This window comes from Pygocentrus nattereri, chromosome 25 (genome assembly GCF_015220715.1).
Source record: "Pygocentrus nattereri isolate fPygNat1 chromosome 25, fPygNat1.pri, whole genome shotgun sequence".
NCBI classification, from domain to species: domain Eukaryota; kingdom Metazoa; phylum Chordata; class Actinopteri; order Characiformes; family Serrasalmidae; genus Pygocentrus; species Pygocentrus nattereri.
In genome coordinates this window covers 21,135,055-21,207,143 of record NC_051235.1, presented here as the reverse complement: position 1 = coordinate 21,207,143, position 72,089 = coordinate 21,135,055, and the positions used below count along the sequence as shown (strand labels likewise).

The window sequence follows — 72,089 nt, the reverse complement described above, 5'->3', positions numbered from 1 at the left end:
AATATCGTATTTACATTAGCAGTTCCTGTATCAAGGCGTAAGTTTCACAAATCAGAAAACTACAGGGGTAAATAACACCACTGTGCACACTTCTTGCCCTCCCCATCCTGACAGGAAAAGTTTGAAGATAACAAAATTTGATTGGGTTTACATTCATACTAGAGGTGAAATGTTCTCTCTGATCTGCCCTAAATCAGCTAATATATATATATATATATATATATATATATATATATATATATGTTTCATACATAATGTGAAAAGTATCTAGCACAGGGTGGTTTTAACACTCAGTATAAGTTAGCTGACCAAGAATAATAGGCCAACTCATATTCTTACATTACCATTCAAGTAAGATCAACATTGGCTTCAGAATGTTAATAAACGTTTTATAGATGCTTTTTTCCCTATTAAAGGGGAATTCCATCTATTTTCAAAGAATCCAATGCCTCTAAAAGCTCCCTCATGGACAGATATTACATGGTAATGAATTCAGAGCTTGATTCTGTATCACTGTTTTACAATCGATTTGAGACAGAGCTTTGGCATATAATGTACTGTAGAGGGGTGCATACAGGCTGTTGTAAAGCAAAATAGTCCACAGAGGAAACTTTTTTTTTTCTTAATTCTAAAATTTTCGACTATTTGACAATTATCAACATCATATATGAAACTCAGAAGATACATATAGGTTCACTGGTTGTTTTGGATAGTAAATGAAATGGCTATGTTTGCATTGCAGACATCACATGCTCTGTTTCCATCACCATCAGTGTGATAAAAATCTAGGCTCTTTTTGCATCAAACCACTCTGAACAACTTTTTGTTTTTTGTTTTGAAGTTTTGAATAATCTGTGCACTTAACCTAGTAGGACCAATTGTAATAACAGAACTCTCAGAACAATTGTTCATTTCTGAATAGATTTCTACACTATTGCTGTTTGTAACAGAAACATAAGGGCATCTTATATAAACATTTGAAAAGAACAGCACAAACAACCAGTCCGCTTTAGAGAGTGAGACAAAAAAGTGTTACAACCCTCCCCCATGTTCCCCATAAAACAGAAGCATAATATCTTCACAATAGATAGTCTTTCCCTCGCCATTGTCATATTGTAGTAGGCCGTGGCTCAGTAAGGGCTGTGAGATCGCTAACCGGCTCCACTGTGTGTGCTAATGAGCCTCTTAGGATGGAACTGAAGCTGCTTCTGTTAGTTGTGTGTCTCACTGACACCTTACTCTCACCAGGGTATTCCTATTGGGTGAGCTGTTACCATGACAACATAGGGAGGGGCACAGTGACAGGCTCATCTGTCATTCACACGCAATAGTAAGACTAAGGTGTTCACAATTGCATTTGTTAGGCAGGTGTGAGTGTGTGTGCTTGCGCACATCTTTGCTGAAAGGCCAGCAGTCACACATTAACCATCACACCCTTTTGTGCCGCCCTGACACTTCGGAATTACCCCCAAGGGACAATTTGGCCAGCAGGGCCACTTTGAAGTGTTTACGACGGGCAAGACAAATTCAGGTAAGCCGAGAAGACAAGGGACCAATGTGACCAATCAAAAGAAAAGACGACAAAAGAGAGGTGGGGGGAAAAATTAGCACCACAGAAGCACATGCTCTACTCAGAGTTTCAATGGTGGAAAGGCACTTGTAGAGAAAGGAGTTGTGAAAAGCTTTTTAAAGACCTATTGTATGGGTGGAGATGAGTGCTATTGTAAGAGCTGCTGTAAAGTATACAGACTTTTGGAGAGTATGAGTATGCACGAGTGTCTGTGTGTAGGTGTGTAGGTGTGGACTGAGAGTGTGTCAGCTCCATAGCACCATCATACCCCCCTCTCCCCCTTTGCCAGGTGATAGCAGCGCTTGGCATTGTGAGTGCTGAAGAGGTGCTCCACTATCCCAGCCCCATGCTTTCACACTCAGCATGGAGCACCAGGCCACTTTGTTGACCCGCTTTTAAAGCCCTACCACTTGTGTCTCAATCACCAAAAATAACACTACCTTTCTAAAGAGCTCTGGACACTCTCTCCCTCCCTCTCCCTCTCTCTCTCTCTAAAAACAGCCTGGACAAATGAATTCCACACACCAGATATATGATAATACTTTAACCCTCAAAAGCCTAAATGTGTCACTTTTGTTGCCATACTCTTCAAATGTAATTAAGTAATTACATGTTTAATTATGCCAGCTGAATATTGTGTCAGTGGGATTGATAGGATTAATGGGAGGAACAGGATTACTTTACTCATTACTTCTTGATAAAAAAAAATTTTCATTCATTACTTTACCTCTATGTTAGTCTCTAAAATCTGTATACTGGAAAGCATAATGGTCATTTCACTTCATTTAGAAACAAATAGCCAATCACTTTAAACATCATTTAAAAGGCATTTCACTGTCCCAGCCATAGAACAAGACACAGCCAGTTATAGATCTCTCAAGTCTACTGTAATTCATTAATTGACAGAATGTGCATATTAGAAATTCCGAGTCTAGGCTGACTTCTGTGGGACAAAAATGAATGGGATTTTTAAAAATTTGCTGCCCTGTGGTAAACAAAGTGATTCCAAACCCAACTATGTAATTTTTTTCTGAATGTCACTGGATCCTCTCAATGGTGATGTGGTTAAGGAGTCAAAATGTGAACTTTGCTACAAGTGTGCTAACACTTTTGTGCACTGAATAGACTGACAGCCTCAGTGAAATACACTAAAAGTGAGCTAGTTAATCCCTTAAATAGCCAGGCCCCACTGACAGGCCCAAAGTTTTACTACATACTTCTATAAACTAACTAAGCTAGTTTGCATTCTAGCCCACATGATTACTGAAAAATAAGGCTTAGTAGGTTATAAACCTGGGATTTTAAGGGGTTACGTGACTTTGGTAGTGGTAGAGTACAAAGGAGTAGCTGGTGTTACAGCGTTAGTAATTGATATACTCTCATGTGACATCATTTCAAAGCTCAGGAGTGGTAGCTATCAGCGTGGACAAAGCATTGTTCACATTGTGACTCCTTAACAACCTTGTAATTCAAGGCTTTTATTATTTCTGTAACTCCAGTGTGAATACTGGAGTTGAAGGTAACACACCCTGCTACTTAACACTGACATAATCATGCCATAAACATGTCATGGCAGTAGTCATATACTATCATGTTTCATCATGAAACATAATGTCCAGTGAAATAATGATGTCATACTACCATGATTGGTAAGTGTCAAGACAGATGTCGTAATGTTTGATGGCTTGAGGTCTAACTAGAGTACATTTATCAAAAATCAGCATGTGACGTGCTGTAAGCTGTCATGACATCAAAGATTATGGCATCTGTCATGACATCTACCAGTAATAGTGACATGACGCAGTTATATTACTTAACATCTGTCAACTCATAACATCTACCATGAAATGTTTATGGCATTGTTATGTCAACATTATAAAGCAGTTCATGTAATATGTTACCAAATTGAAACTGTGATGCATTACATGAAAAATCAATTGACTGTAATTCCTTACCTTATACCATGTTATCTAAACACTTCAAGATGATTTTTCATTTCATAATATTAAAATCATAACAGAATATACTTTTATCTACTTACAAACACAAATTGTTATGCTTGTGTTGTTGTGCTGTGGTCTTGATCCAGTGAGATTTATTCTACACCTTTCCTATCTCTAATATTAGAAAGTGACATTTTTTAGACTTAGTTTATGGAAATGTACAGGCAGAACTTACAGGATGGAGCCAGACAAAGTTTTGCAATTGTGTTACTGAAGTGACTCAAACATTATTGCAATCCAACTGAACTGTCCATTCTACTCTTTCAGAGAGTTGAAGCTATTCAGTATGAGGATGCAGCTGTCTCTTTCTATACGAATAGGAACCAATAGATAAACTGTATTTTTCAAGGATTCCTGACCATAGTTGGCACAGCGCCCAGCTGGGATTCAATCATATGCTATAAAAAAAGATGCCAAAACAGTTTTTTGGAATAATGCCATTCTGTAAAGGACCATGTTTGTAAATGAGACGTCTGAGTGTTTTTATACTTTGAAGAACCTGTATGTAATGTAAAAGCCAAGAACCATCTAGAAATCTTCATTTTTAAAGGAGAATGCCACTAACTTTTTAAAATGTCTGCAGAATTCAAACTCACAAAAATCCACAATAAATGGATAGATGCAAATATGCATAGATTTCCATCAGTTCTAAGTACATTATGTGAGTAAGCCACAAAGATCTACTTTGAAATTCTTATACATCAGTGGTTGGATATGCTGTCACAGTGTGCATCCCCACTTTACACATACTAGTTATCACTAAATTTACCATGATCCCCTGAAAAAGGCTTGTTTTGTACACTATAATAAATGGGTATTAGCATGCAGATTGCAGTTATAGCCTATGTGATTGGCTTTGTGCTCATGGCTTACACTAGAGGCTCCAACTGGCTATGAACAAGTACCAGGCCATGGGTCATTTGATACTGGGCAGGAAAAATGCAGCAGAGAGCAGCCCTCGAATACATTATGTTAATGTACTTAATTTATTATTAATATTATTATTTATTTCATTATTATTGTTGCTATAATAGTGTTTGTATTTTGGACTTCATTCTTGTTATTACACCTAAATAAACACATTATACATATTTTATAAAAATATTTGCTCACATCTCTGCATGGCCTCATATGTGTGTGTAGGTTGCCACTAGCTGCTTTCTGTTGACCGCCAGCAAAAGTGAAGTCATGAATGAAGAAATAACAACATTAACAAGCTATTTATTGGGGTCAGAAAACAATCCATCAAAGACAAGAATAAAGACAATATTAGTATAAAAAGCTTTCTTGGGATACTATTTTGACATATAACATCATGCATGTATCCCTCCACTATGAATGGCTTAAAAAAAGTTTAAAAGTTAATATATGTGAATGAGCACTGAAGTAGGATTGCTATAAAAGTTCTCTCCGCATTAGATCTATTAAGTACTTTATTCACTTTACGAGAGGACAGAGGTCAGATCTTGAAAAAATGTAGATTTAATCTTAGCCAGAGGGAAAATCAAACTCATAGTCACAACACAGTCCAGGAAGTCAAAACATGGATCAATCAAGACAGGCGACAGTATCGAAAGGACAAGGCAAAAGCTCAAGAAACGTGAAGGCAAGGCAGGGGTACACAAGGATACAATACTTCGCAACCAACTTACTAAAAGCCCAGCCTTAAATATTATTTCCTAACAGTCATATGACATAGTTCACAGGTGTTCCACGTTAGTATTCTGCCGACTGTGAACACTGATAGGAGGATTGAACTGATTCCCTGGTTACGTGTGTTCCCTGTGACTCCTGGGAAATGGAGGACTGCGTGACAATTCATTCTAACTTTTCCCCCCAGTTCTAAGCACCCTCCTTAAAAAACCCTCAAGGAGGCTACTTAAGTGAATTAGTCTTTGACAAATTACTTGGTCTTGGTAAATGTGTATTTGACCTGTCTCTGAACCTCACAGTGGACACAACTATTGATTCCTCAGTCAACATGGGAAAGAGCTTAGTTAGGTGCTGTTGCCAAGTTTTCCCGGGACTTCTAGCGTTCTCTTCCTTCTGCAGCTTACTCGTGGAGATAGGCTGAGATAGACAGCTGTGTTTTTTAAAACAGAATACACCCACGCGCATGGACACACAAACATAACAAGGACTGGCTGTGATAGGCAATGCTGTTCTCAACAGGCTTATGCTCCACAGGTTCCTGTGAGGAGTTTTGTGTGCCTTTATTGTGGGATTAGAGCAAATCCATCAGAGCCGATAGGATTGGGAGGGGAATCCCTGAAGAGACGGGTCTTTCTTTCCCCATCATCACTGGCAGCTCCCCAATCGCAGTGTCGGATTAACAGACACAGATCCACCAGTACGGAGTCCCTTTTATATGGATATATCATCCGAGTGTACAGCAGCTTCTCATGTATGCTAAAGCTTCTGCTGTTGAGTGAGTTAGTGAGTTAGCGTCGACAATGTCACTGCTTCTGTTCTCAAGATATAGTTACGTGGCTGTTGATGGAGAATTAGAATTTCAGAGTGCCTACTGGCTCTTGCCCCCCCCCCCCCCCCCCTCTCTCTCTCTCTCTCTCTCTCTCTCTCTCCCTCTCTCTCTCCCTCTCTCTCTCTCTCTCTCTCTCTCTCTCTCTCTCCCTCTCTCTCTCCCTCTCTCTCTCTCTCTCTCTCTCTCTCCCTCTCTCTCTCTCTATTTCTCTCTCTCTCTCTCCCCTTCTCCCTCTCTCTCTACATTTAGAGAACAACAGGGCCTACAGCCAAAGCTTCCATCTTTCTCTCCGGCCCTTGTTTTTTCAGGGTTTTTTTCTCTTTTCTCCTCCTCTTTGCATTTTGGCGACAGTGCTCATGTCTGCATTTGTCCCTTTTGATAAGGCCTTTCATCCTGTTTGCATTGATTGCTGCTTGACGAGTCGCCCCTGATATGCGCCGGCCCATTCAGAGGGCCCCTGGGCGGCGCACACTGGAGCTATTGTGGACAGGAATGTGTCTCTTTTCAGAAGCTGGAGCCCACGAATGAAAGCATGTCAATAATCCTGAGACACTGGCGCTGCACAATGCAGGCATGCCACGCAGAGTCAGGCCGGCTTTTTCTGCTCCACTACCGGGCAAATCAGGCAGAGAGAGAGAGAGAGAGAGAGAGAGAGAGAGAGAGAGAGAGAGAGAGACAGAGAGAGAGAGAGGGAAAACATTTCTCCCATGCTGAGGATAATCCTACCAGCTATCATTTAGAACCACATTAGCATGCAAACATACTGAGAGCTGTTTGTTAGAACTGGTATGTGAATAAGTCACAAAGATTTGCTGAAGATTCTCATAAATCGGTCGTTGGATATGCAGTCACAGTGTGCATCCTCACTTTACACATACTAGTTATCTCTAAATCGCCAATTTACTGTGATCCCCTGAAAAAGGCCTGCCTTTTGTACTCTACAATGACTGGGTATTAGCATGTAGGTGGCAGTTGTAGCCTATGTAATTGGCTTTGTGCTTGGGTTTCACACCAGAGGTTCCTGAACAGTACTGTGGACCAGTACAAAGCCATGTGGACCAGTCCCAGGTGTCACTTGATACCAGGCAGGAAAAATGCAGCAGGGAGCAGGGAGGAGTTCTGAAATCCACTTTTTAAATATTATTTAATATTATAAAATTATTTAATAAATGATATTAAATAATATTATTTGATTGATTATTGTTGTTATAATACTAGTTAGCTATTAACATTTTAATAGACTTTATTTATGTATCTGCTGACATCACTTCTCTGTATGGCCTCATGTGTGCATGTAGTTTGCAACTAGCTGCTTTCTGTTGATGGCTAGAGTAAGCGATGTCAAAAATGAAGAAACAACAAGGTAAACAAATGTATTTACTGGTGTCAGTAAACAACCTATCAAATACAAAGAATGAAAACAATATTGGTATGAAATGAAAGCATAATTTAATCAAAAATAAGACAACAGCTACATAAAATATAGATTCTTTAACACTGGAGTTGCAAATGCACCAAAACCATTGTGTGTAGTATGGCATAGGGCATGCATAAACTGCATGACTAGAAATACTACATAACATAAAAACCAGGTACTGTGTAGGTTTCAAGAGCTCTCTGATAGGAAAATGCCATTTGTCTGACATGCAAAACAACCAATAACAAAACAGCTTAGTGCAACATATGTGCAAGAAAAACAATCTCATGCTGGGTAAAGTGGAGTAACCAACACAAAGATATCTCATTTGCTACCTATGGTTTCTAACACAATTCAAGAATAATGTTTTAACATGAGATTTTATAAATGTTTCCTGATTCAGTGATTAGGCCTACACCTCAGGTGGCGTATTGGTGTGAAGAGATGCAATGGCTTGCTGCTAGCATTTAGTTTCTTAACATTCGCCATTGGACTGATAAAGCCAGAGCCCAGAAGTGCTGATAGTCATACATTTTCTGTGTGAGAGACAGTATTTTTAGAGTAGTGGTGATTTTAGCATGCAGCTTACATTAGACAGTAAGTGTACATCTGAGCGTGTGAGGCTGAAACTTACTGAAATACAACAAAACCTCTTCTGTAATGCAATTTGCTGGCAAGCAAAATACTTTCCAAAGATGTCCAGATTGTTGTTTTTAATATGGTAGTGATAAATAGTTGACTACTGTTTTGAATGGCTAGTCAACTCGTAAAAATGAATAGCCGTACAACTGGAAGTGTGACAAGAGAAGCTAACAAATGAGGCTATGAACCTTATTTCACTACTTGGATACAAAAGATTCCTCAATAAAGCCTAAACATGGGCTAATCACCTGCTTCTGCATGAAAATATGTGGGCTGTAGTTCAGTCCATGCTGTTAAAAAAATTGGAATCTCTTGGCTTTCATTATAATTGTAGAAGGAGGTGGGTAACTGATCCAAGGTCTGCCCACAAATGCATTTCCTCCACAGATGCTGTTGCCTAGCTTTAGGCTTCATAATGTTAGCAAAAATCCCGTTCAACCTAATGAGGCACTGTAGCACATAACTCAAAACACCTAAATTTAGAGTGTATTATTACTTGCACAAACTTATTATGTATGCAAATAACAGGCCATACCATTACAACAGATTGAGTGCAATTCCGTTTGTCGTGTAACTGCGCTAAGGCTTGTTGAACTTCGCAACAAATGCTTTGAAAGAACGTTTGTGGGAGGAGCACAGACAGGTCAATTGGAAAAGCAGTAAGGCCAAATGGCAGCCGTGCATTCAGCTGCTGCTGTGGCAGTCAGAACGAACGAGAGCTGGGTTTGTTTTGACACTGGGCTATGTGTTGCTGTGGGAATGGTGAAGTGAGCCGGTTTGCAGAAGGCATAGAGACAGAGGAGCTGTCCCATCATTTTTCACTGAAAAATTAAAACCACCTCTGCAAACAGGCACCAGCGTGTGCGCGTGTGCTTACGGCCACATGGTGGAAGTTTCACAGCATCTGGGGTTACTGTGTAAATAAACAGTGCAGGGGTCTCCATTACACACACACACACTCACACACAGGAGTGTCCTGGTTTCCTTTTGTTTTCTCTAATAGCACTTTCTATTGAGGGGAATAAAAGGTTGTCCAGAAGAGATTAAGAAGCCAGTCCTCCCCCCACACACTCTCTTCCTCGCTCTCTTTCTTTCTGTCTGTCACACTCACACACACAATAAAGCAGCCTGTAAACTTTGAGCTGTAATCATATGAATGTCCTTTCATTCAGTAAATCTTGTCTAGTATGGACAGATGTCTGTACTGGACTCTTCTGATATAAACAGTAACCAGTAGCATAACTATGATATTATGGGCACTGGCGCTCCTCCCACTATCATTGCTAACCCTAATGTTAAAGTTAGACTGCCAATTTAAGATTTTAAAACTACAAGCAATGAATATATCATGCTGCAGATTAAGGATCTGATTAAAACCAGTTACTATGGAGGAGATGCATTATGAATAAAAGTTCAATAGGCAGCAGGGCTGTCTGTGTTGATGGTGAGGTATGTTGTTAGGAAATTAGATATAGTTAGTATCAATATATAAAGATTTTAGGGGACTGGACATCACAGGCCCTCCTGTGACATTTGCACAACCGCCGCCCTAGTAATGGTAGTAGTAATAGTAGTTATGCCACTAGCAGCAACACTCCTGTTTGAGAACCGCAAACTTTGATGTCAAACCTGCCTTGTTTTATTTGGGTAGAACATTTTAGATGCTCTGTAGATACTTATTTACTTTCAGGTTACATTCAACTAAGTATCGACTAAATTGACCATAATTGACCAAATAACCAAACTCTAAAACTGGTTCTAATCCTAACCTTTCCTTAACCTCAACCCTCAAACCTAAGCCCAACCCTCTCCATGGTCGTAGCCCTAACCCTGGCCCAAATCCTAATCTTAACCCCACCAATGTACAGAATTAACTGTTAACAATTTGAACATCTGTACATGATCCATAGGCGACTATAGTGGACTGTCCAGATAAAGTGAGACCTTTTCATTTTCTTTAATTCCTTAACACTTTCTCATGTCCATGTTGGATTATGTCCAAACTGGATTTTGAAATGCAGATTAAATGCACTAACCAGTCCTGTTTGCTTTGTATACAGTGTGTTATTTCAGATATTCAGTTTGTATAATGCTTCTCCACAAAGCTTAGCTTGACTGAACGTACTAACACTTAAAAGAACAAACTTTCCAAAAATTGACTGCACGTGTGAAATATATGTTTCTTAAATATCATATAGCACCTCCCGGCTTCCATGGGACATAGAACAAGCATTGCTGCAGAGTTCAGTGAATCTAGCACCACAATATATAAGCACAATTTTCTTCTTATGGTGGACCTGATAAAGTACCATATGCATGTAATCTGATAGCTCACCTGGGACTATTTAATCCCTGTGTGCTCGTGTGAATGTAAGTGATGTGTGTATGTACATCATTATTACAGTTGAGCGTGTGGCTGAAGTGAAGCTAGCATGACTAGAATACTACACTCTTAAAAAGATTGTCCTTCAAGGGTTCTTTAGTAAAGAAAAAGGTTCTATAGCACCAAAAATGTTTCTTCTGTTGTCACGATATCAAGAATCTATTTTGGCTCTATATAGAACCATATATAACACTTTCTCTGTCAATCTGAGGAACCCTTTCATAATGCTAAGAACCCTTTAATCATGTAAAGGATTCTTTGATTGCTCATGGTTCTATATAGAACCATTTTCTGCACTAAAGAACCCTTGAAGGACCATCTTTTTGATTGTGTAGCTATTGAGCTAATAGGTAAATAAAGATTTTATGCTATAATTTACCAGTAAATCAGTCAAAAACCTCATTCATAACTGATACAATATCCAGAGGATGTGATGTCACTGGGCTGTGTCTATGCTTGTGGTTGTACAAGACCATGGATCTGGCACTGGATGCAGTTGTATACCCCAACAAAGTATTTAGGAGGTAAATGCATGATCGCTTCATTTAGAAGCATGCACTTCCCGAAAAAAACATCAAAATTAATAAAAGTTTTTAGAAAAAAGCTGAATTTTCCTTCAAGTTCCACAGTTACATTCCAGCACCTTTGCATTCTGACCACCAAATAACCGAGATCTTTAGCATGTAACACTTGGTAACTCATGATGACCACATGTTAGACTGTGCTTGCACCACCACCCCCTCCTTCACCTCAGGTCTCAACTCTGCCTCTTACGTTTATCTCTCTGAGCCAGTCCAAAGTTTACGATTAATCAGCTAGTGGGCTTACCTTTCTCTCCGCTTGCTTAGACAAGTGAACTCACAGTCGCTGAGCGCATAAACATTTAAAAGGTATCTGCTCAAACGGAGCTGTCTGCAAATGTTCTAAAATTAAAGAAAAGTTGAGTTTTTTTTTTTTTTTTGAGACCACTCAGTGAACTAGCAAAGAACGGTCAAACTCAACTCCTCATTTTTAAAAGTTGTGTGTTTTAAAGAAGCGTAGGCAACTGTGTAGGTGGCAAAAACAACAACAATATTGTTTGCCTTGACTGCAGCAATGACTAGGAAGAAAGCAGACTAATATTAATATTCGCAGCAATAAACGAGCCATGAAGAGGGGCAGCCGTCTTCCCATCAATCGCTCAGTCATAAATAACTAGTTATAACTGCATCACATGCAAGACTGATGAATTCCTCTGACACTCGCTAGCTATTATTGGCAAGATGCATTTACAGCTAGCTGCGGTTAGCTAGCAGGGCAGGTAGCAGCTAAGCATGGCAATCTGGCTAAACTAGGCCTGCCTGGGCTTGTTTTTGTGGGTATATAATGTTCCTCTCTTTCAAGTTATTCTTCACTTTTCATGTATTTCATCACCACTGACTTTACACACATCATGAGGGTGATAAAATAAGTGTCTTTAATAGGTCAGTTGTAGATTATGGTGTTCAAATGTCTTACTTCCCTGTTGTGTGTTGTTGGTATAGATGTCAGGTATTGAGTGTCTTTGTATAGACATCAACACTGTTCTATGTATGTCTTCTGGCAGTATCTTAGCTTAGAGGTGTCTTTACGCTGTAGCCTTATTTCGGTGTCCATGGACATCCTGTCTGATGCATAAGAGTGTCTGCTAAATGAAAATACGGAAATTAACAGGTCACAGAAAAATCAAATGTGCGCAATTATCCCCTTCATTTACTCCCAACACGGTTGATCAGCCAACACATGTTTGGTGTCTGACGTTCTGAGTTCTTTAGTTTTACACCGGAGCTATAAGGCTAACATTGCTAGTAAGTAATAATGCCATCCAAAAGATTTTTGTACTGTAGCCCTTTAATATTAGCGTTGTAGCTCTAGTACAAACAATAATAATAATAGTAGTACTAGTAGTAGTAGTAGTAGTACCAATAGTAGTAGCAGCACTAGTAGTAGCAGTAGTAGTAGTAGCAGCACTAGTAGTAGCAGCACTAGTACTAGTAGTAGTAGCAGTAGTAGTAGTAGTAGCACTACTAGTAGTAGTAGTAGTAGCAGTAGTAGTAGTAGCAGCACTAGTAGTAGCAGCACTAGTACTAGTAGTAGTAGCAGTAGTAGTAGTAGTAGCACTACTAGTAGTAGTAGCAGTAGTAGTAGTAGCAGCACTAGTAGTAGCAGCACTAGTACTAGTAGTAGTAGCAGTAGTAGTAGTAGTAGTAGTAGCAGCAGCACTAGTACTAGTAGTAGTAGCAGTAGCAGTAGTAGTAGCAGCAGCACTAGTACTAGTAGTAGTAGCAGTAGTAGTAGTAGTAGCACTACTAGTAGTAGTAGTAGCAGTAGTAGTAGTAGTAGTAGTAGTAGCAGCACTAGTAGTAGTAGTAGTAGTAGTAGTAGTAGCAGCACTAGTACTAGTAGTAGTAGCAGTAGTAGTAGTAGTAGCACTAGTAGTAGTAGTAGTAGCAGTAGTAGTAGTAGTAGTAGCAGCAGCACTAGTACTAGTAGTAGTAGCAGTAGTAGTAGTAGTAGTAGCACTAGTAGTAGTAGTAGTAGTAGTAGTAGCAGCACTAGTAGTAGTAGTAGTAGTAGTAGTAGTAGTAGTAGTAGCAGCACTAGTAGTAGTAGTAGTAGTAGTAGTAGTAGTAGCAGCAGCAGCAAACACCCAGTAACGCATGTAAGGGGAAAACTGTGTAAATTTTATATTTGGGTGAACCATTCCTTTAAGTATCCCTGATATTACCTAGTTAGTCCCCTTCATGCACTGATATTGTGTCAGTATCTGGACAAGCTCTGTCATTCATGGACAGTTTCTCCCCAGTACTAAAAGGCTGCGTCTGAGAGTCAGTCAGTAAAACCAAAATTCGAATATTAGCAGCCTAAATTGGCCATTTTTAGGCAATAACAATGACATTTAATAGGCAATAAAAACAGCACAGTGAATTATTATGCATATCAAATTACATTGGCTTTCTGCGACATTTTGCTCAGATAAGTTAAAACAAATAAAGACAGTTGGCTGCAACGAGCCAATGTTTGAGCGGAATAAATGCTTTGTTTAGCGGTAATACAAATGCAGACGTAGAGAAAAAAAAATCAAACTGATATTTAGCCCCTACTAGCTTTTCCCTCTTTTGTTTTACGCAAGGCTCTTTTTACCACATGGTAGTGACAGATTGTTTGAGCTGGAAGGAAAAGCCATTCGAAGCTAATTAAGCAGCCATTCCAAGCACTATTCGCGGGCAGGAGGCTGAGAGGCGCAGGCATTTGTCAGCGCTCTGCCCCTCGTGGGCTTGATTGACAACACGGCTCTCGGCCTGACAGGCTCTGCCGCTCTCAGCCAATGAGGGGCGCCCATGGAAATGAGCGGCGTCATGATTGGCTAAGGCACCCTGACGAGGGAGACGAGCCCCACGTGGGCCCGAGCCTCAGCAGCGCCTCGTGATTGGTCTGTTTTTTCTTTTCTCGGGCGCAGACATCATGTTGGGCTCTGGTTGTCGTTGAGCTGACAGCATGAATCAAGTAATGGGGGTTGATTTCACAGATTTATTTCTGTTCATTTAGGCTATACGGCGTGAATAGTCGCAGAACTATTTATTATATTTATCTATTTTCTGTACACCAAGCTAACAAAGCCACCTCGGCGTGTTTCTGAAATGAACCACTGTGTACTATGTTGACCTCCATGTGGTGTGACATTTCTTTAGGCTTCTCAGGAGCGACTGACATGGCTGCAGTTTCCACAGACTACAAAACGAGACCATATTCTTAGTGTAAACCCGATCACTCTTGCTTCCTTTCTTGTGATTTGGCTCTTTATTCAGCTGGTCGACCGTTTCAGCTGTTAATTTCGCCATCAGAATTAATTTCGTCAGACACCAACACGTTTCGGAGATTTCAGCTGGTGGTTAGACTTCGAACAATCGTCGCTCATGTAAAGCTGTTTGTCTGGAGGGGGAGAGAAAACATGTTTAGATCCAAAATGGCGAACATGAGGTCAGATATTTATAGTCCAATCAGTGTGCGAGGCAGCGGCGCACCCCACGTGGGGCTCCTTGTCTGATTGGCCGATCTAGATAAACTCCTTCCACAGATCTGATTGGCCAGCTCGGGTCGCTCTCTCGCGGCAGTTGAATCCTCGTGTCAGTGGGCAGTCTGTGTGTGGTACAGCGAGCTGTGGAGTAACTGGGCGAAAGCTATCGCAGGAGCTTGGCACGTCCGAGCGTTAACTTTTTTCCCCCTTTTTTTTAAAAAAAAAAAAACTAAAAATACAATTTTGATGCTTCTGGAGAGTCACCTATCGCTCTCATCCGACGACTGGACTTGACAGAGAGTCCGAGAAGCTCACAATCGCCGTTCAAGTTGGAAAGGCGAGGCTTTTCAGGCTTTTCGTGCCGCTGGTCTTCGAGAAAAAAAGACATCGGGGGGGAAAAAACCTGAGGGGGATTTGCACGTAGCCCCGGCCAGACACGCTCGTTTCTAACCAAGCACGGAACCGAGCAGACTTCTCCTCGTAAGGTCACACGAGTGGACGACTTTGACGATTCCTCCGCACTCTGGGAACTATCGCAGCTATTAACCTGCATCCGAGGGGGATTTTTGTTGTGGAGAGAAGACAAAAGGTATTAGTTAACAGCGTGGATACCTTTCTAAAAAATGTGCTCGTAATCTAGACGGCATGGCTGAGCTATAAAGCACTCGCAGCGTCCTTCCAGGCTGCCCCTTTCTCCTCGGTGTGTTTGTGTGTGTTTTCCCCTCTTTTTCACCCACTATCTGTTACAGCAGTCGACGCATTGTGTAGTGTAGTCCGCGTCTGGAGGCTGATTTAAACAACCCGCTTCTGAGCGTCGTTTTTCTCCGAGATATTGTTTATGCCTTACTTGTATTTTTGACTCACTGATATTCCTGAGCTTTCGCCCCATTGTGTGACCGTAAGTGCCCGCGCACGTCGCAGAGCGTGAGAATCTTTTGGGATTAAAGTAAACACGAGCCGCCCAAAGCAGGAAATCTTGTTATTGCGAGAAGGCGAAGGGAAACCCAGGCGGCAGCAGCGCGCGTGTGAGTGGAGAGCCGCGACCAGAACGGAGAGGGCTCGAGCCGAACCGGGCTTTTCTCAGTGTTTCCGTTAATACGTTTTTGTTTTTGTTTTTCTTTTAACCGCTCAGAGAGCTTTAATCTTACGTGTGAAATAGGTTTTGGTGACGAGTCGAGCAAGCAGTCTTTCTTGTTTTGTGTGTGTGTGTGTGTGTGTGGATGCGTGCGTGCGCGCGCGCGTGCTCTGTTCGCCTGTTTGATTGTGTTCGTAAAGGACTCGAGGAGCTTGAAATCGAGGAGAAAGGACTGAACGAGACAGAGAAGCTGCTCCAGGTGGAAGGAAACCGTGATATCGAAGTGCCCCGAGTGCTGATCTTCTGTTTTTTTTTGTTGTTGTTGTTTCCTCCTTGGCGGAGTGCAGGGAGGGGTGGTGGGACTTTACCGCTTCACCTGCTCGGATTTATTCTGCTGCAGAAAGCCACATCTGCGTGGATCCGCGCGGGCAGGATGTATCCACAGGGCCGGCATCCGGTGAGTAAACCCACCCTCAACATAAACTCAGGATCAACTCAGTGTAAAATCATAGGCTGCGTCCAAAACCGCACACTGTCATGTCAAATGGTGTGTCAAAGCAGTACACCATCATCAGTGCAACACTCATCAGGGTGGTGTGGTGTATGATCGTACAGTGTAGTGTAGTGTACTATGGTGTAGTATAGTATACTGTACTGTAGGATGGTGTAGTGTAGTATACTGTACTGTAGGATTGTGTAGTATAGTATAATGTAGTGTGTGCTATAGTACCCCGTACTGTAATGCACTGTACTGTAATATAGTACAGTTTAGTATATGATGATATAGTGCAATATAGGCTAGTGTAGTATAGTGAAGGGCTGAAAGATTGAGGGAAAATATCTAATTGCGTTTTTTTCCCTGGGAAATGTTATATAAATTGCGATTATTGTTTATATATTGAGGCCCTTCTTTTATCTAATTGACCTGTTTTTCTGGCTTGGAGCTTGAACGTGGTGCCCCAGACTGCTGGTTGTGGTTAATAAAGGCAGTTCCAGGTTCTCTGTTATTGGGTTCAATTTCACCACTTAAGGCTGTGTTGTTGATATAAGGCATAAATCAAAACTTGCAGCTCTTGTAATTTGGATTTAAAAACGGAGAATCTTTCAGCCTTAGTGGTATGGTACGTGTTTTTGGACGAAGCCAAGAGAAAATTAGTTATTGCTAATTGCCTGTTCTTCTATACCTCATAACCCCCCCCCCCCCCCACCACACACCCCCATCCCCCGCCTCCACTACGCCTCGCGCTCTCACTTAATTACGCTGTCGACCATTAGAGCGCGTGATAGCCTAAGACGCGCAGAGCTCTGTTTTTCTAACGGCCGCGATAAACAATAAAAACAGCGTCTACAAAATTAGCCTCGTTACACAGAATTGGGTTTTACGGCGGATAAGAGGACGTCGGTTGTGATTTTGTGTGGTAAAATGACTACAAATATATGACAGCAAACCAGTTTAAACCACCCCAAACGACACAATAGAGGATACCGCGTCCTGCTCGCCTGAATGTGGGCTGCTGAGGGTCTGAGGAAAGAGGGAGAGGAAAAGAGAGAAAGTGGGGAAAGGGGAAAAAAAGAGACGGGAGGGAGGGAGGGAGGGAAAAAAATCAGGTTACGTTTTTTTTTCTCTGAGCCCGTTCAGACGCAATGACCCATCCGCGTCTCGGAGAAGAAGGCTGCTGAGTGATGGCGGCTATTCCCCACCCGTGTAAAAACGAGCTGGAGGGAAAGGCAACGGGCAGCTCAGGCCGCCTATGAAACGCAATTTCCCCGAGAATCAGGGAGCATGAAATGTGTTATTGACACCAGCAGCGGTTATTACCATGAGTCATATTCCTCTCGCCCTCTCTCTTAATGTCGTCCACGGTAGCCTAATAGGAAAAAAAGCCCACTGTTGTTTTGGTTAGAGTGCTGTACTGCATGTCCAAAAGTTTGTAGACACCTGCTCATTTAATGTCTGGTCCAAAATCTGAGGTATCAAATGAGTTTGTCACCTCTTTGCTGCAACGGTCTCTACTAGTTTGGGGGAAAAAAGCTTTGCTCTTGATGTTGGAGCATTTACTGTGAGGGTTTGACTGCATACAGATGCTTTTCAGCATATTGTGGATATCATCAGTACATAAATATCACCTTCCTACTGTAAGTTTTGATTAGAAAAAGATTATAGTCCTGATTAGTCCTGTTTAATTAGATTTAGGGCAGCACCGTGTGTGAAATGTTGAATAGAAGTGATTGGGTTCCTAATGTGAGATTTGTGTGTTTTGTAATTTATCAGATGTTAGAAAATATAAATATCGTAACACATTGTGCATCATTAAAAAAAAAAATAATAATAATATCATGACCTATCTGCTGCTCAATCACTTCTAAGACTAATGCTGGGGGTATTTGTACCCCTCTAGTCGAAGCTTAGCATTAGGCATGGTGAACTTGGCCTCATGTGCAGCTGCTCTGAAGCCTCCCATTCCACTATCTATACTTTTCTGGGATGTAAAACTGTGTATAAGCAGTTGAACACTTGTATCAGCAATGGGTGCACCTCGAAATTGAACTTGCTGCCTACAGTGGATGTCTGGATACTTTTGGACAGTTGGCTTGTGTAGTATATTTGTGTGCAATGAATGATGGGAAATGATGTTTGTATGTTTCAGGCACCTCATCAACCTGGTCAGCCCGGGTTCAAATTCACAGTAGCAGAATCCTGTGACAGGATCAAAGACGAGTTTCAGTTCCTGCAAGCTCAGTATCACAGGTAAACACAGCTGACCCCTCTGCACTGCATGGTTTTAATGATTGTACATTAATGGCTGGTTTCCCAGACCCAGATTGAGCCAAAGCCTAGTTAATTTTTTCAGTGGTAGAACACCACTGGTATTGTAATGTGCCTGCTATTAATCTGTGAAGCAAGTCCTTAAATATATGAACTGTTAATATGTGAACCTTTTCTGTGGTAGTGGTGTGGTCTTGCACTGTGTGGTGTATTTATAGAAAACATCCTTACTGCAGTTGTGCTTTCTATGAGTTGTGTTAAGGTGCATTCCAGCATATTGCACTTTATGAGTGGCTAAAAAAAGTGAAAAATAAAAGCAGGGTTAAGATGCATCCTAACATACATTCTGTCCTGTTTTTCTTCTCATTTGTTCTAGTCTTAAGGTGGAATATGACAAACTGGCCAACGAGAAGACAGAAATGCAGCGTCACTATGTCATGGTGAGGGCCGGATGTGCTGTTTATTTCCCTATGAGTGGGCTCCTATCTACATCATGTCCTCCAAAACATCAGAGCAGCCAGGCAGATATGCAGGCTAATGTTTAGTGTTTACCACCCCTGTTTATCACGCTGATAATGTTTGCACTGATAGCGTTAGAGTATCAGTTGTGATTAGAGAGGTGTGTGTGTGTGTTGTGAAATGGCAGGAGGTTCATTTGTCCAGTGTTTGGGGGAGGATGTCATGGGTTGTTCTGAATCATATTCTGGCCTCTTGGTTGTCTATGTTTAGACACATTCAGAATGCTGTGCAAACCATTGTGCTGTCTTGCAAACTTTCAGTTTCTTCTGTAGCCTGTAGTAGTTTACAGTGAAATTGAAAGGTAGTGTGTATGTTCCAGGACTGTAGGTGGGACTGTAGGTAGGACTTAACCTGGATGGGAACTCACATACTTCTCACACATTCTTCCAAACTTCCAATCAAAAGATAAAAGGGGGAAAAAGCAGCAGGTTCGTGTTTACATTGCTTAGATAAAAGTGCTTGTGTGGTGATGTACTTTTTAAAGAAGACAGGATACAGCATACAAAGTCTTAAATGTAAACAGACCTGAGGGTATTTGCGCTGTGCTAAACAGACCTGAGGGTATCTGTGCTGCTGTATCATCCAGATCGATTCGTTAGTGGGTCACCGTTCACCCTTGTTTGGGTGCTTGATTTCTGAAAACTATGAAGCAGGTCATGCAACTGTAGCACGAAAACTTGCAAAAGGAAAGGCAGTTCCTGCAGGCTGTGTTGTAAGAGGAGGAACTATGCTGAACTGTTAACCAGCCTCTCTTATCTTATTTGGACATGCAGGGATTGACTTGACATTCCGGTACTTTTGTTAAATATTATTTTTTCGTAGTAAGGCGGGTCAACAAGATAAAGGGCAGTGCTAGATAAACGGAGCAAATCAGAAGGGGCTGGCAAGGTTTTTCTGACGTTGGCAGAATCAGCTGATGTTGGTGGCTGTGGGTGACGGTCATTCCACTCTAATGCAGATTAGACAGGGCCAACATCGATATGGAGTCTTGTTCTACGTCATTGCTGGAGTCATAAGTCTTATTTATTTAGAAATTAGTTGGAGGGGAAGGGAGAACGCGGACAGTGTGTGAAATGGAAGCTAGCCATTAACCTTTGAATTGAATCAGATTTTCTTAGTGTTGAGGCCACTGAGTAAGCATCCTTCAAACAGAGACGTTTGTGTGCTAATCAGAGCTGCAGTTTATCTGTACTCTGTCTCACAATGCTATCTTTTGTGCCTGTGGCCTATTTTTTTTGTTTACTTTTTTCAAGTTGTCACTTTAGTGTGTGTGTGGGAGTAGACCACAAAGGTTGTCAGTGTCTTCTTTGGATGGTTGTGTGTTTTGTGGGTATTGCATTAGCTGTACAATAGAATGCAGAAGCCAAGATTAATCTGTATTCTCTTTTGTCTTGAAATGCCTTGAGAATTTATAACAATTTTTTGGTCGAGGACTTTTATCAGATCAGGTTGAAGTATCAGGTGAGGTAAGATCAGATTTCAGTGTGGTTGCCTTATGAGACGGTGTGTGACTCATTGATAAACCAACAGCTTTTGTGTGTGTACAAACTGTGATGTAAACCAAAAATGACAGAGCAAGAATGCGTTGATGGTGACTGGCAGAGACTATGATGATGTGTCCAGTGTAGCCTTACTATATGTTCTAATTTAACCAGCAACCAGTCTTTGTGTTATTTAGTGTTAGTCTTTTGTATCTGTTGTGGTGTACATGCACCGTTATGATTCATCAGGCACAGCAAATATAGGAGAGACATATTATGACCTTCTGCCTTAAGGCCATCTGTTCAATGCTACAAAATCACAGTAAGTGTTTATGCTGCGCTGTGCTGTGTATTAGTATGTGTCCTTTGTATTTCATATGATCATTGAGTAGCTGTTTCAATTACTGGGGGGAAAGATTATCACTGAATGTTCAAAGTGTACTTTTGCCTGCTAAGTCATATTCATTTCTTCTCTTGCAGTACTATGAGATGTCCTATGGGCTTAACATTGAAATGCACAAACAGGTATGTGACACTTTCACACAACAGTCTTATTCTGTTTTTGTTAGAAAAGCACATGTAGTGCTTACTGTGTGATATATATATATATATATATATATATATATATATATATATATATATATATATCTTTTTATATATCTTCTACGTCACCTGTGGTTAAAGGTTCATTTAAGCTTAATGAGGTGCCGTATTTCAATAATTTGCAGGAAAAAAAACAAGCAAGATCTATAAGAATACAGTGAGCAAGCAATGAATGCATAGTAATGGATAGGTGCAATTATGGAGAAGTCTGACTGCAAGTGTGAGGTTTCCGTATTATGAATATGAAGCATAGATGAACAATTTTATCTTGCCAGTTCAACATATTGTCTGTTGTGAAGAAAAAGGAAAGAAATGACATTCAGAAGAAAATGATACACATTCACCAGCAAGAACAGATTTTCTGCCAACATGGGCATCCCTGTGGTGGTATGCACCAAACACCCCTTATGCACAGGGAAGTGGAGTCAGCCTGGCAGCCTGACAGGCTAACGCATATTGTGCATTTGTTGTGTTGGGCCTGAATATGATCTGACTAACATGCAGTATTCTGGCACTGTGACAACGCTGCATAAACAAGAGAAAGAGTTGCAGAGAGGAAAGCAGCTGTACCAGATAAATCACAGAACATCAACTGCTTTGAATAGGATGTGGGACTCAAGAAGGCTGGAACATGCAAGTACTGGTTATCAGGGCTTTGCCACTGAGGCATCTTTTTAAAATAAAAATACAGTACAATTAACGTGACTTGCAGTAGACGGTGATGTCCTGCAGGATCAGTTCTCTCTTTTGCATGTCGTTAATAAGGAGATGAAGTGTTCAGTGGAGGCTTCACAAGGTTAATGTCATTAACAAAACGGTCATTTGGAAATACATGGACAACCTGTCAGTTACACTGTATGTGTGCACGTTCCTGTTGGTAGTTAATATCCTGAAAGGATCTGTCTGCAGCTGAGGGGGCTGGGAGCAAACAGGTTAATCGACTTGCCTGCTTCTAGGCCCCTGTTTTGTTTATCAATAAAGCCCAGAGTGAGTAGACTCAAGCACATCCATTATTCATATGGGAGTGGCCTCGCTGCCCTCCACCGTGTGCTAGTAATGACATCAGCCTAATCATAAACCTCACATGCAAACCTGCTGTGTTATCAGAGCTCAGAAATGTGGATGGTTTACAGTTTATCCTTATCCCAAATGTAGTCGATCAGCCAAAACAGTCAGACCACGTAGTGTCTGAAATTTGTAGAGATGCTCCAATGTGGTAATTGTGAATTGATGCCAATATCCAATACTTTTCATGTGCATATATGGTGATATACTGTATAAACATTTGTAAAATGTAGATACTGGGAGTAGCTCTGCCTGGAATAGCATCACAGAGAATGAAAAAATGTTTGTAGAGGGTTATACATGTAGTAAATGGATAAAATCTAGACATTTTTTGCAGATTAAGATTTTACAGCATTAAGATTCTGATGATGGTTGCAGTACAATCTTTTACCTCTGGAAATTCGCCTCTTCAGTGGACCAAAAAACTAAATTCTGACTTCAAGACAGCTGTTAACTTTGGTTTTTCACTATGCAGTATATTTTTTCCATTTATATAACTAAGTTTGTCATATGGTGTCACGTAAATAAATAAGCAAGACTGTTTGAGATTGCTTAAGACACTAGAGGTAAGTTTGTAATGATTTAGGCATGCTGTTTGCTCAGTGTTAATTGGTGAGATATACGGTTTCAGTGCATGTTAGCTTAGACTCGTAGCTCCAGTGCAAAAGTAAACTTGAAACACCAACACATCTTGTTTGACTGATTACATTTAGGGTAAGGGGAGAATTGTGCAAATTTTTCACTGAACTGTTCCTTTAAATGAAACATTCAGTAAAGTTCACTAATTGAAATACCTGCAGCAGTGCTTTAAACTACTCTACAAGAGCACTGAAGAAGGAAATTCTCAAGTTGCAAAATGACTGATATTTCTGTCCACTCTGAAAGAGTGTGTGTGCGTGTGCTTGTTCCGGTCTGGTCCAGTTGTCCGTTAGAGCCTGAGGCCAGTTAGGATGGCCAGGCGAGTAGCGGGGCGTCATTAGGGAAGGAGCAGACGGTCGTTAAGGAGGAGGGCAGTGGGGCGAGTGTCAGTACGGGACTTTAATTATCGTGCCTCATTAGGCTGCCCTGCAATGGCGGCACCCTGCTGGTCCAAAGTACAGACAACTCTCCTTCTCTTTCTATTTTCTCATTTTCTTTTGCTCTCCAGCTCTGCTTAGGAGGTTAGGGGTGTGTGTGTTTGTTTCCAGCTTGTTCAGTGCTTTCTGCTTGACAATAAGCAGCTCAACAGAAACTCTGCATCATTAAGGGAATCTCTCTCTATGTCCAGAGAGGTGCAATGAGCGAGTTTAGAAAGAGCGAGCAAGCTTGTTCAGATGAATAATTTATTCAGGATTCCAGGAATTGTTTGCCAAGGTGATGATGGTCGACTTGTCTATGAGCCAAAGTAAACTGACTCGGAGCGTGGCAGTCTTCCTTTGTGTGTGTGTGTGTGTGTGTGTGTGTGTGTGTGTGTGTGTGTGTGTGTGTGTGCAAGACTGGCTGCAGAATGCACTCATGCTTATAGTTGGTCTGTAAATTGTTGTTAAAATTCAAGCAGACACTTCTCAGGCTGTTGACCCTCTGACTGGGGGCAGTGGCTGGCTGCTCTGTGAGTGCTGTGTCAGTGGAAAGCAAGCAGTGCTCTGCAGTGCCAAAGGGACTGCAGTCACTCTTACGTTACCTAATTGAAAGCACACTAATTTGCTGGAGTGATTTTGAAACTGTGTGGTAAAGTTCTTGCAAGGAGATGGTGTAATAATAACCCTGCAGTGTGCTTGCATGTGCATTTTACTGTGTCAGTACTGTTTCCAAACAGCATATTTAAACTGATCTTAAAGGACAACTATATCAAAGCATAATCCTCTTATTTAGCATTTGTACTGTCAGTTGTGAGAGACCTTGTTAGCTGTTAAGAAACACAAGTTTAGGCCTTGATGTCAAATAATAAGTAGGTTGTGTCAGCAACATGTAAAAGCTCCATTAGATGTGCTGTCACTTTATTAGAGACTTGACATTTTCAGGGAACCATTTTTTTTTTCAGCGTTTCGTTTAATTTCGTCAAGAAGATGGTCTTCTTTCGTCAGTTTTATGTGGTAACTCGGTTCATGTGAAATGAGTACGTGCATTTATTGCATTACAGCCAAGTCTTAACACAATCTGTAGTATCTCATCACTGTTTAAGCAACTGTAATTTAAGGCCGTTTGTTTGTCCATTAATCATAAATTTTGACCCAACACAAAGGGCAGGGTCATCTTCAAATGGTGTGAAAACATTTCAAAAATGTTTTGTCAAATTTAAGATTTGTTTGTCATAGGCATAGTTTTGGATTTAAGTGTTTTGTGTGTGACGTGTAAGGTTTCAGCAGCATCTGGCCCAGTGCTCTGCTACCTGACCCGGCCGCTGGGGCCGTGGCCCTTGGCTCCCCTCCCAGGAGAGCAGTGCTCAGGGAAACACAGACATCAATAAACAGTTAGAGCAGGATTTGCTGCACGTTAACAATGGCCCAAGGAGAGCAGCCATCTTCCCCCACTTGCACAGCATCACCGCTCAATATGCCCTTTCTGCCTCAGGCCAGAGGGGGTTAGACTAGTGTGTTTGTGGAGTTTGTGTGTGTGGCATCTGAGGTACAGTTTACTGAAGTTGTGAATGCACTCGTTAAATGCACTCTTTCTCTCTCTCTCGTGCGCTCTGTGTGTGTGTGTGCATATATATGTAATCTACATCTTGCGTTTAATCAGTATTTCAGCCTGATTTGATGACTTTATTGTACTCTAGAAGAGCTGTACATTTAGACAATACTGGGATGCAGCACTGCAATGTCTGCATTTTATTAGTTTTGTGTTAAATGTAAACCTATAGAAATAAATGTTACTCTCTATTGCTAATCCAGATAGGTATAGTCCCAATTTCTACATTTTGGGAATGTTTATATATCAGCATCGATATTGGCATCAGTAAAAGTACACCTTATGTACATCATATCAGAGACCCTTTGTTAATTTATTTTATTTTTTTTTTGTTAAAACAATCATTATTTACATGCTATAAAAAAAATTTTTTCAGAAAAGTCAAAGGAAAATTCATGGAAGAAACATGAAATACCTAAACTGGAGTTCAAAAACTTTATTAAAAGGTAGAGAGAAAATGGCACTCCTAATAACATAATTGACATACTGATGTATCCCTGATTACAAGTGAGAGTGAGTGGTTTTGGGGTGCATATGGTGACCGTAGTGGGGTTTATTTACATAAAAGCACTCTTTTGATAAATGTTATGGATTATTTTGTGTTGGTGTTGTGCTGAGTATGTGTGTGCTAGTCATGATTACTAGGCTTCTTCTCAACTTTTCATCACATTGTGCATGTGTTCGCTGATTCGTTTGCGAGTGGCGCTGCTTCAGTCCCTTGTTGTTGTGCCCCATATTTAATGCTCATCAGTGTCTCCCTCCACTCAGCTAACGCCAGTAGCAACAGGCAAATGGCTCCCTGTGTTCCACTGACAGGGGTGGGTGTGTGTGTGTGTGTGTGTGTGTGTGTGTGTGTGTGTGTGTGTGTGTGTGTGTGTGTGTGAGAGTGAGTGAGAGTGCTCTTCACGGGGTGCTAGACAGCTCTGAGCACCTGGAATTGTGAAGCCGAGCAAAAAGCCTCCTCAGCGCTCAAGGGCTCTGTTTTCACAGCCTTAAAGTGACGGCGCCCTATTTTTATCGCGCCGCGTGATGGAGCAGCACTAAAAGCTTTCAACACGCTTCGGTGGAAACGGGCACTACCCACACGCCCCCTCCCACCTTCACCCTACACCCTATTCACATAGCTGAGGGCAAAAACCCAGCACTGGGGGAGCGACAGGCCAGGGTCATTGCAGCTTTCTCAGTAGATACTGAGATTTCTCAATACAGTAGATGTCACGTATACACAAACGATGGATGAAACTGACCTGAGTGTCTTGAGCTGAGCTCATCATAGCTGTTTGCTGTTTAGTTTTGTGACTACCGCATTCTCAACCATTTTTTTTTTTGTGATTATTTCACACTTGGTTTGCTTTAAGGTGTTGGAGATGGAGATGCAAATCTTTATGGAAAATATTTACATTTAACCATTGCAGTGGAACAGCTGATGCTGTTACAGCTCAGATGGAAGATGTAGACAACAGATTGTTTGTTCATAACCACTGTTTCCACAGTAGCTGCACATGAACAGGAACTAGGTGGTGTAGCCATGCGTTAGCTACTGTAGCTACAGTACATAGACCGATGAGTGTGTAACTTTGGAGTGACAGTAAGCAGCATTTGTTTTTAGCTGAAAAGCTCTTCTACTAGTTCTTTTTGACACAGTCAGTGGGTTTGTCTGTGACCCCCCCCCCCCCCCCCCCCCCCCCAAAAAAAAAACAACTCAGCAGACAGACACACAAGCGCACACTTAACCCCCCTTTAAGAGGAGCTGTTGGTACCCCCTCCCCCCGCTGACCCGTTTATCCACATTAATTGGCTGAGTTGATCTGACGGACAGACTGAAAATCTGGTTTAATGACCCGCCCCTGTGCGCATAATATGATTTTGCTGCCTGCTCTGGTCAAACAGAGCTCCAATTTCCATAATGATCTTAGCGAGAGATAGGGCCAGCTCGGTTGCTGGGGCAACCTGGGAGAGTGCCTCAGGAATGGAGGCACTGAAGCTCAAGGGGGAGAGTGAGAGAGAGGGGATGGTGGATATATGCAAGAGTGGAAGGGGTTTGTGTGTCTGTTTATGTGGCACTATGCAGCAAAACATGTCATCGTAGTGTGTTTTTGTTAGCATTTGGTTAGTGTGTTACCTTGGTGCTACACATTAGCTTGTCTGCTCTTTGTTGTCGCTGTGTTGTATCGGCACATTTCTGCATCACATCAAGTCTGTTAATGAATTTTGTGAATCGGTACACTCCTAGTTTTGTGTGTGCATGAATGAGTAGATACGGGGAAATACCATCTTTAACAGTCTTGGTGTTGTGTAGTTGTGAAAATACTCATTTTCAGTTTTATTAAACTGAGAAAACACTTGGCTACCTGTAGTGTACACTACAAGTCAAAAGTTTGTCTAACTTAATGTGTGGCTTTACAAATTTTGATGCAAAGCCACATACTTATGACAGAGTGACGTTTCCTATGTAGTGAATTATTTACCAAAAAAAGAACAATTTTATTTATTAAATTACTTTTTGTGATTATTTGTTTTGTTTCTGGAAATCCAATTTCTCTGTGGATTAGCATACAAAACTAACGTTTCCTTTTGGTGTATTTTATTTAAGGGAATACAATGATAACAAAACTGTGTGTGTGTGTGTTTTTTGTTGTGTTTTTTTTTTTTTTTTTTTTTTTAAAGCATCAAAAAGTAGCAGTCCTCAGAATGTAGGCATTCATTTCCTGTATTAAACTGTTAGAGCTATGACCATTTGTGAGCCCCCACCTGTACCCACCAAAATAAAAAGATTTTCAGTTTTACGCCAGTTGTTGTCTTTTCAAAAACTTGTTATAATTGGTAGTTTCAAATGGATCTACAGTGATGAAACTTCGTGAGTCTGATTTTATCAGTATTGTCCAGTACTAGATATGCTGTCTGAGTGGGCACATTTCACGCTGACACACACACCCCACTCCTCCCTGCCTGAGTTTACCAGTAGGACCCTCTCGCCCCCTCCCATGAGGTGAAACAGCCAGAAATGAACGGAATGTGTCGTAGAGAGAAAGAGAGACTTCTCTCATCTGCTGGGCCATCTGCTCTGTTCTATAATCAATTTGTTTGCCACTTCACTTTTCATCCACCCTTTGACACCCTCATTCCTCTTTTGCTCTTTTGCCCCCCCTCGCTCACCCTTTTTTCTTTGTCTTCCTCTCTCCTGTCCTTCCCTCCATCCGTCTCCTCCTCCTCCTTTATTCTCTCTATCCATGTGTCCGTGGTGGCCAGTGGTGGCTAGCTCTTCTGCATGTGGAGTGTGGGGGGGAATTGGAAAATGGTAATTGTTCAGCATTGCCATCATTTATCTCGCAGCCCCAAATCAGCATTAGCATATTCAGCATCTTAATGAAATAATCTGTCTAGGTAATGAGGGAGAGCTGCAGAGCTGAAGCCCAGATGTTCTCTCTGTGTGTGGTGTGTGTGTGTGTGTGTGTGTGTGTGTGTGTGTGTGTGTGTGTGTGTGTGTGTGTTCTCGTGTTCTGCCTCTTCCTCAGGCCAGATGGGCAGCAGGACCCCAGGCCCAGCCAGACATGTTTGGCTTCTTTTCCACTGTTGCCTTTTGGACAGGCACATTATCCCTAGTGCAGCTTTACACTGGCTTGATGCAATATTGCAGTGCTGGCTTTCGTCATGTCTAATGATGCAGAGTGGATTTTTATTTTTATATTACAGTAATTCTATTTGTCAGTTAAGAAGTTAAAGTTTGTCATTAGGGTTAATCCTGACTGGAGAAATTAAACGTATCTGGTGGGGTGCAGATAGCAGTAATATAACATTGTGATTTTTCAAGACATTTTCACAATACACATTATGCATCATGATTAATGATGTAACAATACAACATTATGTATTGTATAGAATTGTGTCTGTGCAAATTGTATTGGATCCTAATATCTAGCATGTTGTGTTGTAGTTAATGTTTTGGCTTGTGGCGAGAGCATTACAAAAATCATACTTTTGTGATGTTGAAAGCTCTAATAAACAGAGAAACAGAAGACACTTTTTCAGCAAGTCCTTATTTTTACTGTGTTGAATTGAGACACCTTATCAAATCAAATTCTGTGTATTGTTATACTACATATTGCTATTCTCATTTGTTACCTATTTTAATGTAGTGTTTTTTATTCAGTGGTTTGATGTTTGTTTTTATCCAGCTGAATTTAATTAAACATGATTCTCTATTGTAACAAAACATGCACTATATCAGTATTTTTGAAGTATTGAAAATATCCATATGATTCAAAAGTTCTGCAATGCTGTTTTTTAACTAATATTTTTGTCATTTGTTTTCTTCTAGACTGAAATTGCAAAGCGCCTCAATGCGATTCTTGCTCAAATCATGCCTTTTCTGTCACAAGAGGTACATGCACATCTTTTGTTTCCTCATTTCCAATCGTGTGTGTGTGTGTGTGTGTGTGTGTGTGTGTGTGTGTGTGTGTGTGTGTGTGTGTGTGTGTGCGTGCAGAGCTTTTAAATCTAGTAATCGTAGCAGACTTGCTTCCATAAGTCATAATAACTCTATTTCTGTCATTGCCCAAGGCAGTAGGTGAAAATGCTAATGCTCAGTTACCCTTGCTGAAGTAATATGCATTAACAGGTCTTTGTCTTTCTCTCCTCCAGCACCAACAGCAGGTAGCCCAGGCTGTTGAGCGTGCTAAGCAAGTGACAATGACAGAGCTGAATGCCATCATCGGGGTACGTGGACTTCCCAATCTGCCTCTCACCGTGTGTATACCCCTCTTACTCCTTCATTTGGCCAGGGCCAGGGGCAAATTTGCACACCGACCACATGCTGAACCAAGAAAGCAACCTGTCTGGATAGCCTTGTCTGTTAAGGCCATTTTACAACTTCATTCACTCACTTTAACTTCTGCTAAAGCAGTATTTCTGAATGAGATTTGTGATCAGCCATTGTGTTTGTGACGAGTCAAATTTGGTCTAGTAGGTTGAAATACATTTATAAGGCCTTTTGGTGCCTATTATACAACAGATGAATCCAGCTCAGAATCCAGATGCAAGCCTGTCACCTTGTGCAGATTTGCCCATGCCATTTATGGTCTGATTTATTAATTTATTTAATTTTGTATTTTTGTTTTTATTTGTTGTGATGCATTGACACCATTGTTTTATTTATGTGCCATCAACCTCAAAAAGTGTTAACACATATCATTGTTTTTCGTTTTATTTGAGGTGTGTGTGTGTGTGTGTGTGTGTGTGTGTGTGTGAGAATCAGTTTCTGGGCAGTCTAAAGGTGCAAGTCTCATTCAAGACATTAGATTATAAACTTGTGTGTGATTTTGAAATTATAAGCAAGGCAGACTTAACTTGCTTGAAGCGGTCTTTTGAAATTACCTGCATTATGCAGAGAGTCAAGTAGCGATTCAGATTAAGGTGAGCTTGATTCACGAATCACACATACAGTCTCAAATTGCATGTGTGACTCGTGAATCGAGCTCACCGTAAACTGAATTGCTACTTGACTTGAGGACAAAAGTAGAAACAACCTTAATGTGTTCAATGAAAAATTTTCACTTGCAGTGAAGTGACTTGTGAGCATCTCTGGTCTGAATCAATCGTTGGCTTCACTCATTTCCATCACTTCAGCCCAAGGATGAAGCAAACAAAACAGTGGTTACACCTTTACTATTATAGACCACTATGTGTGACTTGTGTTTGTTTGACCCTTCAGCTATTTTTGAGTTAAGATGATCATGGTGTCCCGTAGTAGTTCAGGCCAGTGGCTAGAGGAGCTGACCCCGCTGTGATTAGCCTGCTTGGGGTTTGGCTGTCTGCTTGGACTCCCTGAGCTGGGTCAGGGCAGCTGGAGCCAGATATTGGAATTCAATTAAAGCAAATGAGCCAAGACTCTGACCCCCATTTTCAAGGTAATTGCTTCCTCCAATCCAGCTGAATGCAACTGTCCACAGGACTCCGCCATTTAGCAGACGGCTATTCAGCAGAGCAGCTTTGTGGGGGGGAGAGTAGGAGGGCAGCCGGTGGGGTGGGGTGGGGTGTTGTGGGGTGGGGGGGGTTGACTTCTAATGCTAGTACACACATACACACTCGCCCTCTGTGTCTCCTTGTTATCATGATGGCTGGAAAATAGAGGGAGGCAGTCAGGCAGACACACGCTTCACTGTGGCAGGCAGACAGATACACACATGCATGCACGCACACACACGCACCGGCTGGAAAAACAAGCTTTTATTTGTTGGATAAAGAGATGGCAAAAGATCAATCTGTGTGCCCTGGCTCTGAGTGGAAGAGGAAGGGGAGGGGTGATGGGGTCATTAAAGATTCACTGTTAATCGGGAGCCAGCAGTGTTTGGCGCGCACACACAGTGGAGGAAAGGAGGGAGAGGGTGTGAAGAAACATGGAATAAAAAAAATTGACAGGGAAGTGGAGAGGAAAGTAGATGGGCTGAGAAATGAAGAGCGAAGAGAAGGGAGACCATGTGCTGCAGTGGGGGGGGGGGTGCTTGTTTGTTGCAGTTATTCCAGCAGGCTACACTCTGAGTGCTGTGACTGTAGGGATGTAAATAGCGAAGAACTGTCTATCCGCTTAGCTGTTTTCAATATTCAGATAGTGCCGGGCACTTATTGTGATGACTTTTGCCGTTTAAGGGCTGTAAATATTAGCTTTTTTTTTAAGCAGGGCTAGACTAGTGACATTCACTACCTTTGGTCTGTCTTCAGTGTAGAGCGGATGGTGAAAGAAAAAATGTAAAACTCTTATGTTGCAGTTGTAGGGATTAGCCTCATGCTCAAATGGAAGAATGTGTCAGAGTGGCAGGCAAATTCAGTCATAACTCTGCATGGTTCGTTTGGTACTTGTGTGAAATGTGGTTGTTCCCTTTGAGGATTTTGGAAAAGCCTACACGTAACAGTAGGGAATGTGGGTTTGCTTTGTGATTAGATGATGTAACAAGCTTTGGGTTTAATGAAACAAATTAATAAAGTTCACATTTTGGATGAATGAGCCTCTTTTTATATACTAAATGTTTAGTTTTGACTCCATTCATGACTCTAGAATCACAGTTTGATATTCTCACAATATTTGAGTGAAGAAAAATGAACTGCATGGATGTCATAACTTGCTAGTAAGACCAGAAATGTGGGGGTGGGGGAGGTGTGTGTGACTGAATTTGCTAGTGTAGGTTAATTGCAACCTCAACTGTTTGAACACATTTTATGTAATAATAGCATAATAATATAGCATAATAAATAGAAGTTGATATCGCCCACAATGTCATGTTTCATTATGAAGAGAGCATATAATTAGACCTGTTTAATTTAGTGCAGTGAAGTGGGTGAAACATTGAATAAATCTTATTGTATTTATATATTTTTTTAAAAGTAGCTTTTAAATTTGTCACTGCTGGTTCATTCTGTTCTAGCTTATAAAATCTCATAAATGCATCATAATTTTGCATTTTTTCCGTATCTCCTACCCAACTTGTAGTTTCTCAGATACTCATTTATGTCTGTCTAACTGACTAGAGTTCAACCGCGTTACTGATATGATGGCTGCACAAAAAAAAATCATTTTCAGAATGCAAATATTTTGTACACAGGCCTACAAAAAAGCTGAAAAAAACATGCTCTCACAGTGGTTATCCATTGTAGCCCACATCAATGGTAGTCCCACCCTTATCAATGAAGTCCCCCTCCAAAATCCAAGAGGTTAAACTGCCATCCCTTTGTTATTGTTGTTGACTTTGCTGTAATGAGGAACCCCATGCTCACTTTGCATGCTGTTGCTGCACATTTGGGTTTCAAATTCAGTTTTCCATGGAAGACTATGAGCTGAATTGGCCTTGTTCTGATAACACAAGCCTGTTTTACATATGGTGGTCAATAGGGTGAGAAGCTTTATCTTTTGATCAGGTGTTATGGCTCAAGCCAAAAAAAAAAGCCCTCATCTGGTAATAGGCTGCCTTTCAGGAAACACACCAAAAGCATGAAAAAGAACTCCACTGAACTTTTTTATATGCTCAAATTCAACTGTATTAATAGAAAAGTGATTGGGATTTTAGCTGACTGATTGACTGCCTTTTCAACTCACCTCCATCTGTCCCCACTTCCACAGCAACAGGCCCATGCTGTCTACCCAGCGCTGATGGTCAGTGTTAAAAGCGCTTGGTGGCTGTACGCGTGTGTGTTTGTTCCTGTGTGGGGAAGTGTTGTGTGTGTGTGTGTGTGTGTGGTGTGTTTTTTTTTTTTTTTTTTTTTTTTTTTTTTAATTAATTAATTAATTAATTTAAATGCTGCTCCTAACAATTCTAGTTTTCTGTGTCTGTGGACTGTGTGCATTTTGTGCAGAAGTATTGTCAACTAAAATCATTGTGAATTAATATAGATCTTATTGTGAAATGGCTGTTATTGTTGCCTTTCCCATCTGCATACATACATGTGCTTACTTTGAAAATTATCTGTGGATTTCCTTAAATGGAAAAGACAACAGTGGAGTGTGTGAGATCTTTATCAGCAGTATGCTCTTAAACGGTTTTGCTAAAAGATTATCTCTTTATTTTTGCATGTGTCTCTCCTGAGCTAATGCATTGCTAATGAGGCAGCTTTATGATTCTTCTGGTGCAATACTTTCATTAACCACACACCCAGAGCTACTGTGCTTGATTCTCCCCATATCTCTTCACGATTCCATTCTCCTTCTCTCCCTATCATTACCTCTTTCCTTCTTCCCTTTCCTCTTGTAAATAGGGACTTTGCCTTGGCCACATTATTGATGATTGAATTAATGAGAGCACCGTGTAGTAGCTAATTGTGCATTGTTAAGGAGGCATGGCGCTCTGCTTTAGTGCACTGCAGAAGCTGCAGATGTTCTTTGTCTTAATGTGCCTGTAAACTGTAATAGTAACTAACTCTGAAAAACTTAATTCCTCTTTTTGTTTAGGAATTTTTAGAAATGTTTATTTTTTTTATTGAAATAAAAGGGAAAGGTGCGGTATGTAAACACTTCAAAACATCCCTGTCACTCTTCAGTCCATATGACCCATATATGGAAACCAAGCTGTAAAATCAGTCTGTTCATAATTCATTATTTTTATGATGTCATGAAAAAAAACAGTGCGTTTACATATCAGCCTGTGGCAACTTAGGCCTGTCCATTTACGTCAAAGTTATGAGAAATGCTTCAGCCCAGGCTGCTTTTTATACAAATCACTATAAAGGACAGCCCTTCAGATCAGTCTTAAAGGCACAGTAACAAAAACAGCTTTTGTAATTCTAAAGGATAAAGAGGGAGGAATATCATTTAAAATAAATCAACCTTTTTTTGTGTCCTTTTTAAGGGTAGTTTAACCTTGTTTCACATCATTTGCTGTACACCTTTGGCAGGAAAGATAGAGTAGTGGTTTGAATCACATTTTTTATTGCTTGGAATTGGTTTTAATTTTTTTCCCTTATACCAAAACAAGACTTCCTGCATGTCGTTAACTGTGTATTTTGGAATGTAGTATTTCCATCGTAGATGTGTTTCTAAGGCACCGGCACACGTATGATCTAGACCCAAGTGATGTTAAATGATCTGAAAAAGAGTCTGTGTGTTTGTGTGTACATGCACTTGTATCAGGTCTGTCCCTCTTTGATCCAAACACTAATAGAAGTGTCAGGGTGCTAATATGCCTCTGCGTGTGTCAGTATGCATCTGTGCACATATGCTTGCGTGTATACTAATCCCTCCTCTTCCTCCAGTGTTCGGTGTCTGTGTCTTTTCCCGCCAACCCACTTGGGGTTCTATTTGTTTTGTGTGTTTTCACAGCAGCAGCAGCTTCAAGCTCAGCACCTTTCTCATGCAGCCCATGGACCACCCGTCCAGCTGCCCCCACACCCCTCGGGCTTGCAGCCCCCAGGCATACCCCCGGTCACAGGTTCCAGCTCTGGACTACTAGCACTAGGAGCTCTGGGCAGTCAGGCACACTTACCGGTTAAAGACGAGAAAAACCATCATGATCTGGAGCACAGAGGTACACCCGCACATATTCTATGTTCTCTATGTACATTTGTCATGGTTGTATCATTTTTATAGTGCATTTCCAATGGATTTTTCAAAATTGCTGCATACTTCAATCATTAAGATGGAAACAAAGTCGTTCAGATTGATCTAACAGAGTGGCTCTTTGTAGAGAAGCTGACTGACTGATTTCTTTGCAGTGGTGGTCATGCCAGCAGAGTCTATAGTGCAGATACAGCTATTTTACACTTTACTATCCTAAAGAACCTTCAAACCTCATGAGTTCATTATATATAATGTTGAAATTGTAGTTTTCTTCAGGGACTGTTTTGCTTTAACACCCTACATGTACATCTCCACCATGAATGGCTTTTAAGTGTTTTTGGCTAAACTTTTACCAAAACTATCATAAAGAGACATTAAGTGCCTCAGACATTCTTGTCACCTCTGCTGTGAACAAATTTTTCTGTAGGTTTCACATCAGACAACTCGAGTTTACAAGTGTGAATTGAGCCTGAACTGACCAACATTTTGTAAACAAACCTTTTATCTTTAGTAGTTGTCAACATAATGTGTTATATTTATATTTATGTGTTTTATTTATAGTACACAGCCAGTTATAACCGAAAAAAATGTTAACATGTTTCTGTATACTTGGAAAAGAGCAGAAAGCTTGTTTGTTCAGAATGCTTTAATAATAGATTTTATAGCTACATGCCTTTTCATAAGACGAATATTGAATACTACCAGTAGAAGTGCTCACTGAGTATTTTTAGTCTCTTCGATCACCATGTAATTGCTCTATGCCTAGTCACATTCAGCTATGCTCCTCATACAGAAATTGTTCATGTAAAGAATGTGAAGGATGTGTACTTACTTCATGTCTTTATTTTTCTCCACTTTTATTTACCTTCCCTTCCTGGCATCCCATCCTCCTCTCATTGGCGCGGACACAGACCGGGAGTCAAGCACGGTAAGTGGCAGCGAGGGCATCTGCTTGACATTGACTTTGAGTTGCGCTGTTTGCTGATGGGGCTCTTTGTGCGGCATTAGAGCGCCGACGCCTGCCTGGAGAGGGCCCGGCTGCATTACTGCACACTAAGCCCTTTTAAATAAAGTAATGAAAGGGAAATGGAGTCTGCAGTTTAATCCCGCTCCGCCTTTAATCCAGGTGAAAAATGAGCGGCAGCGCAGGCCAGGGATTAGCAGCTCTATAATTTCATCACAATTAAAAAAGACTTTGACTCTGTGTCTTAAAGGATTTGTCCTCTGCACTACCCCAATTTAACCCCCCCCCCCCCCCCCCCCCCCCCCCCCGGCTCGTCTCCTCCCCATTGTCGCTGTCAGAGACTTGTCTTAGCCAGTCTCACTTCTTTCCTCCTTTCATTTTTTTTTTTTTTTTTTTTTGGGTCTCCCTCCTTTTCTCTGTCCTCTCTTATCATTTGATCCTTCCCTTCTGCCCTTATCTGTTCCATATCCTCCAAATGCCTGTTTGTGTTCTCTTTTGTCCAGTAAGCTGGCTACGAGCAAAGCCTCTGACTGTTTGCGTGTTGAATGGGTGCAGTCATGTCTGCAGAAATCAGAGCCTGTTGCTGATTAGCCCTTAGCTCTGCGCCGGCCATTCCGCTCTACGGCTGCCTGGTCTTCCGCTTGTCACGGGTCATCTGATAGGGCTGCTCGAACTTCGCCTATTGAATGATGTTAAGCCTGCCTTAAAAGGGCAGCCAATTAAACCTACTTGGGAGCAGCAATTCCATACACATACATAGACTCTTCCTTCATCTCATGCTGTCGATGCAGTCTAGATCTGTTTATTACTTGAGGATTAGAATAGGGAAGAAACAGAAGCGGAGATGCACCACACTGACAAAGGCCACATTGAAGCGTGTGTTGGCTGGTGGTGTGGTGTGCGAGCCGGTCAGTGCTGGGCCTTCTTTTGTTTCATTCCCAGGAGGGCAGAGGTTTAGTGTGGGGGTTTTTTTTTTTTTTTTTTCTTCCCCCCAGCCTTGAGAATACTTCCCTTAGCCCAACCACATCCTTCTTTTCATCCCCCTCTCTTCCTCTGTTTCTGCCTCTCTCTGGATGAATAGAAGGCTGTCAGGCAAAGAGAACGTGGGCTTGGCATCGTGGTTTTGGCCCTGGCATGTGTGTCCTGGCTCTCTCTCTCTCTCTCTCTCTCTCTCTCTCTCTCTCTCTCTCTCTCTCTCTCTCTCTCTCTCTCTCTCTCTCTCTCTCTCTCTCTCTCTCTCTCTCTCTCTCTCTCTCTCTCTCTCTCTCTCTCTCTCTCTCTGAGGATGCCATCCTGCCCAGGCATGCCCAGTGGCAATGCCACTCAATGCCCAGCCAATGTGGCTGCCAATTCCCCACGCCCCCCCTTTTCCTCCCCACTCATCATCTAGTTCTGTCTGATTCCTCTCTGTTTTAGTATGTCACTCTCTAGACAGGCAGCTTCAGTCGAAGCACCACATTCAGTTCCCTCCCCTGTCCTAGTTTGCCCAATTTGTCTTCCTCCCCCCTCCTGTTCTCATTTTATTTATTTATTTACTGTGGTAGAAACCCACCAAGAGCAATAAATGGAGCGAATGATCTTGGCGGAGGGCCGAAGAGAATGGGCAACATGGTCTCTCCCTGCTGCCTCCCTGCTCAGCCCTGCTAAGTGTAGAGAAAGGTTAACTGTTGGCTTGTGTTTTTGGTTTAGGGGTGGGGTGTTCTGTGGGGGGTGCCAGAGGATAGGAAAACAAGCTGTCCTCTGGCTGGTTAACTCTCAGGGAGGAAGGCTGCTGATTCTGGTCAGCTTGTTTGTTTTGCTCCGTTACACCCCTCATCCTCCCCTCATTCCCTCCTGCATCCCATCATCCCTTACGTCCCTGTGCTGTCAGGATCACTTTCCTTCCGAAGTGGCTGTCCAGTTGGCTTGTTGTGGCTGGATAAGGCTCCATGCCGGTTGCCCAGGACTATAGGGTTAGGCCAGGCTGTTTGAAGTGCAGTGTGGTTGGCCCAGCCTGGGAGCTCCTCTCTTCAGCTCCAGTTTGCTCAGCTGTCCTGCCTGCTTTGCTTCACCGGGTCTGGGTTCTGTAGGATGGTGTGCTTGCGTGCACACACAGCTTCTCCCTGGCTGCCAGTCCACTGCTGATCTAACACGGTGCAGAGCTTAACCCTCTGCTCCAGCCATGTTTACTTTCGACAAGGGCTGGATTTACACACGCCTTGTTCAAAGCCCCTGGTGGCCCAAGTCGCCTCTGATATTTGTGTTAGGGCTATTGAGAGAGCTGTCTGTCCAAGGCTTTACTGGCTATTTACATCTCCAGACTGCTGCTGCAATGAAGAGGTTTCTGTATTGGGGATTTATTAAATATCTTGTAGCATAGGATCTTATTCACTGATTTTAACTATTTTTGGCTTCACTGAATTGTCAACTTTTATAATTGTTTATAGTTTATAAACAAAATAATACATGCTGGACAGATTAAACAAATAGTTTATTTTTAATATTTAATAGCACACTTTATCTTATAACATGGATGTAAACCATTCTACACTATTTATGTGCCCTCACATCTACAGAATAACTCTGTGTCGCCATCGGACAGTCTGAGGGCCAGCGAGAAGCACAGGGGCTCATCTGACTACAGCTTGGATCCAAAGAAACGCAAAATGGAGGAGAAGGATAATATGAGTAGATATGTAAGTATGCACAGTATTATGAACTGCTATTTTTCTGTAACAAAGTATTTTAGTCAAATTCTAACTATATCTGTAATTTTTATTTTATTTATTTATTTAATTTTTTTGAAAATAATTCCATAGGGCATAAAAAATGAAATGGTTTTTCTCTCAATCTTCTGTCTTTTTCCTGCCATAGGACAGTGATGGTGACAAAAGTGACGACCTGGTGGTTGACGTTTCCAATGAGGTACTTTTTTTTTTTTTTTTTTTTTTTTTTTAATTGTAGATTTACTTATTTGGTGCAAATCTGTGCTTATATAGCATGTATTTGTGGGTTCTATTGTCTGTTTCTTTGTATTTGCATGGTCTAATTTGTTCATGTTTTTTCATACTTTCTTAATAATCCCTAATTCTCAGCATTATCCATCTCATGACTTCATTTGTTCATTTGTACCACCACTTTTCACACCATGTAAAGAGCTGCTGCTGTGTTCCATTTATGTTAAAAATATATTTTTATTTTAGTTCATTTTTTGGAAAGCAACAAAATGATTGATAAAAGATCTTGATATGTTGACGTGCCTAATTGGTCATAATCAAGCTCTGGGTTCTTGTAAATGTCTTTAACTATTCTGCCTGCAGGACCCAGCCACCCCGAGGGTCAGTCCTGCTCACTCTCCTCCAGAGAATGGCCTGGACAAGGCCCGGGCGCTGAAAAAAGATGCCCCCAACAGCCCAGCTTCTGTGGCTTCATCTGGGAGCACCCCCTCGTCCAAAGCCAAGGATCACCCACATGTAAGGACTGGGCTGAAAGACTGGAAACACTACTGTTTTATGTGTTGCCAACTCATATTAAAACCTAGTGCCATTTCTGCTAAATAAGTCTGGTCCAGTACTGACTAGAAGCACATCGGATATGAACACTTGGCTTCTGTTTGAGCCTCTTCCAGTGTTTCACTGCTCTTAAACTGGTCTGAGGCTGAGAGAGAGATTAAAGCGAAGTGCAGAGGTGAATCTGGTCTCCCTCCTCTCTGTCCTTTGTGTGTGTGTAGGAGCTTTTGATTCCATACTGGTCATAATGATGGCACTGTGATGGCCAATCTCTCTCCCTGTTGTGTGCTGTGTCTCTCTCTTTCTGTGTATCTTTTGTTTCTGTTTTAGATTGGTCAGTTTCTAATTATCCTTCCACTGCTTCATACAGAATGATAAGTCCTCCACCCCCGGCCTGAAGTCTAACACCCCCACCCCACGTAACGATGCCCCTACACCAGGAACCAGCACTACCCCTGGCCTCCGCCCCATCCCCGGCAAGCCCCTTGGCATGGAGGCCTTGGGTAAGATCATATGCACACACGCTCAGTACATTCCAAACCTCATCTTTTCAGTAATATTTTTTTTTCCTTAAAAATGTGAAAATACCGTTTCATGCGTGTTTTCATGGTGACTGTACCAATAGCAATGATCCAAAATGACTAAAATCTCTTTACAATAATGAAATGTAACATTTTTGTTCTCCTGTAATATTACCACTTCAGGGGGTTTGTTACAGCGTTAATGTCTTGAAGACTTGCTTAGAGAGTTGCTAAAAACTATTACTATTGCTTAAAACTATTACTGAGCACTTTTGTTCCTCCCTCATGCCAGCAGCTCCTGCCCTGCGCACTCCGTTGTCCTACGCAGCTCCGTTTGCGATGATGGGTCACCATCCAGAGATGAACGGCTCTCTGACTAGTCCAGGCGTATATGGCCTCCACATCTCTTCTGGGATGGGTGCAGCTTACGGCCGATCGCCTATGGTGAGATTGCTCCCTGTCCTCTCATCACTTCAGGGGCTGTTGTGCATATTTGGAACCCTTTAGTGGTTAAATATTGTTTTGTGTTTTAACTGCCCGTTCGTGTGCCCTGTCTGGCAGCAGAGGAAGTAGGTGGCTGTGGGTGTGGGGAAAAAAGTGGTGCTTGCTTGTTTTAACAAGCCTTTCTATAGTGGAGAGAGAGAGAGGAACTGGAGTTGAGATACAAATTGTGGTGCACTGTTCATTTACTGTGTGCGTGTGTGTTTTATAGCCGGGATTCGATCCACATCCTCATATGCGGGCTCCAGGTCTCCCAACCAGCCTGACGTCGATCTCTGGAGGAAAACCGTGAGTACTTAAATGTAGTCAGTGTGTGTGTCTGTGTGTGTTAAAGCTGTGTTTGCAGTGAAGACAGAAGTGTGACTGGAGGTATTTGCATGCGTGTGGAACATGGACAGTATTAACTGTTTTTATTTTTATTCTTGAAAATAGCCTGGTTTTTTTTTTTGGGTGAAAAAGTACTATTATAATTGATTAGAATCGGTTTTAACATTTTGCAGTTGAGTCTTCTCCTTCAGTTCAGTGTGTCATGATGTGCTGCTGAATAATGCTATTACCAGTTACCTAAAACATTGATTATGCTTATCACTAAATTGCTGTTGTGTTGTCTAGTTTAATATAGGAGAGATACTCTTTGTTTAAACAGATCTCTCATCTGTTCTTTCTATCCCAAACAGAGCGTACTCCTTCCATGTGAGCGCAGATGGACAGATGCAACCAGTACCTTTTCCTCCAGACGCTCTAATCGGCCCGGGCATCCCACGCCACGCCCGCCAGATCAACACACTGAGCCACGGAGAGGTGGTTTGCGCAGTAACCATCAGCAACCCCACCCGCCACGTCTACACAGGTGGCAAGGGCTGTGTGAAGATCTGGGATATCAGCCAGCCTGGCAGCAAGAGTCCCGTGTCTCAGCTGGACTGTCTGGTAAAGATCAGAGCTTGTGGGCGTGTCTACACTTTGTGCTTGTTAAGAAATGAACCAATATGGCATTTCTGGGTCAATAACAAAAACCCATAATAGGCTCCTTACTGTAGTTGACAACTATACCAATAATTAAATTTTTTTATGAATTTGTAAACAATTTTGCATGAAGTAGAGTGACCATTAGACAAGTTAAAACTCTTAAAGATTGGTCATTACCTGTATTTAGCCATGATGTAACTAAATTAATTATTGTGACTGTTTACATATTTAGCAGGTGCTCTTATTGAGTGGTTTTAAATGGGGTAAATGTTATGTTGGGAGTCTTCCCAAAGACTCTTATAGAAGTGGCTTTTCTGCCTAGATGTGTTTGCAGATACAAATAGGGTAGCAAGTTCTGCTGATGAACAACACTGGACCGGTTAATGGTGATAAATCTGTTTTCCATGTATTGACATGAATAGATCTGCTTCAGATGTATTGTGCTGCCCTATTGCCTGTGCTGTAATACTTGATGGCAAGGTGGTGTCGCTACTATATAGCTAATATGTCGTTGAGAGTGAGGAATCAAGGGTGATCCCCTCATATAGCCCTTTGCAACTTAAAGTGGCACTCAGCATTCAATAATAACCGCTTAAGTGAGATTCAACTAATAGCAGTTTTTGTTATACTGAAACTTTACATATTTCTATCCATTCTTCAGTTACATGCATTTTGTTATATTAATGCAGGGGAGGGTATTTCTCTGGAATGAGTGAGTAATAATCGTGATGTAATTCTTCAGTTTAATTGACCATAATTCCTCCATTATCCTCTTCGGTGGTTGGAGCTGTAGTCCTCTGGAGTGCTAAAGTCTTCTGTTTCTCCACAGCAAAGTGGGAGGGCAGTGTGGATTTGATGAGCTGTTCAGTGGCCATCATAAAGTGATTTAATTTGTCTGAAAGCTCCCAGTTATCGATCTGCCCCGGCAAGAGATCCAACCTTCTGCTGTTAATCTGAAAATGTGCTGCATCCTATCTGGAACTGCAACTAGAAACCTTTTAAAAGCTCCCCGCCCCCCAGTGTGCACTCTTCTGCAGCCTCTTATCAGCCTTTTCTCCTTCTCCATTAACCTTCATAATCACAGCACTGAAAGGGTAGGGCTGAGAGAAGAAAGGCACGGAGGCTGCTGGCTCGCTTGAAGCCGTGCCATTTTGTTTTCACCTCCTCTGAAGTAGCGATTATAGTGGGGAGTAGAGAAGGAGATGCGTTACAAAAGACTGGGAGGGGAAAATTATATTAAATTACAAGCTGTTCTCAGGAAATATGGACAGAAAAATTTTCCTCAGGGTGCTTGAACAATTCCTCCTTTGCAAACTAGCATTCTCTCTCTCTCATTCCCTCTCTCCTCCTCCTCTTTAGAACAGGGATAATTACATTCGGTCGTGTAAGCTGCTCCCTGATGGTCGTACTCTGATTGTGGGCGGTGAGGCTAGCACTTTGACGATCTGGGACCTGGCCTCTCAGACGCCTCGCATCAAGGCTGAGCTGACCTCCTCGGCTCCAGCCTGCTACGCATTGGCCATTAGCCCTGATGCCAAGGTCTGTTTCTCCTGCTGCAGTGATGGGAACATTGCGGTATGGGACCTCCACAACCAGACCCTTGTCAGGTAGGTAGAAAGTGTGTTGTTGTGTGGTGTTTTTTTTTTTTTTTTTTTTTTTCTTCATACCTCTCATTTTATGTAAATTGTCCAGCCAATTTGCATTCTTGCATAATTCTGGTGTAGTTGATTAACCAAGGCTTTATTGCTCTTTGCTTTATTAGTTGTATCATGAAAACTGTATGCCCAGAAAGTGTAATCATACTCCTGCTTCAAAGTGCATGGAGCTGTTAAATAATCTCTAATAGACTTGCTTATGCGATATCTTACAATGTATGAACGTCACATAGCTAAAACCACTAGTAGCACGTATCTTGAGTCCTTAATTGTCTATAAGTTTGACTAGTTTTTTCAAAAGCAATAAGACAGCACCCAAATAATGGCAAGATAACAAAGCTGAACACAGCTGAGACATGGGATAGACCGATTCTGCCATGCCAAAGCTGTCCACTATAGTCAACGGCAGACAGAGGCTTAGTTTGATTTAATAAATTAAGTGTTGATGTGCTTGGTTATTCAGGGAAAGTTGAAAGAGTGAAAAATAAGTCTGTGGTTTGTTGGTCTTGCAGGCAGTTCCAGGGGCACACAGATGGAGCCAGCTGTATAGACATCTCTCATGATGGCACCAAGCTGTGGACAGGAGGCCTAGACAATACTGTCCGGTCTTGGGACCTGAGAGAGGGACGACAGCTCCAGCAGCATGACTTCACCTCACAAGTAAGAGAGACACAAGCACGTGCACATCTAATTACACTAAATAAGTTAGAACATTGGAAATACGTTTTTGCTCCAATAAAATGTTTCTTAAACCTGATTCAGCTCAAGATGGACTTGATAATTAGCTAACCATGTGTTAGAACAGGGAAAGTGAAGAATTATGTGTTGATGGGGGAACTCCAAGACCAGCTGGACATAACATGTGATTTGTGAAACACACACTAGCTTTCAGAAACAGACTATTCGTACCTTTCCACTTTGCAAGCTTTTCAGTACAAGCCATTAGTCCAGTGGTATAAAGTTAGGTGGAAACAAATGCCTTAGGCACTTCAAATGGTCAGATAGTCCTGAATGTAGTTCTTAACTGTGATGTCCAGGCTGTAGTATGTTTTGGGAATAACTTTGATGCTTCTGCTGCAGATTTTCTCTCTGGGCTACTGTCCAACTGGCGAGTGGCTGGCTGTAGGCATGGAGAGCAGTAATGTGGAGGTGCTTCACCACACCAAGCCAGACAAGTACCAGCTCCACCTGCACGAGAGCTGTGTACTTTCCCTCAAATTCGCCTACTGCGGTAAGGCAATCTATACAGAACACTTAAATAAACTCTCCAATTGTAGCTTTCATTAAAGCAGTAAGCCATGAGAGGCTGTTACAGTGGTTTTACTGTGGCTAAAGGGGACAGTTTTGTGAATAGTTAATTGTAGAAAACTTACTGGCTCATGTTTTCTATGCAGTGGTGGTGATGGAAACCAGGGGTTGCAGTGTCTAAAACACAAATATAGCCATTTTATTTAGTATTCATATTGACTAGTAAAGCTGTATGTGTCATGAATAGATAAAGTTTTAGGCTAAACTGTGAATCAGGCATAACATTTAATTTTGTGTGTGTGTGTGTGTGTGTGTGTGTGTGTGTGTGTGTGTGTGAGATGTTGACTCCATACATTTCTCTAAAATGAAGCGTTTCACATCCAACCCCTCTGAATGACTTTGTTTACACCTTAATTTAATTATGGCGGGTATATATATCTCTTGTAAGTAATCTGCGTAATAATAATCTTTAATCAGTCTGTTTCTCAAATTGGGTGAAACTTCTAAATCTACCGAGTTCTAGAAAAATAAAAAATTTTATATTATTTTTGTTTGTTTTGCATTGATCATACATCTTTTGAACGCACCAGTATGCCAGTCTGTTCCCATATCATACAGATGCTGTTGCGTTGACTCAAATAGCACTTCACCTTGGCTCTGTCCTTGTCCATTAGTGTGTATATTTTCCTTCAGCGCTGCTATGTGTACCCTTGTGTTCCTTTTTCCTGCGCTGACTGTCAATGTGTTTCCTTTTCGCTGTAAAGGTAAATGGTTCGTGAGCACAGGGAAGGACAATCTGCTGAATGCCTGGAGGACTCCCTATGGTGCCAGCATTTTCCAGGTGTGTCAGTCAATATCTTGGCTCTCTCCTGTTCTCCCACGCGTAGCATTACGTGCTCCGAATGGGCTCTGCTCCAGAAGGGCAATGTGAAGGCTCAGCCAGCGCCCTCCCCCGAGCTCTTCAGCTTCAGGCCCAACACAGCTCTGATGAGGTTGTGATTGATGTGTTCTTTACATGCAGCTGTGCAGGCTGGGATGGTAATTTGAATGCTTTTAACTCACTGACTGGGAGGTGTACAGGAGGTGATCATCATCTTGATGACGTGAATGTAAGGTTCAAGGTCTGAGCTGTCAGCCTGTTTTTCTGTGGCATTCTTAGAAGTTGTGATGGCTGGGCCTTGCACATTCAAAAATGTCTCCGCTTTCATAAATAACAGCAAAGTGAATTTTGAGGAACTGAAGGAAAGATGATTGCACTTTTATTATTGTTATTATCCTCACGTAAGACAAAATTCTAAGATGAGGAAGTGTGGCTAACTTCTCATTCTGATTTGTGTAAGTAGAAAACTTGATGACTATGACTAAGCTTTTTTTTTTTTTTGTTTTTGTTTTCCCCCCACTCTCATTTCTCTCTACAGTCTAAGGAGTCCTCGTCTGTCCTGAGCTGTGACATTTCTGCTGACGACAAATACATTGTTACAGGATCCGGTGACAAGAAGGCCACAGTTTATGAAGTAATCTACTAGATTCAGGAGTGATCCACCAGATCCAGCGAGCTATGACTGGAGCTTCTGTTTTGGCCTCGTTAAGAGTGGAATTGGGATGAACACAGCCCCTCCCCTTTCCTATAAAGACCTTCAAAGAGGAAACCATGTTGGAGTTAAATTTGTCAACTCGGAATACATAACTGATGTGTTTGATCGATTTTCGTGTTACTGGAACAGAACCGCTCCAGGGCCTTTTGGAGACTTACTGGTCAGTTTATCTGAGGATGGCCAGATGGCACTAAAGAAGTACATATTGTCTTGCCTTTTACTTTAAGTCTGCTCACGAGATTTGCTGGGTGTGTGCCTATTCTTCCTTTCTTTTTTTTTTTTTTTTTTTTTTTTTTTCTTCCCCATCTTTCTTTTAACAAAAAGCAAATGATCTGTGATGCAACATGAAGCAGTGCTTCATTTTTAGCCTCCTGCTCCCTGGATGACTTGTGAAAAGTGTATATATGGAGTAATAAAAACATTTTATAAATATATATGATTATATGTATATATATTTCCTTGTCCTGGTATACTTGTGATGGGTTTCTTTTGTCCTCATGTCCTCGATGCTTGATAAATGTAGATTAGGACCTACTTTTTTAAGATGAATTTGTCTGGGTTTTTTTTGTTTGTTTGTTTTGTTTTTTTTTCCTTATGTTATTTAGATTTTTGTAAGTGCACTCTCTCTGGGTTGGCAGTTGATGAGGGAAGTCTCTGAGGCAGCATTTAAAGAGGACATTTGTAAGCTTGGCTGGGCTCTGCAGACTCCTGGTTGTGAGCTGTTTGGTGGCCATGGATTCAGAACTTTGATGGGCATGGTAGATGGTAGTTTATGGATGGACGCCAAACTGCATTGAACTCTGCCAAGTACCAGAGAGCAACCAGAGGAACGTGGGGAGATGTTTGTAAATTAAAACCAATATTAAACTTGGAGAATTGACTAACTGTACTGCTTGTCTGTCCCCTTGCCCCTATCTCGTGTCGTGTTTGTTTCGGTGTGGGAGAGGAGTAGAAGGTTGGGTCAGTCAGTAAAGGGTGAATAAAAGAGGAGCACCCTCAGACTCTGCCAGAAATGAAGATCCTAATGACTGCTACTGATACAAGGGGATCGAGTCAGTACAGCCCAGAGGAACTTTGGGAAACTGTCCTACCTAGCTCTGTTTTTAACCACTGATGGATGAAATGCGTATGGCTAGAAGTAGAATCAGTACAGAGGCAGGTTTATATGAACTGGTTGTTCCACTTTTGTTTTTTGCTTTTTTACATTGTGTTTTCACAACCTGCTCTTGACTTTAATAAGGTTGAGGAGCTAAAGCGTGCTGCTTTGTGGGAGTGGGAGAGAGCAACTTTTCAAAGCTGAACCAGGCCGTCCTAATGTGGAAATGAGGAGCGAGTTTTACGAGGGTGGAAGCAACATTATGCTCTGTCCATAGACTCTGAGATTCACCACCAACAAACCATGCCAAACCCTTCTGCCTTCCTGCCTGGCACAATCCTCTCAAGTTCACACCAAAGTATGTAGCAGCCTGTCAGCACTGAACATGTGCAGCTATTCATAATCAAATAAACTGTTCTTTTGTAGAAAACTGCCATTTGTTGCTTTCATGGTGAACAATTTTGGAAGTGGGACTGCACTTTAAACTGAGCTCCTAAATGACTTTAGTCTTGCATGTAGCGTTGGAAACTGTTCTTGAATTGTACTAAATGAAACTATGCAGACTCAAAATTCTTAAAAGGAGATATTGAGGCAACACTATACATATTTAGTTCTTTATGAAGAAATATGAACATATTTGATCTGTTTTCAAACAATATCTATAGATGGTGATGTAATTGCATCACCTTTGCAAAAATAATACAAGTGACCATTTATTCAATGCTAATTTCTACTTAGGAAAAAGTTAGGATTCCCTGTGCCCTTATAACTGGAATCACCCTCTAGCTGAAATAAGCTCAACTGTTGTTTCCTATAACCCTTGACCAGTCTCTGACAGTGACTGGGACGAAGTTTTTCCTACTCCCTGCAGAATTCTTTCAGCTGTATGATGTCTGAAGGGTTTCTTGCATGCACAGCCTGTTTCTAATCACCCCACAGCATCTCAATAGGATTAAGATCCAGGCCGTTCCAGAAGTCCCCAGTTCTTTCTTTTGAACCATTCCTTTGTGGATTTGCTGGAATGTTTTGGGTCATTATCATGTCACATGGTCCACCTCAGCTCCAGCTTCAATTTTTGAACAGATGGTCTCGAGAAACAGCCCCAAACCATGACATTTCTATCTCTATGCTTCACAGTTGATATGAGGTTCTTGTGTTCAAATGCTGTGTTTGGTTTCTGTCACTGTGCCCAAATAATTCAACTTTGGATTAATCTGTGTAAAGCACATTGTGCTGCAAGTCCTGGCCTTTCTTCAGTCAATTAGTAATTGTTATAGGTAAATTGACATAACACAGTGGTGAACATGCTCACAACTTTTTTAGAATGTGTTGCAGAGCATTAGGGAAAAAAGGTAAATCATCAAGTGTATTTTGGTCGAGCAGAATTTATGAACTGTTCTTTCTTTGAGGTTTGTATTATTACTCACTTGCAGGAAAAAAAGAACTGTTATTATAGCAATGAATGATCGTAACGTTATGACACACTGAGAACTAGCACAGATGGATTTCATAAAGTGAGGTAGTGAGGTGGGGTTTACATTTTGAAAAAGAAGAGGACTTTATTGAGTAACATATGTTTTGATTTATTAAACTGCCTGAGCAATTAAAACAAATGGAGATCAAATCTAAACAGACACATTTTAAAATGAATAAAGACAAAAAGTGGCATGTAAATTATTGAGGAAGTGAATGGTCTGAAATGAATCACTAAATAAACAGCCAAATTTGCCAGAACGTGATTAACTGTGCTCTGTGCTGATTGGGGGCAAGCTGTTGCCTGTCATTAAGTGTTTTGTCTTTTTGAAATGTGATCAAATGGATGATTATTAAACACAGTCTTGATCAGCAGCTGTATTTGCTGTTACCTCTAGCATGGGCTATTTAGCTTAAGTCAGAAGGTGACTGAGCAGCTGTGTGTCGGCTTTGCACCCGAGTCCAAAGTGACAACTGCTGTTCCAGCACAGAGGAGAGAGAGAGGGAGAGAGGGGCCACACTGGGGGTCTGAGTCATAAGTAAATATTCCAACATGGTGTCAGGCTGTTGAAAAGACTGATAGGGGAAGCTGAGACACATAGCTGTGTGTGTGTGTGTGTGTGAGAGAGAGAGATTCCGCTGGCTCAGCTTTGTGCTGTAACCACAGATCTAGCTGACTCAAATTTTGCCCCGCAGTCCTCTTGTCACAGATGCTCACGCCCACACATTAACACACACTCACATATACAGGCTCTCCCTTACCTCGGCTCAACTGGACTTTGGGGTCAGGAAGTGTGTGCAAGTGCATTTGCCTTTCATGTAGGTTGAGCTGAGAGTAGAGCACCCTGAGAGTTTCTGTGCAGAAGGAATCATTTTAGGCTGGACACTCTTTATTATATAGGTAATCAAGTTATTTACTGTCTTTGTAATTCATGAGGTTTTTTTAGTATATATAGACCAAACAATGGACCTAAATAAACAATAACAAACCATGTAGAGCCTTTCGAGTACACCAAGGTACAAACAATGTATAGTACTGTGCTAAACTCAGAGACTATGTTTGTCACTCAAAATGACCGTACAAGGTATTCATGCTCCAGCTTTGGAAAAAAGGCAGAAAACACATTTAACATTTATCATTTCTTTAGTGTGGCCAACCATTTCTTTTATGACAGCTTCCATTCTTTGCTTTCAGTGTTTGAAATAAGTCCACAGGGATATTTTTCCACACTGCCGAAGTTCAGTCTTTTTTTCAGTTCAGTCCATTTTCTGCTGCTTATGATCCTCATTTGGTGATGTAGGGGTCTGGACTCTGGAGTGGCCAGAGCTTCTTTGTTTTGATTTTCCCCCTTTTCTTGACAGCTACACATCCCTTCAGACCCATAGTGTTGAGTGTGAGATTTTTGCAGATCTGAAGCAAGAGTGGAGCTTGATTTTCTTCTTTTCAAAGATGAAAGCTTTACTCTGGTTTTATGTGTTGGGGACAATTATGGTGGTCTACTAATGACCATGTTGTGTAAACTAATGGGGGTCCAAATAAAGAATAAAAAATAACAGGTCCTGCACAGTCCTGCACAATTCCAAATTTCTTTATAATCCTGTTCTTTTTCCCCACTTTCCTAACACACACACACACACACACACACACACACATACATACATATATATATATATATATATATATATATATACACATAAGATATCTAATTATGTCTAGTAGTGTAAACGTACCATCAAAGGTACAAGGTCAATATATGTACCTTGAATGAACTTGGAAAATACCTTATTCACATTCTCCACACGAAAGATGCATATTTGTGAAAATATGACTGCAGTGAAATATGGTGCCCTTGAGGGAACCACCTAAGTGACACTGCTTGCACCCTGAAAGGTGCAGTTTTTAAAGGACAGTGTAAAATATGCATCGTCATCATGCAAACTGCCAAACAATCATTGTGGATTCATTGAGGTGAATTGTACATTGGCACTGTTATATAATCAATTCATCAAATTTAATGGAGCAACTATGACAGCCCTGAATTTCAAAGCATAACAGCTGATTGGTGTGAGTATTATAGTGTAATAGAAGTACAGTGAGCAGTGTAATAGAGGTATAATGTAAAGGTGAGCAGCGCAATAGTCTGTAGGTCTTCTGCTTTTTCTCTCCCTCTGTATTTCCGTTCTTTCAACCCTCTTTCTTTTCCATCCTATCTCTTTTCTCTCACTTTCTCACTTTACAACTGTCTCTCCCTTCCTTCTGCCATAGCCCCCCGCCCTCAGGTTTCTCTCAGTGAGCCACAGGTAGTCCTTGAACTCATTTGCACTCTGGCTGGGGTGCTTGCAGTGCTGAATCTCTCTCTCTCTCTCTCTCTCTCTCACTCTCATGAACAATAGTCCTGCTGAGGGCTAATGCATTTTCAGTAGGACACTGTGCTGCACTTTTAGTATGTCCTGAGAAACAAGCTTGCTTTTGCCCAGTAGAAAAGCTCCATGAAGTTCACAGCATGACTAGACGACTCTGGATCTGGCCCTAATAAACCTGTTCTTAGATATTAAATTCTCTAATACTGAAGAGTCACGCTGCACACTGTAGTACTCACTGAACAAAACTGTCCATGATATTAATGTTAGCCCTGAGCTTTCAGATAAGCTGTCATGTATGAGTACTTTAGAGAATTATTTAGTCCAACAGACCAAAAAGAGTGAACGTGTAGAATTATTGATGTCGATGACTTTGCTCTCCCATTCATAGTGTAAATGTGAGTTTTGGTACTGCTATTTGGAATTTAAGCTGCTTTATTGAACTAATAACCCAGTCCAATTTACCTATCCATGTCCTGTCCACACATGCATGCTTTCATAGTGACTATTTCAGACTATACAGACACCTTGTACAGATCAACCTAATGAGTCTAGGGTGAAGTTTAGATTCTCTACACACTGCTGAGTTTCTAGTTTAAAGGGCTGCACCAAAGAGCTCGGCCAGGTTGTTGGAAATGACAACAAACGCTAACATTAGCTCATTTAGATTAGCCATGCTAACATTAGCTCAATGAAACTGCTCCTGATCTGTCCTAACAAGGTCATTAGAAATGAATAGCATTGTGAGTTTCTGTGTTTTCTCATTAGGTTGAACAGATTTTCCCAGCATTCTGCAAAGTTTGTCCAACCTAGCAACAGTTGCTATGAAAAACACAGGGTGGAGCTTGGCTAGATTAGTAGTAGGGAATTTAGATTTTATTACAGGTTTTAATTCCATTGTGTTTTCACTTTGAGCTTTTCGTTTTCATTTCATTCTATTAGTAAATCTATCTCTCTTTCTCTTTCTCTCTTTCTGTCTGTCTCATTCTCTTTTGCTGTCCAGAACATTGTCTCTCACTCTCTCTTACTCACTCCCTCCTCTCTCTCTCTCTCTCTCTCTCTCACACACACACACACACACTTTCACCTTCTCCTACTCTCTCCCACTATCTCTCTCTTTCTGTCCAACTTTGTCTCTCGGTTTCTCAGTCCAGAGCATTTTCTCACCCTCTCTCCCATTCTCTCCCACTCTACCTGTCTCTTCTACTGTCTCTCTCTCTCTCTCTCTCTCTCTCTCTCTCTCTCTCTCTCTCTCTCTCTCGCTCTGTGCAACAATCCTGCAGCCTCTTGCAGTACCTTCCTTTCCTTCATCTGTCCTTCATTTCTCTCTCTCTCTGAAGTAGTGTTTTTAGTACAGAATGGCAATGGCTTTTTTTCATGTTCCTCTCTTGACAAAAGAGTACTAGAATAGGTGGAGATTAAAGGGTTTTGCTGCTGAATGGCAGAACATGTATGCGCACACACACACACACACACACACACACACACACACACACACACACACACACACACACACACACACACACACACACAAATGCACACACCCGCACACACACTCACACACAAGCACACACAAGGAACACATGTACAGAAGCCTCAATATGAGAGCAGCCAGCATTTTGATAAAATCCAGCGGCCCTTTTCTTTCTCCAGAAGAGCTTTCATCAGGTCTGGGCCCAAGTGCTCTCTCCACTCAGGCCTCAAATTAGCAGCAGCTTAGTGAGAGGGCTGAAATGGCCTCCTCTTGTCTCTGTCTCATTCTCCTTCTTTTCCTTCCTCCTGTGCTGTGTGCTGGGTCTGCTGAGGAATCCTGTGGTTTATTGGTGTGGAGGGGTATGAGTGGTGAGCTGATGGACTCTGTCTGGGTGATGTTCCCGCACACTTCACTGACGGATTTCTCCCAGCAGGAAGCCGCAGGAGTTGGTATGATGTACATAGCTTCACCTTTCTTATCGTTTCTGCTTTTCGCTGATGTTGGCAGCACAAACCTAAAGCAAGGATTATCAAGTAAGTGAAATTCATGCCCCTTCTCTGTCCTTTCTCTTTCTCCTTCTCGCTCTCTCTCTCTCTCTTTCTCTCTCTCTCTCTTTCTCTCTCTCTCGCTCACTTACACACTCAACCCCATAGGCTGATGAGACTGAAATGCCTCACTGGAATGTCTATGCATCATATACAGTATTACTATCAAACTCTTCACTACTCTTCAGAGTACCCAGCCTTCTTAGAGTCCTTGGGAAGGACGCTTGAAAGTGCTCCTCCTGGAGACTCCATTGTCCTACTGGGGGACTCCAACGCTCACGTGGGCAATGACAGTGTGACCTGGAGGGGTGTGATTGGGAGTAATGGCCTCTCTGATCTGAACTGGAGTGGTGTTCAGTTTCTGATGTAGGGAGTTGCAGCCTAAATTAATCTAGTTCATCGGCAAAGGAGCGACATCAGATTGTAATGAGGTAATGAGTTAACAGGGGAAAGAGAGTGAAAGAAAAAGCCAGTCTCTTGGGGTTAGCTGTTAGCCATTAGCTGACTATGGCGCTCCTCACTCAGCCAGCTGCTTCAGGCAATGCTGCGGTCTCAGCCTACAAGCTGAGAGGCTCCATACCTTCTCAGCTAAAAGTAATACTGTGAACGATTTGTCTTATTTAATCTAATCTAAATCTCATTCAAATTAATCTAATCTCAACTCAACTAATGTAATGACATTTTAGGCCTTCTACTAGTCCATTGGTCATGAAATGTTCATATAAACAGCTTTTTCAAATGGTGTTAAAAAAATAAACAAAATAATAAAATAATAAAAGTGAGCATTAGACTTCAGAGCAGTCCACCATGCATTAGAGAGTACACACCAACACATCAGATTCAGAAAAGCATAGAAGAACTGATGTGCTGCCCTATAGAATTCACATTACACAGTCTAAATACGGAGATAACTTTATCCGACCTATTTCCATGCAGACTAAATGTATGAATACCAAATCACCTCCTTACGTGCGCCCACTGAACCGTGCATCATCAGATTATGATGTATTGGCGCTGTATGAAATGTAAATATGCTGTTGTGGCAGAAAACACTCAAGGTGGCAAATCCACTGTGATTACCAAGTGATATAGGAAAACACGTAATGTCCTGCTGAGACACTCACGGGCAGAGGAAATATTTTATTTGCACATAAATTGCATTAGATATGCAGCGATAGATCACGTAGGGGATGACACTTAAGTGGCAGGAGATGAATCAGACCATGACACGGTATGATGAGAAGGTGTGCGTGTGTTTGTGCAATGTAACACACCTCTGTAGGAGGCAGTGACAGCTCTAAAGATGTGTACACAGCAGGGGTCTTTCTCTGACACATCACCTGCAGATTCTGTCAGCACCACACGCACTGGTTAGGTATGATGTTTAGAGGATAAGACACCATAGTCAAAGAGTAGACAAGGACTGGAGCAGTGACAGCATACTGACAGTGGTCACATGGCCACCAGGGTAAGATCGCTGTCACACACGTTCTGGAGTGGCCTATTACTTTTTTCAACAACAGTGACATAACAGAATGTGATGAAATGTTGACAAAATTATTTCATGTATTATTATTAATTACAATGAATATAACATAATAATTATTAACAAATCATAAATATTCTTACATCAAGCAATGCAGTTTTTGAGGATAATGGAATTTGTCAAGGATATTGTTAACATAACATGCAATATAAAAACACACAATCTCTTTTTAATAACTTGATTCAGAATTTAACTGAAGTCATTAAACATGGGTTAGCCAATCAGAGTTTAGAACCTGAACTGTGGTTTATAAGAGCAGACCACTGTTAACATATTTAGTGGTTGGAGCAGTGATAACATGTTTAGTGGTTGGAGCAGTGATAACATATTTCGTGGTTGGAGCAGCTTACAGTGAGTAAAATGGGGGTACCAAGACCGAATTACACTGAAGGTGCTAAGTACTAACATTAAATTTCACTATAAATTTCATTGTAATATCACAATTTTAGTTAAAATTAAATTAGAAATATCTGTAGTTAATAGTAAGGATTCAGTAAAATTACAGTAAAAATCATTACTGTCTTCAACAGCCTAAGATATTTTTTTTTCAAAGACTTGCATCTTTAAGTGTTTTTTATATGTGATTGTGATGTGTGCACAGATCCCAAATGCCTCTGGCATTCCTTCTGTTGAATCTTCAGTGAAGATTACATTTGTGCTAACAACACTGCACAGTAGAACAATGCACCACCACTAAACATTCTGCTGGCAAATTTTGGATTTTGCTTGCCCTTTTTAGCCAGCATATAGACAGTTCTATCTGGGAGTTTTCTTGGTCTTACAGATCTTGCCTTTTCTTACACTGTTCCCCACCACTTCTTAACGGCATTTCAGAAAATGGAAATTGTGAGTTTTACTATAAATAGCTGCTGGTTCAGCTTACTTCCAAAATATGTCATTGGCTGGGGGTACCCAAACTTAACCACACCACTGCAATTACCTGGTAAGTGGAGATTTTTTCTGATTTACTGTCCTGCATAAATATATAACATTATAGTGAAATTTAGTGTACTTTATCAGCATAACACCTAGAACCTGTTTCAGAGTAATTTAACTAGGCTGTATGCGTCCTTGCTATTATTTTACTCCAATCATTACACAACACTTTGGGAAAAATACCACACACTTGCCCAGCTAATATCTAGAACCTGTTTGACATTTCAGTCAGACATTTCAATCATTTGAGTTGTCATTGAACAACATAGTTAAATGATAGAGCGATTATCAATTTGAACATTATCTCTCCATGGTTATCATGATGCTTTGAGGAAACATATCTCTCGTTTTTACCTAGAACGTAAGGCACTGTAAAAAAAGTGTTACCAATATTTTTTTATGACTTGAATATAATGAGGCTATGGTTGTGCTTTATATTTTAGTCTACATTTTTGCCATGTTTTTGATATTTTTTCGAAATTTAAACAATGTCACAAATTCTCACTCCTGGTTCTGGACTCTACTGCCTCAATGCATTCTCAGTGACAAGCAGAAAAAGTCAAATTCTTCACAGCTCTGATTTGAGCCATGTTTGAACATATCAATGCAGTCAGTTTAGCAGTTTTTCACGTTGTGTCTCCATTCCCCAAACACAGTCATGTAAAAGACAAAAAACTAATCTAACCTGTGTTATAATCTGCAGTCTAGGGTTAGAGCTCACATCATACTGGTATCTTACTGACATTTTCAGCATCCAGTCTTTGATCACCTTACTAAACTTCTCCTAGTGATATACTACATTCTAATTGCTTTAGTGCATATGGCTCTTAGTGCTAATATGCTACAGTGAGGCACGAGGAGCCAGAATTTCCCCAGACGGCTCTTGGGCATCAGTCTGATGAAGAGGGCTTCACACTGGCATAATTGCAGCTGCCACCAGTTAATTCGGAGGTGAAAGGGGGTCGTAATGGGTTCAGTAAAGCAAATAATTGGAACAAATAAGTAATTAAGAGATTGGAAAGGGGTGAGATTAAATCTAAAGGACCTCTAATTTAACATGATTATGAAGTTCTCTCCTACCTCTTCAATCAACCCGGGCGGCGCCGTGATAGGCTCTTACGACTAATGATTTCCCGGTGGTTTTGGCATCGCTCGAGTGAGATGGCAGTCAAGGTTTCAGAGGAGTCATAAAAATGTGAGGCGACGTAAATTACACTATGGCACACTCAGCCGCTCTCAAGAAAAGCAGCAACTGACAATTGCTGCACCTGCGTTTACAGTATTCTAAACAGCTAAGCTGTGTCTCCTGTCTTATTCAGACAAGTGTTTAAAGGAATACTCCAACATGTTTCAACCTAATCTCTATCTACTGCATCTGTATTACACCATCGATTACCACGGACAACAACTGCAGCTGTTCCTTGTTCTTAGTAAGGTGGGGGTCTTTTTTTCTTGGGGTTTCGCACTGCATTTTTTTTAACATTGCTTCTGGTTGTGCATCTCTTTGATGCTAAATAAGAGTCAGTCAGCTGTGGTGACCTTCAGGGCCTTTTAGGCCTTTGGAGAAAGACTAATGATTTCTATAAACTGATAAATACATGCCTGTAATTTTTTATTCATTTTTATTCTATAGAATCAGGCTTAAATTTAAACTCTGCTAGTATTACCAGAATACTTTTGTTTCATTTTTAAATTTTGGATGAAACAAATTCTTGAGATGCTCAGCAGAGAACTGGTCAATCAGGATTTTTTTCTTTGTGGATATTTAGGACTTCAAGCTGAAGCTGAAGAGAAGATCTAACATGTTAGATTAACCCTTCTGTGGTGTTGGGGTCTGTGGGACCCATTTTCAGTGTCCCCCCAAAACTTGATGTGATTTATTAATGTTTCAATGTCATATTCCTTCCATTTTTCTGTGAAAAACATATAAAATAACACATTTTCAATGACTTACACTGAACAACCCTACATATTTATATTACACATGTGGAGTTGGGGTGAACCTACAGGGAGTAAAAGTGTGGAAGTGCTGTGTCCCTTCACTCTGTTCTCCTCCTACATGGCCTGCTGTTGGTGTGTCTGTGTGCACTTGTTTGTATATGTGTATGTGCGCATGCATGAGGGTGGACAACATGGACAGGCTGCTGACTGGCTACAGCTGCAAAAGGAAAACCCTACACTGGCCAACTGTGATATTTTAAACATCTGTATCGAACATTTAAAAATCTGTATTGATTTAAAAAACAACAATAGTTTTAATATACATAGACAGAAAGTGAACTAACTAGCATATGTGGTTCCACCAGTAAATCTTAACTGTTTTTCATTTATGATGTGGTAAGATGGATCAGTGAAATTCAGTGACTGCAATTGTAACTGAAGGCCTGCCTTCCTTTTGATCTAAGTGGTAGCACGTGGTGGTGATTTAGGCTACTTGACCTCTTTGGATTGATGTTTTTTTCAGCTAAGTGGAGCCTCTGAGCACTTCATGCAAAACCGTGCTCCTCCCCTGAAAGTAGAAAAAAGGTAGAAAGTAGAAAACTCGGTCAGTGTGAATCCTCTAAAGTAAGAAAAGTAAGAAAATCTGGTTAAAATGTATTATAGAGCAATACTTATATGGCTACAAGACCTTCATGACAACTATTAGATCACATTGATGGTTTTCTAAGGTTGTGTCATTGAACTTTCTGGAGTGAAATGAGAGACTTTGTAGTTATATGTATGTCTCATTGGCATAAAGCTAATAATTTGGCTGACCACATCAGACTTGTTGAGGAAAAGTGAGCATTGTCTGTGGCCCTAAAGTAAAATGAGTTTCACTTGACTGTTTATAAATCAATGTGACCTGAAATATGCTTCAAAGTTGACAGAAGCAGCCTTTATGACATACAATGCCTAGTGTAATAAACCTTTATAAACCTTTATCTAGGTTTGTATAAGATGTAATGCTGAGCTTTAGCCTCATGAACACTGCCCTACAGTAAAGTGTTACCAAAATTACTTCTCAAAACCTGAACATAATAAAAACCAGAGGACAATTGCTATAGTTTAGAATGGACAGGCTATTTTGCTTTTGCTTACGTTTGGTAATCAACAGTGTTCTGTGTGCTACAGATGCTGTAGATACAGATCAGATTGAAAAATTAATAGAGTAGTCCTTTAAAAGCAATAAATGATCTATGGAAGAGCTTTCTATTATTGTAATGTTGTAAGACGCATTGAGAGGGAAGCTGCTGTTCTTTGTTCCGTGCTGTGTGAACCTTGATGGAGTGAAGACTGGATAAATTGCAGTAATGAGGATAATTAGAATGATGAGAGTAATGATAGCAGAGAGAGAGAGCAGATGGGACTCGTTCTGGTGCACTCTCAACAGCATCAGTGTCTTGATAGACAACATGCTCACTCTGTCTCTCCCTTTCTCTCTCTCCCTCCCTCTCTCTCTCCTGCTCGCTCTCTCGGTAGCACCCTCGAGCGCTCTGTATGTTTGTCTGTCTTTTGTTGCTGATCGCTGACGAAACTGAGTGGACTTTTCTCTCTCTCTCTCTCTCTCTCTCTCTCTCTCTCTCTCTCTCTCTCTCTCTCACACACACACACACACACACACACACACACACACACATAGTAAGATGATAAACAAAACGCAGCGCTTCTGTGCAAGAGTAAATTGCTCCCGCTCTGGGCCCAGTCCTGCACACAGGAGCAGATGGTGTGTGAGGGTGGGTGTCTGTGTTTGATGGGGGATTGTCATCATCTGTGGCCCCCTCCTCGCTCTCATGATTAAGGCCCTGTCCATAACTGCCTCTGTCAAAATTTGTCAAACACCATTCATATCATGGTTCATGTGCTTCGCTTTTAAAGCAGACTGTCCTATTTAATTCTGTACTAAAAGGCTGAGTTTGTTCACAGAGACACACCTTCATTTGTATGCAAAAGTTTTGGCACCCCTGGTCAAATGAGTAGTAATAGAGTAGACAATCTCTTTAGCAAACTCTTTAATAAATAACGTGGTATGCACAAAAGTTTGAAATGAAAATTCCAGAACAAAATTAATTTTCTGACTCTTCAAACGCAAGAAGCTAACTGATGCCTACAAGGCAGAGGAAGGCCATAAAAAGATATCAAATAGATTCCAGCTTGCAATTTCTATTGCAATGATCTGAAATGTCAGTTAAGGGGAATTGTGGAAGCCAGGGCAAGATCTGGAAGATAGAATTTCTCAAGTGCTTTCCAGAAAGGCAAAGCAAAACTCTGATAGGCAAGCAAAAGGACCTGCGGGAAGGTTTAGCCGATACAGGAGCACTAGTGCTGCATTCAGCCGCGCAGACTTGCTTGCACTAATGTAATCTGCATGCAAGAATGATCAATGATATCCTTACCTGTGACTTCATCACAAAATTCAACATCTGAGGTATGCAAAACAACATCTAGATAAGCCAGAAGCATTTTGGAAACAAGTGCTGTGGACTGAAGTAAAAATTTAGCTTGGCCAAAACCAACAAAGGTGTACTTGGAAGGAAAAAGGAGCAGCATTTGATGAAGAGAACACCTTGTCAACTGTTAACTGTGGGGTGGATATATTATGCTTTGGGGTTGTGTGGCAGCCGGTACAGGAAAACAGGAAAAATGTGGAAGAATGGTCACAAATAATTATTACCATATTCTGAAACCTAGTGTGACACAATCAGTCTAGAAACCTCAAAAGAGACTGGCTTCTACAACAGGACAACGGTCCAAAGCATGCCACAAATCAACAAGCTGAAGTATTTACAATTGCCTTCACAGTCCTCTGAATAATTAAGCACAATTTAAACATCTTTGTTTACTTCTTTTCACATCAAAAATGTGTAATTTTTCCAGGGATGCGCAAACATTTACATGTACAGTTGTACACACTGACTTCAATCTTACTGCTACTTACAGTCATTTTTCATTTTATCAGAAATATTTACCATTTACCAAACTTTGTAGGTTTTTAATTACTGACTGTACCCATTATGTTGCTGCACTATTCATCAGCCCCTTCTACCCCACCCCTAACAGAAAGAGAATACTATTAGGCCACTGCAGACCAGATACTATTCGAATGGTGGACTTTTCTCAGCACAGGAGTGACATTGAAACTATTTTTACACAAATGATGCACACAAATGTTTCAATATTAGCCTAAGAAACCAAAATTAAAATTTGTTTGGTTTTCATGGACCAACTGACTTTTGTGAGTCATTGTGTGGCTTTTTCTGTAGTACCACGTGCGATGACAGCTTTTTGGCACCAAAGAAAAGGCAAAAGATCTGCACTTTTGCAGAGCGAGAAAGAGACGTCCCTTATGTTAAACAATTTTATCAGAAACATTTGACAAACAATATGAGATATTTAAATGGAATGAGAAAAAAATCAGCAACAGTATTATTATATGGTGAGAAATTCATGTGGATAAATCAAGTATGTCATGAAGGGTGCATTTTTCCCATTAGTGGTAAGACTGTGCTGATTGTATGCAGGACTTTAAATGGACTGGTATCTTGTACAGCTCAAGTAAACATCATAGTTTGGTCCAGTTTCTTCTGACCTGGTCTGTTGTGTGCATGTAAATATGCTGTATCTCCTTGTCATTGCCATGCTGTGCTTAAGATGGCAATTAAGATTTGGACCACCCAAATAATATCTGGTTAGTGGTGGTCCAATGGTGGTCCTTTTCTGTTGATGGACAGAGTAGAGGAAGGCTGACAAATTGTACAGCAATAGATGGCTTACAGTGAGTAACAGTAAATGTATGAAGTGCACCTATAAGGTAAGTGTTTCAGGCCAAAGAGCCAACAGCCAATGACACATGTGACACAATCACAGGGAAATCAGGAGTATGGACCCTGACACTGCCACAGACATCCATGAATGGGGGTCTAAGAGAACACAATTGGCCTAACTCTCTGGGTGGGTCATATGGCCCTCAATCTTCCCCCCACTGCTCAGCCATAATTCTAGCCATTGTGGACATCTATTAGCTAAAGTAAGAGCATTGGCGGTTTGTGTTCTCCTCCAATCATGTTGAGCTATCCAGCAACACTGCAATCGCAGTAGATCATAAAGATGTGGTAACTGGATTGACATGACCTTAAGAAAGCCTTCATCCTGCCATCATGTGATTGAGGTAGACCTAGTCAGCAGGTGAAACCCAGACATGAGTAAAAGTCCAATGAGTGTAGATACATAGAGTTAGGCTCATTTGTTTGTTTGTTATGGCTGCAGATGGAGAAGGTTCATCTACTTTTCTATTCAAATCTATGCCAATGCTTGGGTACAACATTAGAACATGCAAACAAGTAAACGGGGAGATGTTTCCATTCATTCAATGCAATTTGATGGAGCCTGACACCTTAAACTGCCTCATACCTCTATAGTTTATGTCACTTATACCATTTTGGGGTGTTTAGTCAGACTGAGACTCAGTTTGTTAGAGTAATGCAATAATAACAGAGCTGTAAGTTTACCATCACTGAGTCAAGTAGCTTTTTATGTCACTTTGTATCTGCACTCATATGACTACAAAAAGTTGGCATTAATGTTCATTACTTAGAACATAAAGACTTAGGACTAAAGTTGAAGGAGCAAATCAAGTCTTATTTTCCATAAAGTCACACTAGTAATGTTTCTCCGTGACATAACAGGGTGGATGTTTAGCAGTAACAGATGTGGATAAAGTAGCTCAATTAAAAGTACACTATATGGCTAAAAGTATGTACAGCGCTCTGAATTGTGTAGTTCATGTGTTTAAGCCAACCCCATTGCTAACAGTATATATATATATATATATATATATATATATATATATATATATATATATATATATATAATAAAACATATGGCCAGACATTGCAAATAGATAAACACTGGTAGTAGAAATGGTTGTATTGGTAAGCTTGATGACTTTTAATGTGGCACTGGGTGCCACTTTTGCCACAAGTCAGTTTATAACATGTCTTCCCTGCTATATCTGCCCTTGTTAACTGTAAGTGCTACTATTATGAAAAATACATTTCTAGGAGCAACAACAATGGTAGACCACACAAACTCACAAACCAAGACCACTGACCGCTGAAGCACATAGCCCATAAAAATTACCCATCCTCTGTTGCATCCCTCACTACAGAGTTCCAAACTGCCTCTGGAAGCAAGATCAGCACAAAACTATGCTGGGAACATCATATAACAGGTTTCTAAGGTGGACAAGCTGCATACAAGCCTAAGATCTCCATTTTGCCATGCCAAACATTGACTGGACTAGTGTAAAACATGCTGCCACTGGACTCTGGAGCAGTGGAAATGTGTTCTCTGGAGTACTCTGGTAGTCTGATGGACAAATCTAGGTTCAGTGGATGCCACAAGAACAATGTCTACTGAAATGCATAGTGCCAACAGTAAAGTTTATTGGATGGAGGATAATGGTCTGGGGCTATTTTTCAGGTTTTGGGCTAGGCACCTTGGTTCCACTGGGGTAACAAGGATAATGTTAATACTACAGCATACAAGGCATTTTAGACTACCTCATATAGTACCTCAATGTACTACGCGTCCATAAAGATATGGTTTTGATGAGCTAAGTGGAGGTACTCCAACTGATTGTGAGCCAGACCCTCTCGTCCAACATCAGTGCCTGACCTCAAAAAATGCTCTTTTAACTGAATGAGCACAAATTCCCACAGACACACTCCAATATCTTGTCTTCAAAGAAGAGCTTTTACAACTAACAATGTAAAAAAAAACTTGTAAAAATGTAACTGAGTAAAAGTAGATGTGCTTGAACACAAATGTGCTTGACTAGAAATAAAAGTATCTTTATTTAAGAAGTTTAGATCCATCAAAATGTTAAGTAACTGAGCCAATAAAATTGTTTCCCACCTCTCAATAGTAAAAAGCCTATCATTTGCTGGGATCAGAGAAAAGCTTCATGCAAGAGTATAAATACAACACATGACATGTTTATATGTCTGTTGAGCCCAAAGACAGTTGGATTCACAGTTCAGTTGTGCTCAGTCGGGGTCTCATTATCATCTTAGTTCATTATTATCTTCAGTTCAATGAGTCTAAGAATGGAGCATGGTCTTAAAGTCAGTGTAAGTCACTGGAATGCTCATTAAATATTCATATGTATATGATGCAGTTGTATTCGCTTTAGTCAATAAACACTTGCTCATACAGCCCTTACACACACTTGACCAGTGATACAGGCACACGCACACACACACACACACACACACACACACACACACACACACACACACACACACACACACACACAAGTATGCTCATGCAGGACATACTCACTCACATCCAGAGATGCATGAGCTCATCTGCAGATTTTACACAACATTCTCTGTCAGTAAACAGCCAGCATATGAACACATGTTCCACATGTACACTTTAAATAGACACACATACTCTCTTTCTCTACCATAACTCAAAAATTCTAAGCAGTATATAACCAGCAGTTTTGAACAGTTGTATAGACACAAAAGCATACCATTTTTATAAAAACACATGAAAAATGAATTACTTGCAGAAAATATGTGTTTCAGTAATGACATTTCTTAAGTCCATCTAAACAGTGTTTTAGTTTAGCTATAGTTTCTTGTTTGGTTGAAGGGAGATATTTGCAAACGTTTTGTAAAGCTTGTCCAACCTGGCACGGTTTCTGAGAAAGAACACATCTGTGGGTGGTGCATGGGTGGTTCAGCGATGTGTTTGTGCCTCCTCAAAAGCATTGCCTCATGAATTTGTTTCAGGCTTGTATGAGCTCTACCCTCTTGGTACATGCAGCTCACAAACACACACAGATTACTAGGCTAAGCGGGGACAGACAGTGGGGACAGGCAGGAAAAGCAGGCCGGGTTAATGTCACTGGACACATGTCATGGTTCCAGGCCACAGGCTGAGAGAGCTATACAGTAGGTGACAGCAGTGTAGCCATTACAGACACTCACAAAGAAATCACTGTTAAAGAGGGAGGCAACGAGAGGGGGAACACATTAAAAGAGCAACAGGAGACCAGAAGAGAGAGAGAGAGAGAGAGAGAGGGAGGGAGGGAGAGAGAGAGAGAGAGAGAGAGAGAGAGAGAGAGAGAGAGGGAGGGAGAGAGGGAGGGAGAGAGAGACAGAGACTTAGCACTGCTGATCCACTGGGATAAATGCTTCTGCTTTAACTGAATCACCATGGCACTGAGCTTTTGTCCCAAGGCAGGAGAGCGAGAGAGAGAAAAGGGGGGGCTGGGGGAGGGTTCGGGGATTGTCTGGTAAGGAACGTTTGTCATGTGCTAGCATTAACAGCACATTTAGTTCTCTGACAGGGTTGGGATAGCTACTGACAAATTAGGAGCTAGCAACTTTGTAGCTTCTTTCCCCAAAAGTTGCAGCTAGCTACAATTCAGCTTCTTTACCAGAAAGAGTAGAGGCTACTTTTCAGCTACTTTTGAAAAGGAGTGCACTACTTTTTATCTACTTTCAAAGAGCGACTGTCAGAATGTTTGTGATTCTCCACCTGACACACCAAACAAAAATATACAAAAAGATCACCAAAAAGAGACTTTAAGTGTAACTAACAATTAAATTTACACAAACAAAGACGTGATATCCAACAAAAATTTAAACTAAGTAAGGTCAAAGTCAATCATTCCTGGTTTTTCCTAACAAAAATCAACAAAAATATCTGCATACAAACCAAACAACTTTGTACAAAGACTTGGCAGCTGTTGAAATAAAACTGCTCCAATTGAAACATTTCAGCAAAGATATTTACAGACATGACATTCAGCGACACTTTAGCTCAAAATTCTGGATTTTCGTTTATATTAAATGAACATCAACACATACTGAAACATACTTACAGCCAAGATGGTAAAACAGACAGAAAATGTTGCGGTTCATTTTTGTTGAAAGGACTAAATGACCCCTGAGCAAAGTCTACAAGTTAGGGGTGATCAGTGCGTGACCGTTTGCTCAAACTGTCCACAGCTCAGTCAGGATTGCATAATCACCACCAGCCCAGTTAACGGCTGTGACCTATGGTACAGATTTTGCACGGATCACCTGAAGCCTGTAGCGAAATTGTAGCGAAGATTTTGCTATAGCTACACACAAATTTGTAAGTGCTACGGATATTAGCTACATTTCAAAAACTAACAGCTGTCAGTTATCACTGTCTGAAGAAAACCAAACCTTCCCTTTCTCCCATTTTTAAATTTTTCTTACTTTTCTACACAATTTAAGATCAGCAGCATTTATGAAAATTTCATGATGAATGGACCAATAGAAATGCTCCAAAACGGCTTGGAATAAAATTACTTTACATTAACTTATATTGGAAGTAAAGAATGTTTTTCCCAGAAACTGCAATTTACAATACTCTGTAAACCCCCATGCACTAGGGCACAACAGCAAGGGATATCAGGTACAGCAATACCAAAAGACCTCCAGCATGTCATTCTAAACCAAACTTTTTGTCTTACAAAGTTCTTGGTTGGTTGAGGACCTAAAAGGAATAATTACACAAATAAAGAAGCACATTAGGTTTTTACAAATGCATTTTATAATGGCACATTTTATTACTTAAGTACTACAAATCAACAGTTTTAAAAGGAAAATAACATTGTAAGAAGTTAGATTTAGTATAAAAATATAATTGCTCTCTCATTGAGTAAACAACGGTTACAGCTTTGATACATTTGCAGATGATAAACAGAGCCAGTGTTGATTTTGTTACCATTTCGTTCACAAACAAACACCATATGTGCCATAGCACACAGTGACACAGCATGCTACCTTTAGTTCACTTTTCCAAATGTTTTTTGTAGAAAATGTATTTTGTTCTTGATAAATCTCTACAGACCATTGCAGGAATGTCTTTAACTCTTTAAATGGCCAGGGTCCACCAGCAGGCCCAAAGGTTTATTACACACTTTTAATAAGCTAAGTATAGCTCAGGCAGTTTGCACTGAAGTCCCTGTATTTAGTAAATAATAATCCTTAATAGGTGCCGGACCCAATCTTTGAGTTTTCAGATCCAGATCTGTCTTGTTCCAGTCCTGTTGGTGGCCAATTTCAGATTAAATGTTGTGCTTAGTAGCAAGGAAAGGCCTGGGAGGGCAAACGCTAATGCTAATACTAGTGCTTACATATCACTGAGAGCTAAATTCCAATGCAATGACAAGCTCTGGTGTGAGCAGAGTGTTTTTGTTCGTGGAGTTTAGTAGGTGGCTCCAGCTGTGCGTCTCTGAGAGCAGCTAATATGTTCCATTGTGTGTGTGTGTGCCAGGTAAACACAGCCGGCTGATGGAAAAGAGAAGGAGAGCTAAGCTATAGAAGGGCCTTTCCCACAATATTACGCTCAACACGAAACAGCAAACAGCGTCTGATTACAACCGTAAGATCAAGAGGTGTGTGCATGTGTGTGTGTATGTGTGACAGACAGCGAGAGAATGGAAAATCCCTGAAGTTAACAAGCGTGGTTTGCCAAAGTGTGCTCGTCTGAACTGTGTGGCATCCCCGGTGCAGTGTGCCAGGCTGTGTGCCCGCGCTGGGCTGGCAGAGCGACGGAGTGTGTGGCAGCCCCTCAGGCGCTGGCACGGCTCTCACACTCAGCTGGCAGACCTTCAGTGGGCATATTGTCTGTCTTATTCCATCAGTGTAATGCTCTCATTGCTAGTGGGTAGGGGGGATAGGAGTGTGTCAGTATGGATGATGTGACGACTGGTGGGTTAAGGCCTATGGCCCTACAAGATGGCGCCCACCGTGGCAGATGTCTTTGCGTGTTCCTCCTGTAGCCGACGCTATTTATTACTTATTTTAACTTTAGTATTTAATTTAAGTGTACAGAACATCTATGGTACAGTTAGTTACAGTAAAGAGGCACTCCTGGAGATTGGTAAAGTTCATCCACCGGCACCAGCCGGCAAGGCCCAACAGCACTGGCCTCGGGTGAGTGGCGCAGCCGACAAACAGAGCGGCCAAAGCGGAAGCGGGGCAAGAGAGGTGGGCTACATGCCAGGCTAAAGGCTAGGGCTACACAACCACCGCTACCTAGCCTGCTGCTAGCTAATGTTCGCTCCCTCGAGAACAAGCTGGATGAGCTGAGGACCAGAATAACAACTCAACGTGAGATCAGAGATTGCTGTGCTTTTATCCTCACAGAGACCTGGCTCTCGGACAGCAGCAGCGTCGGGGAAGAACAAAGGCGGCGGTGTCTGCATCTATGTGAACAACAGGTGGTGTACGGACGTAAAAACTGTTGAAAAACATTGTTCAGCTGACTTAGAGCTGTTGATGGTGAAGTGCAGAGCCTTTTATCTGCCTAGAGTGTTCAGCTCTGTGCACATTCTGGCTGCTTACATCCCGCCACGCGCAAACTCTGCCACGGCGCTAGGGCTGCTGCATGACACCATCAGTAAACAAGAGACTGTGCAGCCGGACGCCGTGTTCATTATGGCCAGCGACTTTAATCACTGCAACCTGAGGACTGTCCTCCTCAAGTATCATCAGCACGTGAGCTTTCCGACAAGGGAGAGTAACATACTCAACCAAGTTTACAGCAACGTGAGGGGGGCCTACAGGGCTGTGCCTCGGCCACAGTCTGACCACATCTCCGTGTTCCTCTACCCAGCATACAGACAACTCCTCAAGCAAGCACTTCCAGTGAGTAAAACTATCAAAGTATGGAATGAAGAAACTGACTTAGTGCTTCAGGACTGCTTTGACAGTACAGACTGGGATGTGTTCAGAACTGCTGCTATGAATGAGGACTGTACTGTTGATCTAGAGGACTATGCTTCTGGGGCAATGGGCTACATCAGCAGCTGCATTGAAAGCATTGTCCCTACAAGGCGCTGCAGAAATAACCCCAACCAGAAACCCTGGTTAAACGGTGAAGTTCAGTCTATGCTACGTGCCCGCCATGCTGCATTTCTCTCAGGCAATGCTGAAGACTACAAAAGGTCCAGATATGACCTGCGTAGATCTATCAAAGAGGCCAAGAGACAGTACAGGCTGAAGCTGGAGGGCTACTACACCACCACGGACTCCCGGCCCATGTGGCAAGGATCACACTTCACCCACAATCACCCACTACCAGCAGACGAGCAGGGCAGTTACAAACAGCCACACCACATTACCTGACGAGCTAAATGAGTTTTATGCTCGCTTCGAGGTCCTCAACCCTGGCCGACCGAGAGATACACGAAACACATCACTCACTGTGACATCAGTGGATGTGTGCAGGGCCTTGAGGAGAATAAACCCACGGAGAGCAACCGGCCCAGACAACATCCCCGGGCGTGCACTCAGGGTTTGCTCATCAGAACTGGCCGATGTGTTTGTGGACATATTCAAACTGTCCCTTGCGCAAGCTTTTGTGCCATCCTGCTTCAAGTCAACCACCATCGTACCCCTCCCAAAGAAAAGCATTGTGACCAGTCTAAATGACTATCGCCCTGTTGCACTCACCCCAATCGTGATGAAGTGCTTTGAGAGAATAGTCATGACTCACATCCAAGAGACCATTCCAAACACTATAGACCCTCTTCAGTTTGCATACCAACGGAACAGGTCTACAGACGACGCAGTGAACACAGCCCTTCACACAGCCCTCACACACCTGGAGGGCAAGGACACGTATGTCAGAATGCTCTTCATTGTCTACAGCTCAGCATTTAACATGGTCATCCCACACAAACTCTCAGAAACGCTCCTCACCCTCAGACTGACACCTGCCCTCTGCTGAGCTTTCTATCAGATAGACCTCAGTCAGTCAGAGTCAGCAGCCGCACATCCAGCACAAGAACAGTGAGCACAGGGGTCCCCCAGGGCTGTGTGCTGAGCCCCCTTCTGTACACACTCTTCATGTATGACTGCGTGTCCTCCCAGAACAACACCAGCATCATCAAGTTCGCTGATGATACTACAGTCGTTGGACTGATCACTGGTGGGGACGAGACAGCATACAGGAAGGAGGTGGCTGAGCTGGTGGCCTGGTGTCATAACAACAATCTCTCCTTGAATGCAGACAAAACCAAGGAAATGATTGTTGATCCAAGGAGGAAGTGGGAGCTACACACAGCCCTGTATGTTGGTGAGACAGTGGGGGAGAGGGTGAAAACCTTCAAATTCCTCGGCATCCACATCAGTGAGGATCTCACCTCGTCTCACAACACACACCTCATCATAAGGAAGTCCCAGCAGCGACTGTACTTTCTGAGAAGGCTGAGGAAATTTGGCATGCCAGCCAAAATTCTCAGCAGCTTCTACAGGAGTACAATCGAGAATGTTCTTACCAGCTCCATCACGGTCTGGTATGGAAACTGCACTGCTCAGGACAGGAAGGCTCTCCAGCGTGTGATCAAAACTGCCCAGTCCATCTCAGGAGCAGCCTTCCCCTCACTACAGGACATTTATCACACCAGGGTCATCAGAAGGGCACAAAACATCATCAGGGACAGTACACACCCCCAGAACAGACTCTTCACACTCCTACCTTCAGGCAGACGTTACAGGAGTGTGAAGTCCAGGACAACTAGACTGACCAACAGTATCTATTCACAGGCCATCAGGCTGGTGAACACCTCACTAACTACCTCTTCCCCCCTCCCAATCTGACTGGTTTAACCTTGCACTCAACAACTGCACCTTACCTACACTGTACTGCTGCTGTTAGAACAATACTTTTTACATCTATTACTGCACAGAGTAATATTGTTTACTGTTTACATCTGTTTTCATCTGTCACTTGATGCACTTTATGAACAGCTGCTCCACATATTTGCACATACGCATGTGTAACTTTAATTTTATTTCAACTTTGCCCATACTGTACACTTTTTTGCTTTTACTTTTTACTACTGTTTTTTAGAGTTATTCTTGATAATATTTTCTTTTTTTTATTCTCTTAAGAGTATATTTGGTGAATGGAGGACCAGCAAAGTAAGAATTTCATTGTACAGTGCAACTGCCTGTTCTGCTGTGCACATGACAATAAAACTCTTGAATCTTGAATCTTAATTTAGTCTTGCATTTAGATTCATTTGATTTTTTGCTGTTTCAAGGATTGACAATGTTTATTTGATTGGTGTCAATCCTGACAAACTGCAGTTCTCCACAGTAATAAAAGTTCAATGTAATTTGATTAGGGCAATTAATGTGAAGTCAAAGTGAATGTGTTAACAACTCTGTATAGAATTGCATACAATTTGGCCACAAATGAAATAAAAATCCACAAATATTTCACTCTCTTATATCACATGCTTTACGTATTAAATTGAATATCGCAACAGCACTGGGAAATCATGTTATTTACAGAGAACAGCCGATTGAATGTCAGAAACAGACATATTTTTACATTAATGCATTATTCTAATTAGTCATTATATGTGTTGTTATGATATTTTTAATACGTTTTCCTAGTCTGAGGCTTTGAACCATATGTAATAGACCAGGCTGAAGCCCAGCTGCTCACATCCTACACATTGCTATGACAGAATCCACAACCTTCGTCGTACTATGCTGGACAGCACTTAAGGAAGACCTAAGGAAAAATCAACAAGCGGCAAACTAACAAAAGCAATAGCAGTGTGTAAAGCTATAGGTTCTCTCAAGAGCGTCCAGTGTAACAAGAATGTGTGAACTGTGTGAATGAGAGCAAAAGGCTTCAGTCATGGAGGAGCAAATTACTAGACATCAGTGGTGAAAACATGGAAAATGTGGTCACGCTATGGAAATTGTGTGATTTTCATGTCCAGGTTCATGTGAACCCTGTGGTCAAATGATGAAAATAGTGTTAATGTTGTTCATTTTTGTCCCATTGAATTGCTATAACAAAATGTGTTGCTTTTAAGTGGAAATATGTCTCTCTTTGGGGTCAAACTAGAGAAAATAGTGCAAATTTGAATAATCGTGATTGACTGCACAAAATAATGTGATTATTGCATAATGATCCTCATGACATATTGTTGTCATTAGTGATTCTTTATTGCCGTTACTGTAGTTTCTATTATTGTAACCAATGCTGTAGTCGCTTATGGTCCATCATGACTATCGCTGTTGGCCTTATTGCATAATGAATGAATGGATGAATTAATGAATAAATTAATAAATAAAATTCAAATACATAGAAATATAAGAATTCTTCAAATTACATATACATACATATATACCTCTCGCTCGCACTGTCTCTCTTTCTCTGTCCCTCTCTCTTTCTCAGTTTCTCTTTCTCTCTCTCATTTTCTCTCTCTCTCTCTGCTGTGATGACAGGGGGTGTGCTGTGTTTTCTTTATCTCTCAGTGTGAAATTGCTGTACCTGTACCAGCAGCAGCCTCATCTCCATCACATTGGTTTGCAGTAGTGATTGCTATTACTTTAATCCTTTATTTGTTTGCTAATATGAGCTTATCCTGTCTTCTTCAAGCTATGAAACCACTATCTCTCTCTCTCTCTCTCTCTCTCTCTCTCTCTGTCTTTTCTCTCTCTCTACCAATAAATAAGAGAAGCAGAAGAAAAGCCTTTGTAATTAGACAGAATAATCCTGTGCTGTGACCGTCCTCCTGTAATTATCAGAGGCACTAAAGATGGCTTCTTCATCACTGAGATGATTATACGTGCAGTACAGTCCTCTCCACTCTGCTCACATGTTTCGTGTTTGTCATGCCATTGCTTTGGTTCATGCTGTCGGTTGTGCATGCTATTTTCCGTCGTCCTGGTGAAAGTCACTGCGGGTGATGACCTCATGTCCTGAAGGACTCTTAATTATGTTCATGTGTGAGGAAGTGGTAATGTCTGTGGTAGAGCCCCCTACAGGGAATCCAGGGGTATGTATTATGTAAAGAAAACAAAGGATGCCTGCTAACTGTTTTAAATGCACCCAGAGCAGTTTGTTTCAAAATGACAGTGGCCTGATGTGTTCTTTTAATGAAGATCTTATGAAGAACAATGTGAATTA

At 41.4% G+C, this 72,089-nt stretch overlaps 1 protein-coding gene across 8 annotated transcripts; it reads left to right on the top strand.

Annotated features, from left to right (window-relative positions):
* The first annotated feature begins 14,640 nt into the window (after nucleotides 1-14,640).
* Nucleotides 14,641-47,213, top strand: tle3b (TLE family member 3, transcriptional corepressor b). Of its 8 annotated transcripts, none has more exons than XM_037534443.1 (22): nucleotides 14,641-15,122; nucleotides 15,956-16,065; nucleotides 18,257-18,357; nucleotides 18,752-18,815; nucleotides 20,856-20,900; nucleotides 29,029-29,091; nucleotides 29,352-29,456; nucleotides 32,821-32,853; nucleotides 34,516-34,717; nucleotides 35,661-35,677; nucleotides 38,269-38,388; nucleotides 38,567-38,617; nucleotides 39,013-39,165; nucleotides 39,572-39,704; nucleotides 40,018-40,166; nucleotides 40,435-40,511; nucleotides 40,901-41,150; nucleotides 42,549-42,796; nucleotides 43,357-43,504; nucleotides 43,925-44,075; nucleotides 44,857-44,933; nucleotides 45,511-47,213. In XM_037534443.1, exons 2-22 carry the CDS (start codon nucleotides 16,042-16,044, stop codon nucleotides 45,616-45,618), a joined length of 2,319 nt encoding a protein of 772 aa, XP_037390340.1. In that variant the 5' UTR covers nucleotides 14,641-15,122; nucleotides 15,956-16,041; the 3' UTR covers nucleotides 45,619-47,213. The 8 variants fall into 8 exon arrangements, with proteins under 8 accessions (XP_037390340.1, XP_037390339.1, XP_037390342.1 ...); XM_037534442.1 differs by having other exon boundaries at nucleotides 40,015-40,166; XM_037534445.1 differs by lacking the exon at nucleotides 32,821-32,853 and having other exon boundaries at nucleotides 29,352-29,426; nucleotides 40,015-40,166.
* Nucleotides 47,214-72,089: the final 24,876 nt, after the last annotated feature.

What these genes read in the sequence shown, in the direction of transcription:
- tle3b (XM_037534442.1), top strand. Translation starts at nt 16,042, where the DNA reads ATGTATCCACAGGGCCGGCATCCG. An exon ending in TGCAGCGTCACTATGTCATG is followed by an intron (nt 18,816 to 20,855) that starts GTGAGGGCCGGA and finishes CTTCTCTTGCAG; the next exon opens with TACTATGAGATGTCCTATGG. An exon ending in ACATTGAAATGCACAAACAG is followed by an intron (nt 20,901 to 29,028) that starts GTATGTGACACT and finishes GTTTTCTTCTAG; the next exon opens with ACTGAAATTGCAAAGCGCCT.